This window comes from Barbatula barbatula, assembly GCF_947034865.1.
Source record: "Barbatula barbatula genome assembly, chromosome: 4".
Taxonomy (NCBI): Eukaryota; Metazoa; Chordata; class Actinopteri; order Cypriniformes; family Nemacheilidae; genus Barbatula; species Barbatula barbatula.
Window position 1 is genome coordinate 25,072,138 of NC_136768.1, and position 60,948 is coordinate 25,133,085.

The 60,948-nt window shown below is 40.0% G+C and overlaps 5 protein-coding genes across 13 annotated transcripts; 3 read left to right on the forward strand and 2 right to left on the reverse strand.

Annotated features, from left to right (window-relative positions):
* Window positions 1-3,157: 3,157 nt before the first annotated feature.
* On the reverse strand, window positions 3,158-12,697 carry metap2a (methionyl aminopeptidase 2a). The gene is made up of 11 exons (XM_079453893.1): window positions 12,558-12,697; window positions 11,298-11,399; window positions 9,177-9,242; window positions 7,989-8,091; window positions 7,248-7,409; window positions 5,714-5,895; window positions 5,378-5,472; window positions 5,204-5,300; window positions 5,021-5,124; window positions 4,770-4,885; window positions 3,158-4,484 (listed from the first exon to the last, which is right to left on the reverse strand). Exons 1-11 carry the CDS (start codon window positions 12,685-12,687, stop codon window positions 4,232-4,234), a joined length of 1,410 nt encoding a protein of 469 aa, XP_079310019.1. The 5' UTR covers window positions 12,688-12,697; the 3' UTR covers window positions 3,158-4,231.
* Window positions 12,698-15,082: 2,385 nt separating this feature from the next.
* Window positions 15,083-28,201, reverse strand: vezt (vezatin, adherens junctions transmembrane protein). Its single transcript, XM_079454001.1, has 12 exons — window positions 28,044-28,201; window positions 25,605-25,742; window positions 23,631-23,723; window positions 22,275-22,459; window positions 21,235-21,516; window positions 20,633-20,772; window positions 20,326-20,471; window positions 19,144-19,472; window positions 18,085-18,278; window positions 16,939-17,036; window positions 16,502-16,706; window positions 15,083-16,371 (listed from the first exon to the last, which is right to left on the reverse strand). Exons 1-12 carry the CDS (start codon window positions 28,077-28,079, stop codon window positions 15,848-15,850), a joined length of 2,370 nt encoding a protein of 789 aa, XP_079310127.1. The 5' UTR covers window positions 28,080-28,201; the 3' UTR covers window positions 15,083-15,847.
* A 2,601-nt stretch (window positions 28,202-30,802) lies between these two features.
* fgd6 (FYVE, RhoGEF and PH domain containing 6) lies at window positions 30,803-51,252 on the forward strand. 2 transcript variants are annotated; one of them, XM_079453999.1, is made up of 21 exons: window positions 30,803-31,030; window positions 32,539-34,549; window positions 38,756-38,858; window positions 39,566-39,633; window positions 39,734-39,764; window positions 41,676-41,827; window positions 41,928-42,084; window positions 42,428-42,515; window positions 43,310-43,360; window positions 43,650-43,708; window positions 43,779-43,850; window positions 43,949-44,017; window positions 44,751-44,834; window positions 44,939-45,018; window positions 45,225-45,324; window positions 45,976-46,119; window positions 46,200-46,302; window positions 46,428-46,522; window positions 46,915-47,043; window positions 48,306-48,454; window positions 49,620-51,252. In XM_079453999.1, exons 1-21 carry the CDS (start codon window positions 31,021-31,023, stop codon window positions 49,654-49,656), a joined length of 3,792 nt encoding a protein of 1,263 aa, XP_079310125.1. In that variant the 5' UTR covers window positions 30,803-31,020; the 3' UTR covers window positions 49,657-51,252. The 2 variants fall into 2 exon arrangements, with proteins under 2 accessions (XP_079310125.1, XP_079310126.1); XM_079454000.1 differs by having other exon boundaries at window positions 30,987-31,283.
* Window positions 51,253-51,726: 474 nt separating this feature from the next.
* Window positions 51,727-58,456, forward strand: nr2c1 (nuclear receptor subfamily 2, group C, member 1). 8 transcript variants are annotated; one of them, XM_079454007.1, is made up of 14 exons: window positions 51,727-51,768; window positions 53,024-53,135; window positions 53,222-53,452; window positions 53,532-53,610; window positions 54,910-55,089; window positions 55,379-55,526; window positions 55,614-55,710; window positions 55,832-55,995; window positions 56,077-56,230; window positions 56,390-56,511; window positions 56,630-56,769; window positions 56,852-56,989; window positions 57,073-57,178; window positions 57,487-58,073. In XM_079454007.1, exons 2-14 carry the CDS (start codon window positions 53,082-53,084, stop codon window positions 57,659-57,661), a joined length of 1,788 nt encoding a protein of 595 aa, XP_079310133.1. In that variant the 5' UTR covers window positions 51,727-51,768; window positions 53,024-53,081; the 3' UTR covers window positions 57,662-58,073. The 8 variants fall into 8 exon arrangements, with proteins under 8 accessions (XP_079310133.1, XP_079310131.1, XP_079310130.1 ...); XM_079454005.1 differs by having other exon boundaries at window positions 51,762-51,934; window positions 57,487-58,456; XM_079454004.1 differs by lacking the exon at window positions 51,727-51,768 and adding an exon at window positions 51,778-51,905 and having other exon boundaries at window positions 55,817-55,995.
* ndufa12 (NADH:ubiquinone oxidoreductase subunit A12) lies at window positions 58,313-60,335 on the forward strand. The gene is made up of 4 exons (XM_079454038.1): window positions 58,313-58,669; window positions 59,185-59,267; window positions 59,353-59,440; window positions 60,078-60,335. The coding sequence occupies exons 1-4, from the start codon at window positions 58,581-58,583 to the stop codon at window positions 60,256-60,258; spliced, it is 441 nt and encodes a 146-aa protein (XP_079310164.1). The 5' UTR covers window positions 58,313-58,580; the 3' UTR covers window positions 60,259-60,335.
* Window positions 60,336-60,948: the final 613 nt, after the last annotated feature.

Sequence of the window (60,948 nt, forward strand, 5' to 3'; positions counted from 1 at the left end):
TGCCTCTAGAACCACTTCTGTCAAACAAACGGTTCATGAGTTATCGCCGATGATGTCAAAAACCTACTTTCGTGAACTCGTCCTAGGTTTTTTGACCGATCGGAACCAAACCAATGCAGACGACTTCTGTGGAGTGTGAATGTCAATAATTATCGTAAGAAAGTTGAAATTTCCTTTCAAGGTTGCTTAGGGGCATCAAAATAAAAAAATGGGCGGGGCCTATTACATTTAAATGGCCATAACTCAATAACTATATGAGATCTCATCATGGGGCTTGAAACATATGTGAAGACCATAACTCCGACGTCACAAACCTAAGGCCGCGGCGTTTGGACACTAGGTGGCGCTATAACAGTAAAAATGGCTAAATTTACGAGTTTTGGTTGCAAAAACAATTGTGTATCACGTGACATTTGACATATACTCAAACTATTTACATCATATGATAGCTCTCCTCATTCTGAACAACTTTGCCTCTGGAACCACTTCTGTCAAACAAACGGTTTGTGAGTTATCGCAGATGATGTCAAAAACCTACTTTCGCGAACTAGTCCTTGGTTTTTTGACCGATCGGAACCAAACCAATGCAGATGACTTCTGTGGAGTGTGAATGTCAATAACTATCGAAAAAAAGTTGAAATTTCCTTTCAAGGTCGATAAGGGACGTACGCCAAAAGTTCTTAATATGCGGAGCCTTTTACATTAAAATGGCCATAACTCAAGAACTAGCTCCGAGGTCACCTACTAAAGGCAGCGCCTTTTGGCCGCTAGTTCTCTTCGTTCTGAACAATCTTGACGCTTTAGACTGCTCGAACCCGGGAATCGCTGCTTGCAGCTATATTTCTTCTTCTTATTCTTCTTCTTTGTTATTATTCTTCCCTAAAACTAATTGGGCAGCCTAAACCGTAAGGCCGACAGAGCTGAGACTTGGTCAGATGGTAGTAGTCCTTGTCGCTACTCAGATACATGGACCCAGCCAAATCGGCCCATAGGTGGCGCTACAGCCATGAAAAGCGCGTTTGCACTCTTTACTCCTAAACCGTTTGTCGCACACCCAAGTGTTTTATATCATTGTAATCATTGGCTCAAAACTTAAAAAACGTATATCTCCGATTTCATTTCCGGTATGCAAATTTTTCTGCTAATTTGCATTTTATGCAAAAAAAATAAAATGAACTAGTCCCTGGATTTTTGCCCGATCGGAACCAAACCAACGCTGATGAATTCTGTGGAGAGTGAATGTGAATAATTATCAAAAAAACGTTGAAATTTCGATTCACCATTGCTAGGGGGCGCCAAAACGTCTGAACCGGAAGTGCCATGGTTGACTAAAATGGCCATAACTTATGAACCGTTTGAGCAATCTTCATGGGGCTTGTACCCTATGTGTAGACTATCAGTCCGGGGTCACAGTAAAAAGGAGTTGGCGCTTGGCCACTAGGTGGCGCTATAATATACATGAACTCGAAAAGGGCTATAACTACCCAACCGTTTGCCCGATCGACTTATTATTTGGTATGGTGTGTCTTTGTGTCATGCACGGTGATTGTATAAAAGGACAGTGGCGTATCAAATGAAACATGGCGGTCATCGGCCAATGAAGTTTGAGCACTCATTAGACCGGGTTAACGGAGGCCGATCGAAACGACACTCGCTGGGCTTGTTCGACTCATGGTCCAGAAGGTCTGTAAGAAATATGAACTCATTCGGCCACCGGGGGGCGAAGTAACGTTTTTGGAGTGCATAAACAATTGTGTATCACGTGACATTTGACATATACTCAAACTATTTACATCATATGATAGCTCTTCTCATTCTGAACAACTTTGCCTCTGGACACGCTTCTGTCGATCAAACGGTTCGTGAGTTATCGCTGATTATGTCAAAAACCTACTTTCGCGAACTTGTCCTAGGTTTTTCGACCGATCGAATCCAAACCAATGCAAATGACTTCTCTGGAGTGTGAAGGTAAATAATTATCAAAAAAAAGTTGAAATTTCCTTTCACGGTTGCTAAGGGGCGTAAACATTTTAAATAGGCGGAGCCAATTACATTAAAATGCCCATAACTCGAGCACTATTAGAAATATCATCATGGGGCTTGGAACATATGTGTAGACCATCACTCCGAGATGACCTACAAAATACCGCGGCGTTTGGACACTAGGTGGCGCTATAACAGTAAAAATGGCAAAATTGACACATCTTTGGTTGCCTTAACAATTGTGTATCACGTGACATTCGACATTTACACAAACTATCGATGTCTTATGAAAGCTCTCATAATTCCAAACAAATTTGGCTGTTGATCAAACAGTTTGTGAGTTATCTGTGATGATGTTAAGAAGCTGCTTTTGCGAACTTGTCCTTGGTTTTTCAAGCGATATCAAAATTTCCACCACAGTACAATTCTCTGGACTGTCTAGATCAATAACTATCAAAAACATGTTCAACTTTTTCATTTGCATGACCACTACAGGGTCCTTTATTATATTCAAGTCAACGGTGTACCTGAAAGCTCGCTACTCCTTAACAAATAATCCGATTGACTTGCCATTAAGTACAATCATACATCTTATTACACTAAACACACGTGCAAAATATGATGGTGATCAGACAAGAGATACGTTTCCTGTCTCACAGGCACAAGGTGTTAGACATATAAAGCACTACACATTAAACGTTGCTCCATATTCAAACATCTATAAATATAGAACATGTCTGGCTGGTTGTAAGATGCTGTTTTGCTTAACATAACACACACCTTTATTATGTACACCAGTTTAATTGCATGTAAACCCAAATTGTTACTCAGCCAGTCACATTGCAGCAACTCAATGCATTTATCTCAATGCAAGATCATTTCTTAAATGGATGTGACCAAATTAACCTGAAAAGATGATTCCCCTCAAGTGTACTATATGTGCATATGTGTGTAATCATGTGTAGTGTCTATGCACCGTTGCTGACTGTATCTATAATTTTTCAGGCGTTGGGAGTATCGTCCACTTGGGTGTTTTACTATGAGAGTCCTCGGCCTACTTGATGAAGGCAAAGATGCTTTAGATGCCTTAAAAGTGCTCGAACCCGCTAAATGCTGCTTGCAGCTTTAATTATCATTCAAATTTCAATTTCACTCGTAAAAACGATCGCAACTTCCGGGTATTACAACTCCTTTTATTAAAAAAACCTTCAAAACGTTATACAGTTACTAGATAAGCAAACATTTTGGTATTGTACAAATATCAAAGTAACTGGAAAAGCTGTGCGTATTCATTTTCTAAGTGTTTGTTTTCTTGCGAAAGCCCTTCAGCAGTGTGTAAAGCCAAGCAGCCATACTCCTCACATTTGAGTAAGAAAAGTCTGTAGTCAGTCACTTTGAAAATAGATGATTCATTTGGGCACTGGCCTGTACCCATGCATAGTAATTTCATGCCAAAGCTATGCTACACGGTTGCATTCCCTAAAAAGAAATCGGTCACCCTAAAACCCCATATTCTGTCATTTTTTCACTTGCGCTCATGCTTTAATGAACCAAATACAGTTTGTCTTGAAACAAAAGATCTTTTCCATATAATAAAAGGGACCGTTGAAGTCACGTATTCACTTTACCCATATGATAGCTTTGACTATATTTTAAGTCTTTACATTTAAGCAATATAATCTTACTAACATTGTTTCCTGTGCGTTGCGGCTCTTAAATCTCATTTTCTTTTTGTGCGTGTTCAAAAAGGCTGCCTGAGTACAAGGTGCAAATCGCAATAGTTTTGACATCAGCGATATGCATTCGTTCGACTTCATGTGCGCCACTCAGACCATCGCTTGACATCATAGTACCGCGAGAGAAAATCGAGAGCCGATCGCTCGGAAAGCGTTTGCATCGCTCTCGCGGTACTATGACGTAACGCACCGATAAGTCTGAGAAGTGCCGCATGAAACGGTACAAACCTATCAGTACCCGCAAGATTTGCAGTAAATAATGACCTACATTTCAGTCAACAAAACACTAATCTATGGCAAGATGCACAACTACGTTCTCTCAAATGTTACCTTAATAATACAGCAAAACGTGATGTGAGCATTCCGCTGAACTTGTTTCACAAAAGTTTACCCACATTTTTGGGTAAACAATGATATAAACAACTCTTCAGGTCAACTACTAAATACTGGTACATTTGAATAATATTTTTAGCGCAAAACTGGAGTTTGACTGAATCCATAATATGTGCGTTTCAGTAGTCATCTCCGCGGCTCACAACCTCCTTGCACGTGGGTCTGAGGAGGATGGTGTGTTCGTACTGCGCCGTGTACGAGCCCTTGGCGTCACATAGAGGGGGGTAGGGGTCGATGATGCCCAGGTCACACAGGTTCTTCAGGGCCATCAGGTACTTGCTTTCTCCCAAACGGTCGAGCCAACGGCGACAGAACGCCAGTGTGCCGAAGTTCTCGTTCACCACGTTGAGAAGATGCTTTGCCCTGGGCAGCCTGGAGGTGACAATTACATGTTATTAAACGTCTCACTCCGTTTTGTCATTCTCGAAAGACTTTTTTATCATTTTCAAAAATTGTGATTACTATCCCTTTACTATAAAAAACGGCATACACTGGTTAGGAAGGTTTTGTAGCATGGTGTGTTTAGTCATAACATTTTATATTATATTTAATTCATATTTTATGGCATAGTCATTGTTTTAACTTAAATTAAAACCGCCCAACAGTTATTGATTCTTTGCGGACGTCAACCGGAAGTTCTGAGTGGCACGCTCTCACCTGATTGGCACGTGTCCAACCTCAAAGTTCTTCATGTAATGCGAGCAATCCATGTCATCGTGCACCACGCCCTTACCAGTGCTGCCGAAGGTTTCAATGGCGTACACCTCCCCCTCCTGGACGTGAATTATTATTTATTACTGTAAATATCATTATTATTTGGAATACTGTTATTGCATTCTAAGCATTTGAGGCACAAACCTCATGTTTTTTATGACAACCACATCAAGACTAATAACACGAATACACACCTCCATCCTGGTGGCTTCTCCACCCTTCACTATGGGCACTGTTTTACCACCATGTATCCGATACTGACCAATAGAGTGTCCGTTCAGATTCCGGACAGGTTTGACTACGAGAAATATGGAATAATGAGACGCATCATTAACGCACATGTCCAACCATCAGTGTATAGCATTAAGCAAATGTACCTTGGTATGTTTTTCCATCGATTTCAACCTCGTACGACTCCATCACTTCCTGAATGGATTCACCGACATCACAAAGACGGACGTCTATACCTGCACACTGCGAAGGGAGAAATGGGACTCCTGCAAATGCACCACGTGCCACAGGTTTGATACGCGAGTCTCAAAGATGCTCACCTTGATGCCTGTGTCGGTAGCATCTCTCACAGCCTCAAGCAAGCCGTCGAACTTTGGGTTGAAGGTGACGGTAAAGGCACAGTCAATAATCCTGCCTGAACACAAATGATTACTACTTCTCACTTCGACTTTATTTCAGTTAGTAAAGTTAATGTGATAACTGAAATTATGTACAACATTTTTTTATCACAATAAACTGTTCACACTTCATGAAGATGTGATGGAAACATTTGTGGCCAAGAGATGGAAATGTGTGTGATAGCTCGCATTGCATCATGGTTATTTTCGAAGCGTGTACACTGTTCGTGCGGAGTGTTTATGGCTCAGGTGTCGTACCGTTAATGTGTGTGCCGAAATCGATCTTGCATACGTCGTCGTACTGAAGGACAGTGGGGTCTCCTGCATTGGGCGTGTAGTGAGCGGCACAGTTGTTCAGCGAGCAGCCCGTAGGAAACGCCAGGCCTGCGTTCAAACCGTTCTCTTTGATCAACTTTCGACTGCAGTCCTCCAAACGCTCACTGGAAATAGAAAAGAGACGCCTTTTATTTATATTTATTAACTAGACGGTTTATCAGCTGGGGAAAAAATGAAGAGACCATTTCAAGATTACGGTTAAGGTTAAATTATAATTTTCGCGTCATTCTGTAAACTAATAACAATGTTTTTTCCGAAATTTCAAATAAAAATATCGTTTCTATTTGCATTAATTTGCAGAACATGAAAACGGGAGAAACAGGTCAAAATAACAGAAATGATACTCTGTCTTTTTCCAGACCTCGAATCCTGCAAATACAGAGTTATAGCTTTGATTTTAGTTTCATTCTTATTTTAAATGAGCTTTTATGTTTGGATTATTATGTTTAATTTTAGTTTGAGTTTTTTTATTTTAGTGTATGCCTTAATTTGTTTATTTTCAACGTTGCTATATAAGATTAATACATTTTTATTTTAGTTTTTGTTTATTATTATAATTTTACTGATTTTAACTTCAGTTTATTTTTGAGGCGACATTTTTCCAATTATTTTAAGGTCAATATTTGATGTGATTTCAATGAACAGGAAGTTGAATTTTTAGTCCTCCAAGATAATCTTGCAAAGAAAACAAGTTTATAATGACTTTATGCAATACAATAGTAATATCTATACATGTATTTATGAGAAGTTCCAAAAAATAAGCTTATAACCTTTTGTCTTTCATTTTGCTGTTGGATGACTGGGGACTTGGGTTTCATTTTGTGGTATAAATCCTGAATAAATAACAATTTAGAAAGGTCTCTTATGCATAGGTCTACGGTATATGTTTCATACATATATCCTAAATAGATAATCTTATCAAGAGCATCAAATAATTGAAATTCATACAAAATGGGAAGTTACAACTGGATGAGTTTAGTTGGGCACTCGGACCTAAAAATGTTTGGCTCTGACATACATAAGTTGGGTTTTTTGACACATGCTTTGTAACTATGTTCCTATCTGTGGTGCTACAGATGCTAGCCAAAAAATATTGTGTTCCCTAAACTAGACTCCTTTAATGCAAGTCGAATGTTTGTGCTTGTTTTACCATTAACCTTTCCAAAATCATAATTCCTCATTTATGCTTTTGACATAATGCCATGGGGCAAGTCACATTCCAAAAAGTAATACGAGGGCTAGTCAAATAATAGTAATTGTGACATCATAAGTAAAGCAAGAAGTTAACATGTCCATCTCCATAAACAAACAGGACAATGGTCCGAAACCAACGCTGGAGACCTGCTGGCTTTTACTCCTGCATATCCTCCATATTAAACTCAGATACGAGTATGTATTTGACATATTAAACAAGTTAAATGCCTCACTTTTAATGTTAATGTCATATTGTACTCACCAGATGTCAATCATGGTCATTCCAGGTCTGATCCAGCTTTTCACATATTTGCGCACCTGCCGATGTGCCTCGGCTGCCTGCCGGAAATCATTCCACAGCTCCTCATTTGCTTTATCCAGTACGCGCTTCTCTTCGTTGGTCATTCTCCAAGCTGCACTACGCCTGACGGTGAATATCAAATTATTTTTCATTTTATTAATGTGCCGTCGGATAAACAAAACGAAATGTTTATTATTGCAAATATGTCAACCAACATTTGGGTGCACCAACTACTAACTGGGTGCACATGAAAATGACAAATATCTTGTGAATAATTATACATTCCAAAAGTAACATATCAGTTATACAAACATCATTTAATTCCATAAAATAAGGATAAATGGCTGTTCCGTAATACAAAACAGGCGCCCGTTTTATATCCGCCAATTCCATCATAGCTGGCTGTTCCTTTATAATTATAATCCATTATAGTTTCAAATAGTTGACGGGCTATACAATAAATGTACAGGCTATAAAACTCGACGGATAATGTGTTGGAGGTTTACGAGCTGGCCCTCGCTCGCGTGCGCCGGGTTCATAACTATTTTGGAGAGAGTACTTTAGACGCGAGGGAACACGAGTGACCTCTATGTCACCGGTCTCGGCTATATAATATTACACACGGCACAGGGTAATACGAGGTAGACTGGGCCACAGAAAGTACAAGGTGACCTGAGGGACTTCAAGAATGAGCTGTCTTACCCATCCTGCGATGGAGGGTACTCGCACTCCTCACCCACTGGAAACACACCGTTAGGGTACAAATCGCATATGGGGAGGGATGGAGGGTCTGTCTGGGTTTTGGCTAGAGGAGAGAACGTAAGACATCAATCAAGATCTTTAAAGAAAATCATATACCGTATATATTAATGTACATGCCTCGCCATAATATTTCTTTTTCTATCATTCAATGACTGTGAGGAGTCTATCCTGTCGACGTTTGGCATTAACAATACAGACTTTGAAGCACTTTTCACAATTTTGCATTGTTGCAAAGCAGCTTCGCGGTGAATGCATTTGATAACATGCAGTAGAGAAGATAAGGCTGAAGGAAATCGTAGGAAGTACTACGAAATAGTAGAATATATAAAAATATGTTTTATCAAAAACGACCTCTGTGACCTTTATTTCTTCTGCAGAATGCAAAATAAGATATTTTGAAGAATAACAACGTTGGGCACCATTGACTTCCACTGTTTGGTCACATTTGTCAAAATATCACTTCCACCGAAGAAAGAGTCATATTTAGGTTAAACTGACTCACGGGCGAGTACATGATGAGGACATTTTTGAGTGAACCGTCCCTTTAAATGTTCTGTGGACAGCCACTGGTCACATGTTTTCACTGGCAGTGACACTTGTTCCCAGCATCTCCTTTTCGGCTTCACAAATTAGTCATGCAGGTTTGCATGAGACGTTTACGTAGACAACCGCCATAAAAGAGAAACCCTGTCAGCTTTAATGTTTGTGGCAAAACGCATTATATTGATGATTTAAGCGTTTTTATGTTGTGAGTGATAAGTATTTGCTGGATAATGACAATGCATCCGTTGGCACCTGCTCTAAATCCTCTGCTAAAATTCAGTCGGCACTGCAGGATTTTCCCGAAGGTACAGGGACCTGGCGTGACGCCAGTCCGCTGCATTGGCAGCCCATCGCGCTCCCTGCCCCCATCAACGCGGGTACGCATTTCAGTGAAGCGAATCGTAGCGCGCTCCCCGTCGCGTCAATCTGAGAGTCACGTGTTCAAAGGTGCCGCACTGACATGGCCCCGTTCTCACAGATAATGGATCACTACGCTTCCCTCTTTAGGGAACGTTGTCTAACATCTCATCCAATCAGCAAAGAGCAAGGGCACTTTGGGAACCAATGAGAAGAGCTGAAACATACGTCCTTTCTTTTTCTTGGTCTTCTTTTTCTTCTTTTTCCCGGAGACATTATCCCCGTCCTCTCCATCTGTGAAGATAACAGGGTTGACACGATTAGGGACGTGGCGGGTGCAGTAACCGTGTGCGGATATACGTAAATGCTGCACGGTGCAGTATGCATTGCATGCTGGTTGTTTTTCATGGGGCCAAAGAGAATTCAAAATCACATGAAGTAGAAAATAAATGTGATATTTTATGACGTTAAAAAAATGAGCAAATTTGAAAATCGTCCATTTCAAATGTATTGTTTTTAATCACACAGGATGCTAACTGGAATTTTAACTATGCTGGGATTACTGTACATGGACCATTCAGAGGTCGTGTAACCGAACGAAAAGTCTCCGTCACTAGCCGTATTTCCATTAAATGTCAATTAAAACAATATCGCTGAATTAATTGATGTTATACGATTAAAGTGAATTTTGATTCTTCTCGCGATAAGTCATTCTGGCCGTACTTCTTCTTTGTATGTTTTATGGCAGGTTGCAAACGAACTTTAGTGCCACCTACTATGATGAAAGAGTGAAGAGAAATGTCTATATTTCCTTATATATTTTTATATATCCTCAAAATCTAAATACTGCAGTCACTGGTTTTCCTGCATTTGGGCCATCATATAAGATATTTCTTAATGTGAATGTGAAATGTTCTGCCAAAACATACCGCGAATGGTCCTGTGACTTTTATACGCCACGTGACTTGTAAATACGAACAAAAGTGTTTCCATTGCGAAATATGACGTTATCGTATTACCTGGAAAAACACCTAATGCGAGCGTGAGAACTTTTTTGCGATACGTGGGAGTTTTCGCAAAATTGACATTGGGCGTATTTTCAATGCGATTCCGTAAGTCTAGCGCAACTTCTGGGACCATTGGGTTTTGCATTAATACATAGACACTATACCAGCATGACTACGTGCTGCCATTAAAGAAACATACCAAATACCAAAGAAAACACAATTCGACCTTTTACTCTCATTTTTATGCTAATCATTTGCATATTCAGCAAACATCTCAATTTAAAAAAATCGGTCTTTGAAGTATTTTACTAGTTTTAGTCTTTTGGACGCCATTCCTAATTATGAATGTTTAATGTAGTAGTATTCTATATTGTCGTGAAGTGACCTCATCATGTGCATGTTTAATTTAGCGAGCGATGTCTAGTTAAATAAAAACATTTGAATACAGTCGCTTTGGAGTTATAAGGTTCTGTCTCCGTTCCGAGCAGGTCCAAGTTTTTACATTCCCTTGGACTTTGTAGATAAAACACATAACGTAACACATAGTTTGTGACGGAATAAGCATAGGTAGGTGAATAACTACATTTTGACATAAATGTCAGATAGAACCTTATCATTTCAACGTGACAATTTCATCAATCCAATCTTTGTGCAAAAACCTTTTAACTTTAAGCAGCCTGACCAAAAAATAAGGCAAACCGTCATTTTCACATCACTTTTCTATTTAAAACATACAATTGCAGGTAATATAAGTTTATCTTTAAAAATGCCTGACATTTCTCACACCCCCTTATGAGTCATTATTACACGGCTCATTAGAATGCTTGATTCTGATTGGCCGGTCGCGACATTTGCAGGTTCTATATTTCCAAATAACGCCCTCATAACGAATAACACACGGTAATATGACATGTTTTTCGGGTCCTGATCTCACTGTCGGGCCTTATTTCTGCGATAACAACCGGCTGCCTGTACATTATCCCTTACTTATAAACTTACCGTTGAATACAGATTGCAAATGTACGATCTGTATAATTATTAGCAATTCATTCATCCCAATGGAAATTAAAGGTCAAAGTCAGGTTCAATTGCATTGTGGGATACAATAACCAGTGTTCACATCTCAGCAAATGCAGCGGTCGGCCGCTTATTTTACACCTACAGAGATGTTTCACGTATTATACATACAAACTGCGTAAATAGTATAGGACGTATAGTAGTACGCTATTCCAAGAACAGTCCGTGTGAGCAAGACAGCCGAAGCATTACGGACATAATGTGTGATAATAAATGAGTGTGGATACTGGAAAGTTGCAGTATGCGAGTATTCATGACAGAATACCTTCTTCTCCATCCTCTTCTCTATCTTTATCCTCTAGGTTCGGTCGCTCGGTCGGTTTTCTCACATCCACCTCACCGTCCTCCCCCTGCTCGCCGCGTCCTGCTGCAAAGTCACACACACAGGTGATCCAAAGTAAGTCCTAAGTGTGCCAGATGCATCAGAAACTGCACTCTCCATCGGCTCAATGTGTGTGCGCGTATGACAGGTAGTGATTAAGAGATGTCAGATTGGAAGCTGTCCACAACTTCATCTAATATACCCGATCCATATGAAAGCAAACTTGGCACAAAAGAAATCTGCATTGTCACATAACCTTGGTAGGTGCGATGCGACATGCATGCAGAGCGGACGGCAGTGTGCAAACCTAAACCTTTTAAAAGGTTTAAAAAATGAATTTCAGAAATCAAACAGACTTATTTAATAAGGAGTCACGTTGCCGGACCAGCCACAAATACTCGATAGAGTTTTACCTACTTGGCGTTTTCATGAAAGAACATACATGGCATTGGCATGATCAGGGCTGGAGATGGATGGGCTTTGGACTCGAGGGACAAAGAAGTTCCACCTGACCTCAAAATGTTTTTTTTATCCATTAAATGTCCAAGGAATACTGGGCACATATCATAAATACATATATGCAGCTTTATGGATATCTATGGTTTAAAATGATCACATTTGTCCCACGCAAGAGTCCCCCGGTGAGTTTTGACCATTTCAAAACTCGCCACGACCCACGGTAGACTTTAGTAAAGTGTGCCGAGTATACGATTCAATTGAATTTTATTTATACATATACAAAAATTGCAAAAAGAGCGTGTTGTGTACACGTACGGCATTTTTGGACATATTGGTCACAAGCATCTTTTTCCTTTAAGAAAAGAGGAGAGCAATAAAGTTTTTGAGACAGTCTATTGAAAAACGATATGTTTAGTAGATATATGTTATTCAAATGGAAAACAATGTAATAACAAAATATATTACAAAACAATATATAATAATAAATGATACAAATACTATAAATATACTAAATAATAACTATAACGAATCGATCAAATCAAAAACGATTCTCCTGAATTTCTTGATAAAATTCCAAATGTTGGGAAAACTTTTACTTTTCCAGTTATCATATATTTCAATTCTTGACCCAACAGCACACACGCACGTCACAGGTCCCGAATCAGAGACTTTAAACGGCTGACCATATAAAGCAGGTGTTTGAGTAATAAAGGGACGTTTCTCCTTTCTATCAATGAAACTCACCCGCCGGTTTACTTTTCTTCTTCTTCTTCTTTTTCTTCTTCTTTGCGGGATCCGTTTCTTCTCGTTCCGCCGCGTTCCCGTTCGCGATCAGCGCGTCCGGCTGCACCGGCTCGGTCCCGTTCGCGTCCATGTTTCCGGCCGCGAGTGGAGAAGGACCGGTGCGCGCGAGCAGCGGAGAACACCGAGTGCGCGTCATCCGCGATGAATATTAATTAGGTCACGATGACCGGCTTTTAACATCGTGACGTCATTATTATTCATGAGCCTGCGCTTATTTGCGTGTCCGGCAGACGGCGGCGCGTGAACTTTATTAGGTCACTTCACAAAGGACAAACACGTGTGTACATGTACTTTATTTCACAGACAAAATGAAAGAACTTGGACGTGACCCTTAGAAAAAAAAGACAGTTTTGCAAGTCATGCATATTCATGAAAAAATTAACGAAGAGAGGTAAACACACAACAAACAATTTACACACAAATGTTGAGTCACATGATCAGAGGTTTTAATAAGGTTCTCATTAACATCCCGTTATAACAGTTCAGTGTAGTTCTAAAGTGCAATGACACGTGTTTAAGGCAAATAAACCGCAGCTTGAGTGTATATGAAAGTATGAGAGCCAGTACTTGAAGGGCCTGACAACTAGTAAAGAACACGATTGTACATGAACATATGATGCCGAAGGGAGATTTTATACTTGGCAAATAAAGAGAAGGTGAATTTCAAAGGGTTTAACAAAATATACTTCTTTAGAGAAAAGCAATAACCTTGTGATGGTCACAGACAAGCTTGAGGTGGAAATGGCCATCTAGTTATTCTTTCTTTATAGAGTGACACAAATACTTTGCAAGAGGACAGATGCTGTCTTTTGAAGGTCACCAAACCAGCTGAAATCCAGAAGGACATCAGTATATAAGGGAGTTGACAAATAAACCGTAACTGTCCTATGAAAATGCAGAAAACAAACTGTTCAGAAATTATTTTATATTATTTATATTTTAACTGTAAAATAGCATAAGAGATTTATTTTCATTGTTCGTTTAAAAAAACTAAAATTGCTGCCTAGGACATGTATGGTTTATTTGTGAACACACGCACACGCACACGCACACGCACGCACTCACACGCACACACAAACACAGACACGCGCAAACACAGACACACAAACACACACACACACACACACAGACAGGCACACACACACAGACACACGCAAACAGACACACGCAAACAGACACACAAACACAAACACAGACACGCGCACAGGCACAGACACATGCACAGACACACACACAGGCACAGACACAGGCACAGACACATGCACAGACACACACACAGGCACAGACACACACACAGGCACACACACACAGACACACGCAAACAGACACACAAACACAGACACTCGCACAGGCACAGACACAGGCACAGGCACACGCACAGGCACACACACAGACAGGCACACACACAGACAGGCACATACGCAAACAGACACACGCAAAAAGACACACGCAAACAGACACGCACACACACAAGCACGCACTCACACGCACACACAGACACGCGCACAGGCACACACACATACACACGCAAACAGACACACACACACAGACACACGCAAACAGACACACAAACAGACACACAAACACAGACACGCGCACAGGCACAGACACAGGCACAGGCACACGCACAGGCACACACACAGACAGGCACACACACAGACAGGCACATACGCAAACAGACACACGCAAACAGACACACGCAAACAGACACGCACACACACAAGCACGCACTCACACACACACACAGACACGCGCACAGGCACACACACATACACACGCAAACAGACACACACACACAGACACACGCAAACAGACACACAAACAGACACACAAACACAGACACACAAACAGACACACAAACACAGACACGCGTAAACAGACACACACACACAGACACACGCAAACAGACACACAAACACAGACACGCGCACAGGCACACACACAGACACACGCAAACAGACACACACACACAGACACACGCAAACAGACACACACACACAGACACACGCAAACAGACACACAAACACAGACACGCGCACAGGCACACACACAGACACACGCAAACAGACACACACACACAGACACACGCAAACAGACACACACACACAGACACACGCAAACAGACACACAAACACAGACACGCGCACAGGCACACACGCGCACAGGCACACACACAGACACACGCAAACAGACACACACACACAGACACACACACACAAACACAGACACGCGCACAGGCACACACGCGCACAGGCACACACACAGACACACGCAAACAGACACACAGACACACACACACAAACACAGACACGCGCACAGGCACACACGCGCACAGGCACACACACAGACACACGCAAACAGACACACACACACAGACACACACATACAGACACGCGCACAGGCACACACACAGACAGGCACACACAGATACACACAGGCACACGCACCTTTTTTATGTTTTTCTTGCTTAACTGTGCAATTAAATTAATTGAAATGTCTGGGTCATAATTTCACCCCAAAGCCAAAAATAGATTGTGAATGATGTATAAAAAGTGATTTTTATAAACTGAACAATGAGGAACATATTTGATTTGGATCCCATTTGTTTACACGTTCACATGAGCACAAACTGAGGGAAGTACAACAAATCATTCACAATTTAAAAATAAATTAGATTAATCCCTATTGTTTTGCATTTTATAATATAAACGTTTTCTGCGGTAATAAGATTTAGGATGAATATGTTTTCTATTCTATTTCATTTATATAATATGTTAATAATAAAATGACATTGTTCGAAAAAAAGCGTACTTTTGAAGCTAGGTAAATTTTCTACATGCAAAATACCGTTTATCATTCGCTTTTCATTTTGGAGTGATGTATGACCAGGACATCTTTTCCCCAAGAAGTGTAAAACAAGACTGTACTATTAACATTCGTGAATTTAAGTACAAGTAGGCAACGGCCAAGTGGTAAATAGTGTTACGCGAGTACGTGTCCGTTTTGGTGTTATTTTGTGTACTAGCGTGTGCCAGTCTGTACCTGAGGCCTGAGGTCACGATGAACGTGGACGAAGAATGTCACCTGAAACATACAGCGCTCTAAAACAGACGCACACCAAAACAGATTCCCACACACACCAGCTACATCCAATGATGTCAGTGACCTGAAATCGAGCTCAATAAATTAAACACGAGAATAAATATTCTGGATGTTTTGAAAATGCGGTTTCAGTCCTCCTCTGTTTCTGTCATCTCCTGTAATGTCACTTCCTCCACGTCCTCGGAGTCCCCATAGGTACATTCTCGCATGTGCGTGAACGTATGCGAACGCGCAGCAACCTGGGCGGCCAAAGCGGAGCTAAAACTTAGCGCTTCCGAGCCGTGCAGTTCTGTGAGTCTCTCGATCACTGAAAGCGTGGGAACTCTTGCTGCGATTACTGGGTGTGTTCCGTCTTCAATAAGCCCATCTGATTGGAAGAGGTGCGTTTCCTCTACGGTCTCCGCCCCGCGGATGACACTGGTTGCATCGGTTACATCCGATTCGCCACAAGAAAATTCGGTCACTAAATGTGTTTCTCCATCCTCCTCGCTCGTGATGTCAGTCTGGTTTTCAATATCCTTCCTCTCTTCGGCTTGTGTTTCTTGGGAAATGTGATTTCCTGTGTTAGTAGTAGGGTCTGCTGAAACGCACGGCTGTGTAGAGTTCGTATCTGTGTCTTCAGGCGTCTCAATAGTGAACGGAGTTAGAGCGGCTAGAAGAACAATAAATACATTTTGTTAAGGTGACGTGGAATTGCCCATCTTCATCTTTTCCAGTCTTTTTCATAGATCTAAACATATTTATCGGTGGCTTTTTGTTGTTATCGCATTTGTGTATATTACCTTGATCACTGAAGAGCAGACGCTTGCGTTTGTCTCTCTCTCCATCCGAGGCTCGGATTCCCAGGACGGATTTCAGCTCGAGCAAAACGCGCCTCGACTCTTCTCGTTCCTGCCGTTGACGCTCCAGGTCCCACGGTGACAACATGTCTGCGGTCGCCCTCCATTCTGTCTCGGAGTCCGAATCCGAAACATAGGCCTCGAGTTCCTGGCCAAGAAAAACAGCGATTTATCCCAACTAGGCCTATTGAAACAAACTAAAGTTTGTGAATATTTTCCGGGATGCGTTTGCGTTCACACAGAAGGAAAATGTACGGCAGTTTTCTGGTATCAGTGATCCGTGCGAATGATCAGTGATCTGCAATGAGGCATTCATAGTGGGACGAGGTGTAAAAAGATAACACCATATGAAAAAAATGATGTGAAGACTCAAACTGTACCTGTTCTTCAGGAATGGGGTCTCGGTCCTGTATGTGCGCAATTGGGGCAGTGGGAGGGGCTTCTGGAAAAGCCATTTCCTCCGGCGGTCCGGAGCCTTCTGAAACATCAAATCACTATATGACTGTGTGTGTGACACAAACTAATGACACAACTAATTCTACCGGAGTAAAATCTATTAAAAAAAAAGTTATTTAGAAAACGACAATTCGCTTCTGGTAGATGCTTTGTTTTCAACCACTCACATCCTGAACGCAAACTTATTCCCACATGGATTTTAACCGTGTCTTAAATCGCAGCTCCAAATAAATGTACCAGCAGAGGAAATTCATCAAGTGAGGGCGGACATCATGTGACTATTGACTTCACTACATTATGGCCTAATTCTGTAAAACACATCACTGACCAAATCTCCCCTTTCTTCTTTTACCCTCCTACTTCCCTCACGCTTCCTAAAATAACTACCGGAACTAAAAATAGTCTCAAGACACAAAGACAAAACGCATGGAATGACGCACCACATGATGACATTATTAAGATCATACACGCTAGAACGCAAGGGCTTATTATACTGACATACGCAAATTTGGTTCTTAAAGGGACAGTTCACCCAAATATTGAAGATTCTGTGATCATTTCCTCAGGTTGTTACAAACCTGTATACATTTCTTTGTTCTGCTGAGCACAAAGGAAGATATTTGAAAGAATGTCAGTAACCAAACAGATCTCATCCACCGTTGAGTATTTCTTTTCCCTACTGTGGCAGTAAATCGGGGATGAGATCTGTTTGGTTACTTATATTCTTCCAAATATCTTCCATTTTGGCTGTCAATGATGATCAGCTGGTGAAACTTACTGTGAAAGGGATCCCGCTGTAATGCCTCTGTATCGTTGCGGTTATCATTCGATTTATTTAGTGTACAATTCAAAATAAATAATAAAAATATTAATAATATTTATCAAATTGTATATTTAATAATGTTATATTTAAAATATAACTAATACAATAATACTATATATAATTAACTAAAATTAAAAATAATTCTTCACGTTTGCACTACTTTGGTGGCCTTAACACTGTCAATATTTTAAGAGGCTACTTTATAAACAACAAGACGCTGTTATTGGTTGAGAGGTTGACCTCTGACCTGGACAGCTGGAGACTCTGCGCAGCATGCGGTCGACCTGTGCGAGCGTGTCATCCCAGCAGCAGGTGCTGGCCTGCATGTGTGGCTGCAACAGCTGTAGACGTTCCCTCAGCTCCTGATAACCTGCACACGTCATCTCCTCCGTTTCCTTAGCGACCATTAACTTCTCCAAGTCATCCTCCAGAATGATGACCCTGTAAGAAAAGAAACAACCACGTGATGCGATGAACACAAAAAAGGACATGATCCGATACATGTTCTAGCGTCTGTACTTTGATATCATTAAATTTATGCTGTCGAATCGATTAATCGCTTCCAAAATAAATGTGTGCCACACATATATTACATAAAGATTATAGATCATAGATTTGTCGATTATATGTGGATAGATTTGTCGATTATTTGGTAATAGATTCATAGATTTTTGTTTTTTAGGAATAGATTTGTCGATTGTTTTGGGAAAGATTCATAAATTATTTAGGAATAGATTTGTCGATTATTTGGGAATAGATTCATAGATGTTTGTTTTTTAGGAATAGATCTGTCGATTACTTCGGGGAAGATTCATAAATTATTTAGGAATAGTTTTGTCGATTATTTGGGAATAGATTCATAGATGTTTGTTTTTTAGGAATAGATTTGTCGATTATTTGGGAATAGATTAATCGCTTATTTGGGAATAGATTTGTTGATAATTTTGGGAATAGATTTGCTGATTGTTTTGAAATAGATTCATCGATTATTTAGGCATACATTAATCGATTATTTATGGATGGATTCATCGATTATTTGGAAATGTATGCGTCGACTGTTTAGGAATAGATTAATCGATTATTTAGGGATAGATTTGACGATTGTTCGGTAATAATTCATCAATTGTTTTGGAATAGATTCGTTGATTGTTTGGGAATAGCTTCATAGATTATTTTGGAATAGATTCATAGATTATTATGGAATCAATTCATCGTGATTAATTGATTTGACTGCACTATATTAAATGCATTTATATTTCACATATCAGCAAGCCTATTGCGAAAGCAATTATGAAGAGGGACATACTCATTTAAGAGTGTTTTCAGGTGAAGTTGTAAACTGCGGACTGAAGTGTGCAGAGAATTGAGCTCTCTACATTTCTGTCGGGCACGGTCATTTTTTCCTGAGCCCACAGTCTGGTGCTGGGTCTCAAAGTAGCGATGGAAGTCGTAGCTGCGCTGAAGGTCACCAAGGCAACAGGCCAGGGTTCGATGGAGGGAGTCGGTGATCAGAGGGACGCTGTTATATGTAAGGGGGGTGGACCTGGAGTCTAGCTCCTCCCTCCCAGGAGATAACAGCAAAGCTAAACGCCGGAAAAACTCGGAACTCTGCCCCACCCACAACTGGAACAACATCTGCAAAACAATTTGAAGAACATGTGTGATTGTATTAACAAGACTGATACGTTTGATATCAACAGATGGGCTGGGCAATTGCTTTTTATTTTTTACAAAAAAAATAAGCAACATTGTGATGATTTTATTGTGGATTGTATTTTCTGAGCCATTTTCAAATCCTAATGAACCCTACCCCTATTTGCAACTACAAGAACAGCAGGGAAGTCTATGAGTCAGTTCCCTCAAAATTGTTGTTTAAAAAAAAAAATTTTATAACCACTATTCTTTTGCGTCATCACAAAAAAAGTGATCATAAAAGTCTCAGAGTGCCTTTTTTCCAATTTGAAAAAGATAAAAATATAAAACTTGCATTTCACGATAAATATTAGAATAACTGATTAATCGTATTTACAATAAAAATGTGTTTTTACAAAATGTGTGTCCGTATACTGTGCGTATATATTGTGTATTTATAAACACATACATGTATACATTTAGGAAGTATTTTATATACACATATACATATACATATATACACACACACATATATATACACATATATATAATTTATAATTCAATTTGTATATAAACATTTATCGATATTTATATGTTTCTTAAATATGTGTATAATGTATAGTGTATACTGTGTGTGTCTTTATAAATACAAAAGTAATATGCACAGTCCACAGACCTAAACAGTATTATGCAAACACAAACTTTTAATCTGAATGTGATTAATCGTTTGACAGCCATAATAAATATAATATTAAATAATATACCGAATATTAAATATCAAAATTCTGAAAAGTATTTTTTGCTACATTGCCCAGACCAACAGTGTGAGTAATGATAAAAATGTAATGATAAAAACCTTGAGCGCAGGTAGACTGTAGTCATTGGTCAAGTCTTGTGCTTGCTCGTCTGAAAGATGCTCCACCCCCAGGCCGAGACCCAGCTCTCTGATTGGCACGGTGGAAACATAGTTGGTGACGTTGTCTATCTCTGAGTTTAGCGGAAATGTAAAATATAGTCAAGGATTCATCAACTTAGATGTTGCAAGTTCAAACACTTTTTTTTTAAACATTTATATAATTTCTATTGAACTAATATTCTTTTCGAATATAATGAATTATATATTTTATTTCGAGGTGAAATACAAGTTGCCGTTGGCTAAGGATATGACTTCAGCATGACGCACGTGGCCAGACGGGAGGCCCGGAACGCGCAACGAAGGCTCTGATAGGCCGCCTTTCGTAGACCAATCAGCTGCTGGCTGCGAAGTTGGCCCGCCCTGTTAAAGGGACAGGCACCACTCACCCTGTCGAGTAAACTTGACAAGTGAAACATAATCCTACTGTGCAGACGTCCGAGAACCGTTAGGGCAGACATACATCACATACAACAATAACTACATAACAATGAAACGTGATTGATGATTACGATGAAATATTACAACTTAAACACATGAATGACATGTTTTATTTCTATCAAAGAAAATGACACAGCATGCACACCACAAACAAGATCACACAACATTCACAAACAACAGAAATATTAAATTATAAACATAACTGGTATTTCCAACTATGTTGCCTATGTTAGGAAGGCAAATCATCTTCAGCCAAGAATAACCCCCCCCACCAAAACTTTTTTTGTAATAAATGTAAATGTTATTAATGTAAATAGCCCCTGACATGCAAAACATAAATGACATGGACAAGACAGACAAACATAATGCTATAGACAAACACATAACATAACTAAAGATGGAGACACTTACAGGGTGAAACCTCTTGAAATGACTTCTGTTTCCTGTATCAGACGCAGTGATTTGCGGGACAGGCTGGTCAACGCTCGGCTGTTATTCACCAAGCCTTCCAGCTGGATAGCCAGAAATTGGACGTGACGCTGTAGACTTGCCTTGCGCCACAGAGACAGACCACGACACGCACACACCGCACAAACCAGGACAACAGACGCCCACAAGGCAAGCTCATGATCAGGGCAAAAACAGCAGACACCGAGCAGGACGGCTAGCACCCCGACCAACACCGAAACTTCCCTGAAAAGTCCAAAACTTGGATTAGATGCTACTTACAGAATAAAAAGTGGCAGGTAACGTTAATATTTGCACATCAGTATCGTGCTGCATTGACATTATGCAATAATAACAGATCCCGCCTTCTTACGTTTGTTTGGCCACCTCAATTAGATTGATATTGATGAATCCATATAAATAACTCCCTGATGGCACACATATATCTGCATTTACATCTGCAATGCGTCGCGGAGATGTCTGCTGTCAGACGTCATATAGATGTCTGTAAGATGTTTGTGATGGATGTAAAGCTGCTCTTTCCAAGATGTTTAGCAGATGTTTTTAGGCAGCAGATGTTTCCAGATCTTTAGCAGACATGTAACAGACGTTCAGACGTCTCCGAGACGTATTGCAGATGAGCAAACTATGTATTGCAGATGTAAACAGATGTAAACAGACATTAGCCAGATGGATTGTGCTATCTGTGATGTATTAAAATAATTAAATAGATGACAACTAAATGGGGACAATAAAGAACTCTGTACAGTAGTTTATTATCAAACGTCTGTTAGCCATTTGTTGAATAAATTAAAAACGTGCAAGATCTGATTTGAGATGTGGGTGTAGTACGGAGAAGTACCCATTTGCCCATGGGTAGATGAGCAACAGAAGCTAAATGTAAATGGCCACTGAGTGATTCATACGGGGGATGGTATTAACACTTTTGGGGGTTTACTGAAAGGGTTAGGGGCCCCCTTAGCCCACCCCTGTACAGTGCGTACCATATAGAGGGTTGTGCGAGGTATCGTGGTGCTGGAACGCCGATGCTGGCACTGGGGCAGACAGTATCTGTTGAGCCCAGAGAGAGGACGCTCGGATCCAACAGCTCGATCAGCTCGACATCTTCCTGTAACAGCACATCCTGAGATAACAGACAGCGCAGGGAATACTGGCGGAAAGCAGCATCCTGCAGAGAAACAAATAAATTGTTACACAATCTCCCTGGGAATCAATAATCGAATCTACTGAATGCATTCCGTCAGACTGTATCAACCGCACCGTGCGGCAATACAGGACTTCAGTGCTGGAGCGCAGCGGTTTGGTCGAATCATTTTTGAAATAAAGCGATGGAATACTCTAGCCCGTAAAAAATATGTATGGCGTTTCCCCAATAAACATCCACTGTCGAAAAATAGAGCCAAAACTACGCAGATATGGCACCTGACATTGCGCAGATGACATCATTCGTAGCCAAAGTATGCACAGTAGCAAGTGTGAGGTGGTATCAAGGTCCCGCCCGTATTTCCCAATGACCTTATCGCAAATGACGAATCGTGTTGCCCCTCCCCCTTTTTACAACTAACATTTGGCAAAAATGTATTGGATGTGTAATTGGATCTTTTTGTTTCCCGTGATTCTATTCGTTTACATGGAGAGGGCAGGGTTTATGTCCTATACTCACAAATACACATGTCAAATTATTTGGTACACATTTCTATATGTTTAGCAATGTAGTTAAATAATTCAATTTAAATAAAATATTTCACATTTAAAAGGTCTCCTCACTCAGAAGGTTGTCTATTATAATGATTAAATACGCATTTTACATGCAACAAAAATCGTACACACTGTAACGTTGATAACTGAACACTGCGATAAAACACTGCGACTCACTAAATTGCAGGCTTAGTGCTCTTATTGTCTGATATTATTAAAGTCCCTGTGAACCGGAAGTTGCGATCGTTTTACTTCCGTATTTTGAGGCATTTCCGAGTAAAATGGAATTTCTAATGAGAAAAAAAGAGGGCGTGGCATTCGTCTTTCTCTGCGATTTGATGTAAAAGAACATCCGTTGAATTCAGAATTGGCAACAGACTATCTGGATGAATTAACGGATGCCCCACCCAAGCCGTCTAACAAACGTCATTTAAGTAATTACAGGAAGGTTGATTTAAGTGCATTTTCAGATTTTAACCAAAGCTTATGAGGGCACGCGATTCTTAAAAGAGCATGACCCACATTGATAAACTATGAGCAACAAACGCTACAATATTACATGAAAAAAATGTCATTGTAATTATTCATTTCACTGGGACTTTAAGAAAAATAGATAGATGCATTTTTAGTGTCACACATACCAGCTGCTGCTCCTTCCACTGGGTGGTGCTGTCTCGATGAAGTGGACTAAGGCTGCGCAGTGCATCAACCAGCCTCCAAACACCACCCTCCTGCTTCGAACACGCACAACAGATTTGTTTCTTATTAAAAGAAAATGTAAGTGGTGCTTTCCCAAAAGTCATCTCTTATACAACAATTAGCATGTTGCTTATTATTCCGTTCCTATATATGGCTCAAATCCCTCCATCCTTCTCGTCCAGTGTGGTATTTGAGTCCAGTTGTAATTTTTGTCATTATTTCTATGTTGTAGTCATGTTTTCCATTACTAGTATTCAACCCTTTTTCTGACCATTGGAATCCTACTGTAGCTTTAAGAGTTCTGGGGACTTGCATGGAAAGCATTATGATGAATAAACACAATTAAATAAGTATATCTATTTATGTTTAATCTTTTTATGTTCAATGCGATAATATATATATATATATATATATATATAATATAACACAACACACAGAGTCTACATTTACTTTCTTTACGAGAACTATTCTTCTAAAACTTTCCCTTTGGGCTCCACAGAAGAAAATATGGGTTTGGAACAAAAAAGGGATGTCAATCGTTCATGTTTTATACCAAAATGGACACAACTATTAAAAAGTAAAACAATTTATAGCAAGTTGAAGAACACTTGTTGCACACTGTGGTTTTGTTGGCCGTTCTTTCTTCATGTTATTAGTATTCTGCTGATGTTCGACACACACATTCAAGATGCTTTGAATCTGTGGCAGCAACTGAAGAATGAAAACTGAATAGATAGTGTGTGCGTGGGTTTAGCGTGTCTTTGTATTTAACAACAAAGTTGTCAACTAAAGAAAACCAGAAAATGTAATAAACTGCATTTGTACATGTAGTAGTAGTGTTTCTCTGTGCAAAACCCACAACAATAATGCAACCACAACAGCAGAATGCAATGCAAGTGATAAATAGTGCATTGGAAAGTGGTCGGTAATATAGGTCATTGTCAGGTGGTTACATAGATGTTGCTAAGTGGTCGTCGATATGAGAGATTCTTTGGCCCATTTTATTATGCATTAACATTTTAAATGATGTTTGTATTGTCGCGTTTTGTTCAAACGTTTGTGTAGAGTTAAAGAACTAAAACAGGAAGTTCTTCTAGTCCAGCGTAGAACCATCGTTGTTTACATCGCCTGAAGAGGTCTATAGGCTTTTAAACACTTATAGGTACTTACTCAATAAATCATTTGTGTCAATTTTAACCAAAAGGTTACAAGTAGCAGCTTTAAAAAAACAACAGACAGTAGCAATAGTGATGTTTTTCATAACAATATTAAAGGGACAGTTCACCCGCAAATTGTAAATCTGTCATCATTTACTCGCCCTCATGTTGTTCCAAGATATTTGGAAGAATGTTTGGAACAAGACGGTGGGGAAAATTACCATGGTAGTCCCAGAACGGTTTGCTTTCCTACATTCTTCATGATATCTTCTTTCGTGTGTTCAACATAAAGAAATCTATAAAGCAATTTTTCTTGCTATGGTAGTCAAGAACTTTTTGGTTCCAAGCATTTTTCCAAATACCTTCATCAGAACAGATACATTATACAGATTTGAACCGACTTGAGGGTGAGTAAATGAAGACAGAATTTTCATTTTGGGTGAACTACACCTTTAAGAAATCAGTGTTCTTATATGCATACATAACATATTGTCTTCTGGCAAAAATGCGTGTATTTCTGTAACTATCCATTGTATTCTAAATCTGATCTTTCAAAACCTGTTATGAAACTACATCGATAATATCGAATCCTCTCCTTTTTGCTCGAGCCACTAAACAAGGTCAAGTGTACAAAACATTTGCAGCTTTTAAAACCCAGATCTGGCATTTCCCTCTGCTGAGCTGTCAGTCTTAAGAGACTGAAGTAAAGTAGTCATACAGTTAGTGTACTGGGGTAAGGCAAGGAAAGTTGGCACTCACTCTGGGAGACGAGAGGATATCCTGTGGAAATGACCCCTCCTCTCCACCAGCACTGAACTCCTCCTCCTTAGAAACCGGTGAACATGCCTCAAAATCGGTTTGTCCTAAATCTTGCAAGTACTGGAACAGAGGTGAGTTCTGCAAGGGCAGGAGAAATCACAAATACAAACATAATGCAACGGCTGTTTTTATACATCCAATCAATTTGCATTGAAAAAACGCAAGCCACGCCCACTATTTGTTTCATTCGAAAATCCGTTTCGCTCGGAAATTGCATAAGTAAAAACGATCGCAACTTGCGGTTCAACACACCTCTTACCATATTTGGAACATCAAATTCCAAAGCAATTGTACTGACAGGTTCTTGCGTCTTAGTGAAGTCATACCACAAACTGACGTAGATTTGTGGGGGTGTGGCTACACGAGGCGTTTCACGCAGGTCTGGGTGAGCATTCGCTTTTAGACAGAATCCATCTTTTGTTCCGACACTTTTTCTAATACATGCACGGGCAACTTATAACACACCAAAGGCACAGAAAAACACGTATTCGCGCCATAACCCTTTAAATATTACTAAGAGACCTTTGACCTTGACAAACAATCATATGAGTGCAAAAAAACCCACACACTAAACGAATATAATTTGAAGAACAAACAAGTGAGAGTACATGTAAGAGAAGGAGAGAAGAGAAAAACAGCAAGAGGTCATGATTCAGATATTCCTCACGGGATGTTAAAGGCGGGATTTTCTGAGCAGGGTAAACACATTATTTCCTGTCTTCTTCCTCCCTTACCTCTCTCTCATCCCTCGCTCCCATCTCAGATAGTCTTAAACACTTCATCAATCAACAGAAGACATAGACCAGACGCTCTCGCAGGTCCCGGTTCCCAACCAGACATCCAAATACATGATCGAGTATTCCAACAAGATTGCCGTATCCTCCGGATTTGAGTTGCTAAACCGGTTTATAATCCTTGTACTTGTGTTACAACGAAAACTCTGCACTGAGGTAACCTGCCCAACGTCATGAACTTTGGATTTTATGCTCTGAAGCTCAGCGAGAGGAATTTGTGTTGTTGTTTATTGATGCGAACGAGACAATCTGGCCTGAGGCGAAGGATCTGATATCAGCACACCAAATGAGAGCAGACCGAATCTGCCTAGGCTTTTTTGGATATCTGAACTGTATCCATAAAACAAATGCACAAACTAAAAATATATGGGCCCAAGAATAAGCACATTCACTGCCAGCTACAATAAACTGTAATTTCCTTTCCCCACAAACATGTGCAATTTTAATTTATATTGACAGCATGCGTCCAGCGCTGCCCATGGAGATGATGTTTTCTGACCTTCCATTAATATCCATTTCCAAACATACACAAACATGAACGATTGTTTTATAAACTTGAAACATGGTTTTATCGGGTTTGGTCCGGGTAAAGTGAACACAGAATGCCATTATTCACAATACTGCTACTGCTAACTAAATAACACTACAATAAAGCAGACCACAGCAAAAGCCACATATCTATATCTACCCAAATAGCACAGGTACGTCTGTAAGATGTCTGCAAAAGATCTGGAAAACATCTGCTGCGTAAAAACATCCGCTAAACATCTTAGAAAGAGCTGTTGTACATCCATTTTAAATCATACACGTCTTCTAGACGTCTATATGACATCTGACAGCAGACGTCTCCGATACGTAGGGCAGATGAGCAAACAGCATCTGCCAGATGCCTTGCAGATGAAAATGTATTCATCCAATAGATGTCTGCCAGATGTACGTTTGCTATCAGGGTATTGATCACTACATGAATTTCCGTGTGTCACAAAAGATGATATTTTAAACTAGAATGTAGGAAAGCAAACAGTTCTGGGGCACTTTTGCTGTTATATTTTCCAACTATGATAGTCAAGAACTGTTTGGACACAAGCGTTCGTCCGAATATCTTTCTCTGTGTTGATCAGAACAAAGAAATGTATACAGATTTGGGTGAGTAAATGATGAATTCACTTTTTTTGGAGGGGGGGGATGAACTGTCCCTTTAAGGGAAGTCCCTAACTGTGCCTTTAAGGGAAGTTCACTAATGCCCCAAGTGTGATCCAGGTAGGCATCTCGCCGTGCTATCTAGGTTGGATATATAGCACCCGGCAGATCGATGTGGATTTGAAACACTACCTCTGGCTCTGTCACCACATCAGATGTCCCTACAACACATTTGATTCAAAACGCAAAATAAGTTATAAACACATACTGTAAGAACGTCTGCGTTTATTAAACCCAAAGCAACTCACAAGCATCTCTAAGTCCTTAAAGATGCGTTTGGAGGGAGGAGTGTCGTGATGCTAAGCGCAGGCTGCTAACACTCCGTCTATGACAGACACTCGATCAGCTGTTGTGCGTCTCTGCGTGTGTTTGGATGAAAACTCACCTCGAACACAACTTCTTCATCGAAATCCTCAGTCATAGCTCTCCGCCATACGTTTACACCCGTTGCGCATGCTGGGATTGTTAATCGATAGACATTACAGAGGGATCTCCACAGCTTCGGCTCTGTGCGCAGAAACACGCGACGGTTTGAACTACACTTCCCATGTTTCACTGCTCTTCTTCGTGTAGTTGATAGCTGTTCTCAAAATGTGTCAACAGCGCCAACTATGGAGCTTTTGGTGTCGATGCCGGTATAATTATGGACATGATGCAAATGCTGGTTACTTTATTGCTGAACAGGCTCTTGATGTAAATTATATAGAAAATGCGTTATTGGTTTGAGTTTGTAATAGAGATATATTAAAGCGTAATGCGGAAAAATTCAGACCGCCTTTATTGTTATTCTATAAAGAACCGGCCCAAAGTTACTTCCGGTCTGTGTTTGGTTCTCTGTCTGCTAGTGGCTATAACTGATTATTTTATATTTATTTTATATTTCATTTATTTACTGTATACACCACCACACCTCGTACAATTTGCACAAATTAGAAATAACAATAAATTAAGTAATTCTGTATGCCTTATACTGCAAACATCGGATATTTAACGTTTACTTTTTCATTCAAGTAGTGTAGTGTAGTGTAGTGTGTAGTGTAGTGTGTAGTGTAGTGTGTAGTGTAGTGTGTAGTTTAGTGTAGTGTGTAGTGTGTAGTGTAGTGTGTAGTTTAGTGTAGCGGAGTGTAGTGTGTAGTGTAGTGTGTAGTTTAGTGTAGTGGAGTGTAGTGTGTAGTGTAGTGTGTAGTTTAGTGTAGTGTAGTGTGTAGTTTAGTGTAGTGGAGTGTAGTGTGTAGTGTAGTGTGTAGTTTAGTGTAGTGTAGTGTGTAGTTTAGTGTAGTGTAGTGTAGTGTGTAGTTTAGTGTAGTGGAGTGTAGTGTGTAGTGTGTAGTGTGTAGTTTAGTGTAGTGGAGTGTAGTGTGTAGTGTAGTGTGTAGTTTAGTGTAGTGTAGTGTAGTTGTGTGTAGTTTAGTGTAGTGTAGTGTGTAGTGTAGTGTGTAGTTTAGTGTAGTGGAGTGTAGTGTGTAGTTTAGTGTAGTGTGTAGTGTGTAGTTTAGTGTAGTGTAGTGTAGTGTGTAGTTTAGTGTAGTGTAGTTGTGTGTAGTTTAGTGTAGTGTGTAGTTTAGTGTGTTGTGTAGTTTAGTGTAGTGTGTAGTTTAGTGTAGTTTAGTGTAGTGTAGTGTAGTGCAGTGCAGTGCAGTGCAGTGCAGTGTAGTGTGAAGTTTAGTGTAGTTTAGTGTAGTGTGTAGTTTAGTGTAGTGTAGTGTAGTGTGTAGTGTATAGTTTAGTGTAGTGTGTAGTTTAGCGCAGTTTGTAGTTTAGTGTAGTTGTGTAGTTTAGTCTAGTGTGTAGTTTAGTGTAGTTTGTAGTGTAGTTGTGTGTAGTTTAGTGTAGTGTGTAGTGTAGTGTAGTGTGTAGTGTAGTGTAGTGTGTAGTGTAGTGTAGTGTAGTGTAGTGTAGTGTAGTGAAGTGTAGTGTGTAGTGTAGTGTAGTGTGTAGTGTAGTGTAGTGTAGTGTAGTGTAGTGTAGTGTAGTGTAGTGTAGTGTAGTGTGTAGTGTAGTGTGTAGTGTAGTGTAGTGTAGTGTGTAGTGTAGTGTAGTGTAGTGTAGTGTAATGTAGTGGTGCTCCAAACGAATTGTTCATTTGAATCGTTTTTTTTATTTAATTGGTCGAAGTAAATCACAAAAATACAATCGTTGCAATACAATAATGCCCGGATTCACAGACTGGGCTTAAGGCTAGTCCCAGACTAAAATGAATGTTTGAGCTGTCTTAACTAAAAATAACTTGCCCTTGCGTAGCTTAAAATATATCAGTGCCGTTGTTTTGTCTTCCGATGCACACCGGTAATGGGACTTTTATAAAAGCGACTTTAATAGCCTAATTTAACTAAAACATAGTCCAGGCTTAAGCTAAGTCTTGTCTGTGAGACCGGGCCTAACTGAGCTTGAAGAAAGGACTATAAATTACGCAATACATTTTTATATGAGTTCTATCGGTACTTGTATATTCAAGAAGTATTATACTTTGTATTGAGTAAATGTGCTGGCAGTTGTGTATTTAATAGGGTACGCCACCGATACCACATCAAATCCTGGCATCGGCGAATACTTGAGACCGATCCTATACCGTTTTCGTAAACAGGACTTAGTCATGCTTAATGATGCAAATGGGAAATCCCTGTTCTTCGCGTCTCAGAATGCAAGCGCAGGAAGTCGTTCTGTGCCGTCACAAGCAACCACTTAAATCAAGGAAGAAATGAAAACGTGCTAGCAGTATTTGAGAGTGGACCAACCAGCCGACTGCGACCGAAGAAAAATAAATATGACTTAAGCTAATTACTTTATTATTCCAGATATCAAAAATACTCTAGTTTAGCTTTGTATTAGTTCACGTTTGATGTCTGAAGCACGCCATAAAAAAATTCTATCAATTCACACAGGGCAACGGTACAGCTGTACAAACAGGTATCGGTTCAGTACTCGGCATCGGAACCAGGAAGTGTAAAACGGTATCGGAACATCGTATTTAATAAAGACTTTTCTATTGAGTGTTTCACTTGGGTACTTCTGCAGCTGTGCTTTAGAGACTCTGAAAATCGCCGAATCGGTTTGTTCAAACGATTCACAAAGACGTTTCAAAGAATCGGCTCCGTGGAATCGTTCGGACCCCGCAGCGGCGGGGAGGTTATCGGCGCCTCCAGTGGTCGACGTCGGTAGTTTTCATTGGAAAATCTGGATTCAGTGGTCTCCGCCGTTCCAGGTTTACGAAAGCATGGATCTCGTTCTGAATTCCTAGGAATACAAAGACTTTGGAGCAAGACAGCCAGTCGTCTTTGTTTCTATGGCTCTCGCGAGGAGAAAAGAGCCGAAGTGCGCTGAATGTAGCTCGCGCGCGGAGTAAAGCGAGCCGTTCGGGGATCATGAGTGCAGGTCAGTTTCCTGGACGAATAAACAATCGCTTCTTCTTTGAACGAGATGTTATGGCGTCAGATGTTTAGTGTGTCCGTGGTCAAATGTTGCAAAACCGAGCGGTTTCAGTCACGCCAGCGGTTTTCCAAGTGTTGCAACTTTATTCAAGTAGCGGCATCATCCTCTCAGTGTTCCTCTGTTAGTTAGAAGCTAATCTTGTGCTAACGGGACGAGTCCGCACGGCGAGCGCGACGAGAAACCCCGAATGAAGAAGGTAACGCAAGAAGTTGTGTTTGTTTTCATTTTTCGTGTTGTGTCGCGACATTCCGGATAAAGTCGTGTTTTTTGCCTCCTCCTAACGTCGGTTACAAAGAGCGCACGGGACGTTTTGATTCATCCTTTTGTTTCGACTTTTTCGCACTTTTCTGGGGGCGACTTTACTTTTTCCTTCGTGCTCTTCGGTCGGATTCGACATGGCCGAGGGAATAAAGAAAAGTCCCGTGGTTTTCTTTCCACGGCTGTAACTGTATCGCTTCACATCCGCCTGATGACTCCGTCTCGCGTGTCCATCTAAACGCGGGGAACGCGAGAGTTCACGAGAGACGATTAAAACAGCTCGAGCTCCGGGTCAGAGGGTGGGCGACTCCGGGGCGAGCCTCCGAATGCTTCCCGTAGAAACTATCGGATCCTTAGAATGGGAAGACCACCACGTTTCCACTGGAGACCAGAGCATCAGCACCCGTGCCGAAGTTTTAGAGAATAAATGTAGAAACAAAACGACTCTTGCATTGCAGAATAACCAAACTATACAAAAATCTATTTTATTGTGTTATCCAAATTGTTTTTTTATTAAAGTTAAAGTGTATTTACCATGTTTTTAGATTTGCTACAGATGCCATAGTAAGATAATTTTACGACAAATACCATAATTTGTCTGGGTTCTGTAGTAGATCCATGGTTCATTTTCACTGGGCATTAGGGATCGTAATATGGATATGACACTAGTCTTTCCATGACTTAACACTGGTTTTTGAGATGTATTATGAAGCAACTTCTTAACACAAATCCACTCCTTACTTTGTTTCAATATGACGTCATGTTTTCTCTCTGTACGCCTAAAATTGTGCTTTAATTGCATTTTGGAATGAAAAGACACACGCATTCTGTCTGAAATGGTGGAAACAGAAGCTGTACCCAAAAATATTAATAGATTCATTCCCATGTATTAATTGTGCCTTGGTACAAACATATTCATTTTTGCATTGCTGTGCCATCATCTGTCCGATGTCCAGGTAGAGCCATGTAATGGGACGTTTTGTTCTGATGCACAAGGACCTTGCATGATCATAAAGTCAGGGAAGAATATAAAACTGGTTTTGATGTTCATACACAGTATTGCTTGGTTCAACAGTCAATGTAAGTCAAAGTTAGACAGTCAGAGTGGCTTTGTTGCCATTACCACCATGTTATGTAATATTTCAAGTTTTGCAATTCATGTATTTCTTTTCTCTCCGTGTGAATTCATCTAGGAATGAAGAAACCGCCGGTTGCCCCCAAACCCAAGCTGGGTCATCCTCAAAAACCCTCCCCTCCCCCTATTGCCCCAAAACCCGAGATCCTCCAGCCTTCGCCCTCACCGTCCGTGCTCAAGAGAGGAAAACCTGCTGTTGCTCCCAAACCATGCTTACACAAAGTCAACCCCGTGGTTCCTCAAAAACAGCCCCAGCTAAGGCAAGATCCATGCAAGACACAGCATCCCTCTGTCTCAAAAAACGGGGGTCCCGCTCTACTCCACTCACACCTGTCACATTACATTATACCTCCCTGCCCTCAGGGTCATCTCCCAGGCGACAGGAGATTAGAGGGATCTGAGGAAATAAGTGGAACACCAGAGGTAGGGGTTTTCAAAGAGGATGAAAAGTCAAAAGAACAGCTGTTTTATGACACGCGAGAACAGGCTGACCTATCCGAAGTACAAATCCATGCTCCAACAGACTCCCACACTTCCACAGAGACACAGGACGAAACGCACACTCCCACGCTAGTGAATAATCTGGCAGGTACACAGTTACAAACATCTACACGGGTCCCAAGACATAGCCATGCACAACCCCTACAGGAACAGGACGAGTCTTTAGAGTCAAAACAAACTGGAATTTCTGTTGTTGACTTTTGCACTAGTGAAAGTGTTTGTGTTCCAGCACCGCCCAGCAAACCGCTCCCTGTACCCCACCCGCGACGTCCCCGTAGAGTTTTACATAGGCAAAATATTGTGGAGACTGAACCCTTGGAGTCTCAGTCAGACACCCCAACAGAAACTTCTGAACACATTCAATTGGACACGGTATTAGAAAATCCAGAAAGCACTTCAACAACTTGTCACACCCACTTGGACCCACCCCTAAATTCACATTTCTCTAAAGAGAACACAGAATGTTCACGCAGCCCAGATCCTTTGCACAAAATACACTCTTCTCATGTTGCACAGACTAAAGACACGCCTCCTGAAACAGACTCTGTTCACTATTCTGTTCCAACAAATGGCACAACTGTAACTTTAGTCAATAAATCTGCTGAGGAGGAGTCACAGCCTCCAGCCCCGCCCCCTAGACAGAAATCCCTCCCACAAACAGGTGATTCCTCATATAAGACCTCGTCGTCAGTGGACGGTCTGCTTTTGCACTGCCACTCTGACTCTCTCAGTTCTGTGGATAAACATGAAGATGAGGAGTTGCAGAACAACGATGAAGGTGATGAAGCATATGGAGATTTTGCCCAATACCCAATGACCCAAAGTCTTCCTAAACAGATTAAACTTAGCTGTGGACAACAAGTTTCGATGGCAATAACCAAGACATTTTTTAACAGAGATGAGAGGTCACCGAAGGTCATGCCCAAAAAACCCCAGAGAAACAGTCTTCCCGCATCGACCATGTTGCGGAAGCAAAACACGCCTCCTCAAACGGACTCGCCCCCTCCACTTCCTAACTCCAGCCCTCCCATATTAAGAGAACTTCCCGCGCCTCCTCAGGAGAAACCGTCGTGGCGGGTCGCCCTGCCTAGCATCCCTCTCTTCAGCAGAAACCAACCCTCACGCAGTAACAGCCAACCACAGGCTGAAGGTGTAAAACCTGTGTCAATCAAACAAAGGGCAAAATCGTTTTCCTCCGCAGATCTTCAGCGGGCGGACACTTCCGAACAGTTGGTGCGCTCCGAACAAGGGCGGCGTAGCCTGCGAAAACTTATAGAGCTACGCGTTTGTGCACGCTTGCTTCCGAAATTGCTTCGTAGTGGACAGTCCCTGGATTGCACTCGTGCTGATGCGGAGAACGAGGACCATAAGGACACGCCCACTAACCAGGTTGCCGCTGTAGATGAGGAAGCCGCTCTGGGTGATAGTGAAGGGGATTGTGGGGTGGAATACGAGAATGTCCCATTTTACGATGTGATTCCAGAGTACATGAATCTGCCCTGGGTCTATTCCAACCAGGACGTCGACGCAAGCGTGTACGAGGTTCAGGAACCGTGTGAGATCAACAGGTCAGTTTGTTTATGCATGCCTCTTTTTTTCACTAAGCCCACAAACTTTGGCTGAGTAAAAAAACACGAACATAATACAAGGGTTAATCTAATGATGTGCCTTATGTATATGACAAAATGAAAAGAATGCCATCACAAAAGTACCCAAATGACTCCGGCGGGTTAATACATGTCCTCAAAAGCTAAACAAGTGTGTGTGAGATGACGAATTGACTTTATTTAAAGACATTTAAAGGAAAACGCTACACATCGATAACTTAAAATGTAATTTGTGTTTTTTTACTAAATGCTTTACAACTAGTCCTCGGACAAGTGAAGAACAATGCGATTTGAATTTACTGAAATACATTTATGGAGGGTGATTCAATGATGAACTTGGTGAGCTAATCCTTTAAGGGTCCAGTGAAGATTTCTTTCGTACACTTAGGCCGTGTTTGTAAATTATTTTATAGACCACTTTGCAAGATATAAACACTGGTCCAGGAGCTCTTCCAGTTTCACTATTTAACATATGTAATAAAATCGTAAAGATATTTGTTTAACATTTTGTTTAATTCGATCTTCCAGCGATGTTGACATCTTCCAAAGTGGTCTATATTCTCTCTATGCTTTCCATGATTACTTTACAACGCATTATTACAACACGCACTTAAAACATGACATTCAAAAACCTCAGAAGTTTACAGATTCTTGATCACATAACATGTTCATCATTATCAGCACTCGTGATTTATTCGCACATCCCTATTAATACCGACAAACACAGCGGATTACCACATCAGGTGCCAATGCGTGGGAACAAACGTCAACATTTAAACCTGCTGAGCAAATGTTTTTTTTTACCAGTAGAGTAGTTTTGGTAGTTTGGTATGTGTGGTCGTGTAAGGGTGTGTGTGCGAGGGTTACAGTCCACTCTTTGAGTCCAGGTTGGGCTGTTTTCCTGTGGGTTATTTTCAGTGGCCTGAGCAGGAAATGTCTGACGAGAAGAGAGCTGAGCCACTGGAAAATAACCCCTCTTTCTCTCTCTCTCTCCCACACACTTTTCTTATTCTCAGACTTTTAATCTGAGATCTTCTGCCTCACAGTCATGCGTTGTCATTATAATATTTGCAATATTCTTTTGTCATGGCAGGAAAGCATGATCCTGATTGTAAATTTCCTGCGAAACATCATTATGAAGCATCACAGCTCATGAGGATTCCATTATAGCAACCATATTGCCTAATATGTATAAATCTACTTAAAGACCATTATTGCAACATTCGTAGCGTTTACTAAGGCAAACATCATTATTGCTCATACTTAAACCCTGGAGTGTGTTCAGATCTCTAAGTCTCGAAGTGTTTTAACTTTGCTGTTCACTTTACAAAAAACAAACCTTAAACAAAATCATTCCCCGTGCAAAAATCATTGTAAAGATGATATGAGACAAATGAAACTAGGAATTATGTAGTGACCAACAGCTATATTAATATTGTTATTTGGCAAAAGGCAAAGTACGTCATTATTGGGGAATATGGGTTTTATTATAATATAAACAAATGTTTCACATTTGATCTTTTTTGTTAATGTTTGTTGATTTTAATTGTAACTTTATAGCCATTATTCTGTGCCTTGACTCAAAAAGCCTTGCACTTTTTAAACAATTGTATTACATCTTTATTAATATATTTAAATAAATAGCAAAGACGTCGAGTTGGACATCAACTACTGCATATCAGTTTGTTTAGCTATAGTGTAGCACGGAACACTCTATAGTTTCAGGAACAATGAAATGCATCCTGGGATAGTGTCAGGAATACTGGAGTTACAAGTCTTTGCTCTTGATTTTTTTGTCTCACTCACTATTTGGAAGAACAAAATGAGATCAGATAATACAGTCTTGTGTGAACCGTATTTGACAATATTGTGTCATAATTGTGGGGAAATGTCTGCCTAATGCTTAAAAATATAGTGGCCTGTTTGCAATACATCTTCGCCGTCGGACTCAAACATCGTGTCTCAAAAACCTTACAGGAAATGAAAACCAAAACACTACATTTTTAAGTTTATAAAAGTGTTTAAACAACCGTGTTGTCAAAGTTTACGAGAGCAATATTTTTCATCGGTTAAAGGGATAGATCTCGCCAAAATAATATTTCTGTCATCGTTTACATTTCAAACCTGTATGACACAAAAGAGGATCATTTGAGGAATGGTGGTAATCTCACAAACCATTTACTTGCATTGGTTTTGTGACCGTACAATAGAGGTCAATGGGTGCCGCTGTTGTCCGGTTACCACCATTCTTCAAAATAAGAAATGTCAAGAGGGTGAACAAATGGTGGCAGAAGTTTCATTATTGTGCGAACTTTCACTTTACGTATTTGCAAAACCCAAAGACAAACACGAAGGGTGTAGCGACTCATGTAAAAAGAGACAAGCTTTACGCTGGTATTTCATTCTAAACACAGGCGCCGTCTCTTTAAATGTGATTTAAATGGGGTCGGATGCTGCGCTCTATTGGTTAATGGGAGTCAGACACAAGCACTTGGAAAGAAACCAACTAGTCTGTGTGTCCTTAAACTATCTACACATCTGACGAAATCTATATAGGGACATTTTGTGATTTAGACTTTCATTAATCTCCTGGAATGATAGAAACTCAAAACTCTTGTCTGCATAGCTGTGTGTGAGACTCGAGGGTTTGTGTATGGATGGATGGATGGATGGATGCGTGTGTGGCGTCTCTCTGCAGAGCGAGTTTATATAAGCCGTAAACAAGAACCGCTCTGTCCTCCTGCTGCCGGAGAAAGAATGAGAGCGAGGGAACCAGAGCAGAGGGCAGCGAGAGTGTGTATGCATGAGAGCTTGCTTTTCACTCATTCAGAACGGACCACTTTGTGTTGTTTGCTACTGTGTGTTAAAGGAACGGCTCACAAAATTACCAACGCTCACGTTGGTCCAAACCTGTATGATTTTGTTTCTGTAGGACACTGGGAAAGTTGATAAAAGCTTGTGCTGCTCTTTTTGCAGTTTACGGAAATTGTAGTTTACAGTACACGGGGGATCTTTTGCCTCAAAAGGCTAAAACACAATACAAATTGGACTTCATTTCAGGTTTTTTTAAACTTATTTCAGACAAAATATGACGGCTGAAGCATCAAATGCAAATATTCTTCATCTTAAATGCAGCTCTATAGACTACAGTCCGCGCGTCCAGTTAACTTCCGGTTTGGCTTGTGTCTAATAATATAACTATTTATATTTTATTTAATGTATTCATTCTTATTAATTTATTGTATAATAATTGTATTAATTAAACGATTTGTTGAATTTTGATGTATGTTCATTTTATTAAATTAGCAGTTTGTTGAATGGGTCCTGTAGTTTTGTCGCATTTAAAGAAACCGATGGTACATTGACATCTAGCGGTTGAGCTTGGTATCGCAGTCTAAATTCAAAATATCGGAGAGGCAAGTTTAGCCAAGTAACGCTTCTTCGTGGTTTCTTTGACTTTTATCAGAGATAACCTACAGGCACTTTATTATTTGTGAATGTGTATCGGACGTTATGGGCAGTCCACAGGCTCACGCATGTGCAGGAATGTTTGTTCATTTTGTTGCTTTGAAACCGTCTGTAATGTAATTGTACAGTTGTTGCCACATAAACCCTTTTTATGTTTTATATCTTAGCATTTCAGAGGCATCCCATGCCAGTTATTACTAGACGACACCTTCATTTTTAGAAATGTAAGGTTAAAGTTGCACAAGAGAACAAAATTGTAGCTAGCAAGCGTAAATTGGTGACTTTTACAACTTAACTGTATACTGTATATTGGCAATGGAATCAACAAAACAAGCAAATTGTATGCGTAAGTAATATAAAATGGTAATCTTATTAAACATATTAAATAGTATTCTTTCCCAAAATACCCAAAGAAAAAACATCACATTCTGTGAAAACCTATTTACACTATAAGACAAAAATGTCGCGAAGGTGACAATGTAATATATATAAAATTTCTTTGCGTGTAAATTATGTTTAAAGCGGCAATGACTCCCATTAATGTTTTATCCGTTTTAGGCGGTCGTTATCTGGGAATAACATACTTGGCAATGTTGTGGTTGACCAATCAGAATCAAGTATTCCAGAGAGACCTGTAATGAGAATATCATCCAAGAAAATATATTTGATTATATAAAAGTGTGACTAATTGTTTGACAGATCGAGCGGTGATCTCTCGGAAGATGGATTGAGCTCTAATGATGACGACGATGACAGCTCCAACTCCAGCAAAGAAGACCTGAGCCAATCAAAAGACAAAGAGGTAAAGTGTTTTTACACAGAGCCGCTTTTTATCCAAAGCGACTTGCATTGCATTGCATTGTACTATAGATTTGTTCTCTGAGTGTTCACACCAAATGAAGCGTTAAGCGCGAGTGATTTACATGTTAGGTCAATGCAAAGTCGCGATAGACCTACTTGCGGTGCGTTTCGCGCGAATTGAGCGTTTGCGCGAGTTGTTAAGACATTTAAAGGGTATACAATTAACCTGAAGAATGAAGACGAAAATCCAAACACGCGAAGTTATTGATTTTTAAATAAAGGTCTGTGCTTGACACATTAACAAATGTTCACAGAAGAATATTATAGCTTTACCCTTGATCACATCCGCGTGTTCCCTTTGAAGCCTTGTGTCCGGGTACGTATCAGATTCGAGCGGACGCTTTGTCTTGAGATAATCCCGAGAGACCCCAAGCTTAGGAACAGGGGGTCCTTTCACTCAAACTCCGTCCTTGTGTTGAGACAGACCCCCGATCCAAATAAAGACAGCAGCCCCTCGCAAACCTAAAACAACCAACACACACACACACACACACAAGCCATGGAAGAGACAGAGCGTTTAATGTTGCTGTGAGCTGTTGTTGTCAATAATCATGGTTGGATGCAACAACGGTGTAAGTTATTTGCACTTTATGAAACCATTATTTCTATAAAGTAAAATAAAAGGATTTTAATGTGTGCTTTCTGTAGGAGATCGAGAGATCAAAGAGGAACAAGGTGGTCCACATCGCAATGGAGATCATGAGCTCAGAGAAAGTGTAAGTTTGGTTATTGTTCTTTACTATAATATTGGTTTATTTCTGCTGTTTTAATGTGCTTAGATGTAGTAATTGTGTGTGTGTGTGTGTGTCTTTGCAGATTTGTGGATGTTCTAAAGTTACTTCACATAGTAAGTAACTGTTTACACTGACTTTCATTGTATTATGGATTTCTCATGAATGCGCTTAGATACTGTATTTTTATTTTGGATGTCAATGTAGAACGTCAGATGGCAATACACATCCACGGACATCTGTTTGGTTATTTCTGGACTTTTAATGAGTGTGTTGAATGGAAGTGTGTTCAACAAGATATAAATAAGGACGCTTAGACCTACCAACTAGTGGATTTTTAAGAAGACCTGTATGATAAGTCGAATTCACTGACATCAATGTGCTTTAACTATATATGAAGAGCTGGTCTTCAAAAGGTAAACAAAAAATAGGACATGTTTATGTGGATGATGAATTTATGCTGAGATGATGCCTGGATGACTATACCATATCATACCGGAAACATGACTAGCCAAGAAATGGACAGAGAGTGAAAGTTGCACATGGGTCGCTTGGTGTATTCTTAAGTTTCTACGTATAAAAATATATGATTTATATATAACGAATGCCTTAATTGACCAATCACATTAAAGGAATTAGAATAAAGATAACGTTTTATTGCACACTTTTACAGCCACGGAGATGTATGGGATATGCAAAATAATAGAAATGAAGCCCAACAGGAATTCTCAAGAAGGCTCTAAATTTGTTATAAAAGCAGTGCTTTTTAAGTTTAAAGAAAATAAACTATCATGCTAAAAGTCTCAGACAAGATGCGTTTCGTAATTGTTCTCCAATTCACCTTCATAATAAAAGTTCCTTCATCATTTACTCCGGGTGTTTCATTTTCTTTCTTCTGCGAAACACAAAAGAAGATATTTTGAAAAACGTTGGTGACCAAAAACACGTCGGTCCCCATTGACTTCTAATGTATGGACACAAAGCCAAAGCAAGTGAATGGGGACCAACATGTTTTTTCCCCAATATCTCCTTTTGTGTTCTGCAAAATAAAGAACGTCATACAGCTTTGAAATGACAAGATTGCGTGTGAAAATGAAAGATATTGTCATGTTGAAGGTCCTTTTAATATGACTAGGCAACTAGTTTGTTGGACAACTAATGAACTTATCCATACTTAACAAATTAAGGCCATTGAGATGTACAGAATAAGTACAAAGAGGCGAAAATAAATGGAGAGGATAGAGATGACTAAGGAAAACCGTTTCCGGAGAGAAGGAAGATCGGTGGACAGAGAGAGAGTTTTGGAAAAGAATTGCCCCCGCCCCATCTAAACCAGTAGTTTGGCCGTGACCTCGAACAGCTGTCCTGAACACGTGTTTGTGTGTGTGAGAATGTTCTCTTCTTCCTGTTAAATCTGTTGATGGACTATATGTGTTTTTGGAAATATTTGGTTGAGTGTTAGTTCTTGGCGTATAGCTTATCAGCATTCGTATAATTTAAAGGGATAGATCACCCAAAAATATAAAATACTGTCATCATTTACTCGCCCTTGTTCCGAACCCATTTCTTTGTTTTGCTGAACACACGGGAAGATATTTTGAAGAATGTCAGATCATTGACTTCCATTGTACTTATTTTCCCTACTATGGCAGTAAATGGTGTAAAAGATCTGTTTGGTTAATGACATTCTTCCAAATATCTTCCCGTGTGTTCAGCAAAACAAATAAATGTATACAGGTTTGGAACAATCTAAGGGTGAGTAAATGATGACAGAATATCCCTTTAATAGCACTTGCTTGAGAGTCATTAAACTATTGTCATAAAGAACCAAATGTCTGACTATGACTGGCACTGTTTGTGTGTTTATTTCTCGTTTCTTGTATCTATTCGCTGTGTAACGTATAATCCATTTCTTTGTGTTATACATAGTTTTGTCACATGACTATAATTTGCAGATGTTTGTTCAGCGTGTGGTCTTCATATTGCTGCTGTACACTGGACTTTTATTGTGGCTTTACCCGTATCAGGATTTTCGGGATGCGGTTGCCAAAGCGACGCGTGCGAGCGGGAAGCCCCTCGTGGAGGAGAAAGTGTTGAATCAGATATTGTACTATCTTCCCCAACTTTACGAGCTGAATAAAGATCTACTGAAAGAGCTGGAGGAGAGAGTAGCCCACTGGTACCACATACACTTACATACACAAACAGACATATGTGTGCGTGTACGTGCATTTACATGAAATGCTCAGTACTGTATTCTCTTCCGGTGACTCCGGCAGGTCCGATCATCAGAGATTGGCTGATATTTTTGTTCAGAAGGGTCCATACCTAAAGATGTACTCCACCTACATACGAGAGTTTGACCGGAACGTGGCTCTGTTGGATGAACAGTGTCGTAAAAACCCTCCTTTCGCCAGCGTCGTGCGTCAGTTTGAGGTGTGTGAGAGAAATTCAACAGAAATACTCCGTGACAGTAAAGTCGTGGTGACACTTTACATTAAGGCTCCATTTGTTAGCATTAGTAAACTAGTTTGTATTAATGAACAATACTGTCAATGTCATTTTGATGCGGTCCCTCCAAAACCTCGGAAATTCGGGAAATGGAAAATGGATGCTTAATGTATATGTATTATCTTTGTTGGATCACAAGCGTTACTGAGTGTAACTGACTATACCTTTTTTGTAAGTGAAAGCTGAATTTGCAAAAATGTGTACCTACCTTTTTAAAAGAATGACAGTGTCAGTGAATGTGATTTTATGTTCACCTTTTCTTTCTTAGATGAGTCCCTGCTGTGCCAATCTAGCTTTGAAGCATTACCTATTGAAACCAGTGCAGCGGATACCTCAATACCAGCTCCTGCTCACAGGTACACACATCACACAGAGGATGACGCATTTGAGTTTTCATTACACTTGGTTTTAGCTTGAATGACAAAACAACACAAAACGCCTGTAACAAGATCCATAAAAGGGAAGGAAGGAGGCGGGAACCGGCGAACATAAAATAACTTTTAATTAATAAACTCAAACGTAAATAGACACGAACCATAACATAAAATCCAGGCCTGGTCCTCTCTCACTGATGGTCCGGTCGCTCATCCTCTTATGCTCCCGATCTCCTCCATGATACGAGACCTTGCATCCCGGCTCTCGTCCCGCCTACCTCGCTACAACACCCTCTTAGATTTCTTTAATAAATTCAGTTTAGGCGAATGCTTACATGGATGGTTCACCCCCACCAAAAAGCGTTTCTGTGGCAGAACACAAAAGAAGATATTTTGAAGAACGTTGTTAACTGGCACCCGTTCACTTGCATTGGTTTTGTGTCCATAAAATAGAAGTGAATGGATAACGCCGTTGTTCGGTTACCAATGTTCTTCAAAATATCTTCTTTTGTGTTCTGCAGAAGCAAGAAAGTCATACAGACAAGTGATGAAGTTTTAATTTTTGGGTACCTTTCAGAGTCAAAGACAGTCAAGTTGCTTTGAGTAATTGGTTTGTTTCATCTCTTATGTTGTTGTATTGGATTTTGTGTGTTTTTAAACTAAACTGGCTTGCTTTGTGGTATGGGTTGATTTTATACAATCCAGAAAACCAGCAGTCAATATAATTCGGAAAATCTGCTGCCGTTTTTCTAATTCAGTTTTTCACCTTGTTTCAGATTATTTGAAGAACCTCCCTGAGGATTCGTCGGACTACAAAGATACACAAAGTGAGAACGCATTAATTCGCCTGAAAATGAACCAATCACATATCTGTTTTTCAGTTCTTTTTCTCACAATGTTGCATTGATATTTTAGATCACGTTACTGCTAGATCAATACACAATAAATCATAGGGAGTTGTAAAATGTTGACTGTTTTAAACATTGGTGTTGGGATTTCTTAGTATATTCGGAATCGCTTCTGTGTGGATCTGTTCAGGACAAAAATGATGATGAGAAAAGCTCAAATTTGGGAATATTTTTATGTCTTTATTGTGTCCTTTATTTTGATACCCAGCTGCTCTCAGTGTGGTGAAGGAAGTGGCAAATCACGCAAACGACACAATGAAACAAGGGGTATGACCAATACACAGACACACCCCCTCATGAATATGAATGACTTTTAACACACATCTTGTTTATTCAGGATAATTTTCAGAAGCTGATGCAGGTTCAGTACAGTCTCAACGGCCATCATGAAATAGTTCAGCCTGGAAGGGTAAGGAAGACCAGATTACCCACGATTCAGTGCTTTTGAGCTTAGAGGCTCTGGGTTGGTAAACTAACTTTTGTTGGGTTTATGTGTTTTATATGCAGGTTTTTTTAAAGGAGGGCACCCTGATGAAACTATCCAGAAAAGTTATGCAGCCCAGAATGTTCTTTCTGGTAAGAAACCGTATTTGGATGTGGTCAGATATGTTACAGTTTAGTGATCATAATAAATAAATGATCATGTTTTTTCTTAAATTTCTGTTGGATTTGCTCAACTGTTCGATTATAAAATAAAGTAATTATAAGGATTAAAAACCGTATGAATAGGTATGGAGTATTTCAAAATATCTGAACTGAACTGAATTGAATTGTGAATTGTGTAATTCATTTGTAAAAAAAAGGAAATATAATTAAATTAGAATGGAATTGTATGAAACTGGGGTAAGTTCAAACGTTTTATTATTCCTCATGAATGACGCACACAATAAACGTTACATTTCTGTACTTCTTCCTTTTACCTCATTTAAAAGTGAATTTAAACATTTGGGAGCAGAACTCTGATTACAATTAAGTCGTTTTGATAAACATGCTTTACAAGAAACACATAACTGGTATGTCTTTTAGCAAAAATAAACAATGGCATTGATGTATTTTAAACTATGCAAGTTATTATGACGCATCAAACATTCATTTTAGTCTTTGACAAGGCTTAAACTTTTTTCGGGACACCACACCTCTGTGTACTGGGTCCCCTTCAAATTAACATTCATGTATTGAAAAAGAGGCAAAAGTTCAGTTTTTTAGCTGGTCATTAACAAAACTGGATATTACTGCATATGACAGGAGACTGTGAGTGACGTTGCAGTTTGCTGTTGACATTCTGTAAATTTGATCTTTCTCTCACCAGTTTAATGACATTCTGCTATACACAACACCGGTCCAGTCTGGTCAGTATAAAGTCAACAGCATGCTATCTTTGGCTGGAATGAAGGTCAGATATCGTTCACTTTCTGTTATACACACACACGGAGGAAAATGTATATTACAATTATAATATTATACATTATTGTATAATGAGTTTATCACTATTAATAGGTGAGCAAGCCCAGTCAAGAGGCCTATCAGAATGAATTAAACATTGAGAGTGTGGAACGTTCCTTCATACTGTCTGCCAAGTAAGAAACACGCACACACTCGCATATAAATTCAAAGTCTTTATATTTTAATTTGAGAAAATATAACTTAAAAGTGTAGTTGTGAAAGTAATTATAGTAGTGGAATCAGGCAATATAAATGATTATAGTTCTCCGATCACTGGGCCTGAAATTAGTTTGATATGTCTAAATGAAATCAATAATATTTGTTAATAACTGGTTTGCAGTTCAGCCACAGAGAGAGATGAGTGGCTGGAAGCCATCTCTAAAGCAATAGATGACTACACCAGAAAGAAGATCTCCTTCTTCTCCAGTCGAAGCCAAGAGGTATGTTTCGACGGAGTCATGATTGTGTGACAATTCTCGTAATGTTTAAAACCTGTTCATACATTCATGTGGCTCAACAACATAGGCACAACATACCTCCTTAAAAGATGCTTTAGTATTTAATATTGTAAATTGTGTAAATAGTATAATTACTATAGTCGATACTATAATATATAGATAAGCCGGAGTCAATACAGTAGTATAATATTTACTGTAGGTAAAGTTTAACATTGTAGTATCTGGGAATGTGACTAGAGTATTTTTATGTGGGTAGCCATAAAATAAAATATTTTGAGAAAAGTCGATTATTGGCGAATTGTTTGCCTTTCACACAGTTTTAACAGCCAACCTTTACAATATAAATAGACTAAAGTATGTATAAAAAGTATATAATACAATGCGAACAAATCTGACATGCGGTACCGAAAAAAGATAAGTGAATTGTCTGGCATTCAAACTATTTAAAAATAAACCTAAATACGAAAAAAACAATAGACATTTGCATTAAAGAGTTCATAGAAATGTAATGTTTCTACGTGAAATTTAAAAATTGATTTATCAATACGTCAATAAACAACATTTTATCGACTCATTCATTTGGTGAATAGATGTTTAACTCTTCGTCTCCTGTGTATGTGGTTTTCTCTGAAGTTGGAGGGATTCTCGGATGACGGTCCACCACTGGGTTCTAAAGCGCCTATCTGGATTCCAGACTTGCGGACCACCATGTGTATGATCTGCACGTGCGAGTTCACGCTCACCTGGAGACGTCACCATTGCCGTGCCTGTGGAAGGGTCAGACATCAAAGCTCAAGTTTGCTCTATGATGTGTTGTTGAATGCAGAGATAGGTCTGACTGACTGTTTCGGTAACAGGTGGTGTGCCAGGCTTGTTCGTCTAATAAATATTACCTAGAATACCTGAAGAATCAGTTAGCACGAGTGTGCGATCACTGCTACATTAAACTACAGCACAAAGGTATGAGATGTCTGCTGCCAATCCCACCTGTCCTTTGCTACCTACCTTTTAGGTAGATTACTTCATTTAATTTCCAGATCCATACGCTGCTGTTTTACCCGGCTGGTTTGGATTTTGTCTTTTAGGTGACCAATCCAATGTGACCGTTTCCCCTAGTGGGCGGAGTTCAACATTCGCTTTTTCTAGAAAACAGAAGAAGATTCCTTCAGCTCTCAAAGAGGTGATCTAGCCGTACCGCATTTCTCAAAATGCAGTTAGAATGCGACGTTCTATTTAGCTTAGCAGTCACAGACTTAGATGCACAGTGTCTTGCTCTCTTTTGCTTAGTAGTTGCCACATCAAGAAAGAAAACGCATATGATTTCTAACAAATATCACAAGTTGGATCAAAACATTTGCCAGTTTTGTTGTTATCAAAGTAGAAGCGATTTAAAAATAAACATTCATGTTTAAAGGTTAAGTCATTATATCATTGCAATTTCCAATGGAAATTGATACAAATTCAAGCTTTCCAGGTTTAATGTCACTTCAGCATTATTAAGTGAAGGATCTAGGAAGAATTGGATCTATTACAACACTGTTGTTTATATGTTACTCTTAAAATCTCTCCCAGGTGACTGCAAATACTGAAAATTCCTCCATGAGTGGATACCTGCAAAGATCTAAAGGCCAAAAGAAACCGTGGAAGAGGCTGTGGTTTGTCATTAAGAACAAAGTCCTCTACACCTACGCCGCTAGTGAAGTATGCTACCTATACTTGTCAAATAAGCTACTTTAATCAAAACTTGTTTACCTACAATCAAGTTGCCCTTTATCATCTCTGTGAGTTTCTAATAGAGTGTTCACACCAAACGCGGTAAGTCGTGCTATTCGCATGTAGTTGGACGCTTGAACATTTTGAGTTTACTCGCATAATTCGCGCGTGAAATTCGCTTCATTACAGATGCGAATTCGCGTGATGGGAGGGGCTTCTGCCAGGCGGCTCCAGTCTTGGCTGACATGGATCTTGTTGAGATGGTAGATGCGCATTATGTGCTACGGAAGCCTGAAGAACGACGTAGACTCGTTCGGCGCCGTGTCTGGGCCCGTCAGATCTTTCGGAGGCGCAGTCCTTCATTGTTGTCTTGGATTTCTGCCTCCGCTCGCTATGTCATAATCACGGCCCTACTAGAGCAAGCACCTGATTGGTAAACGCAGCGCGAATGTTCGCCAAAGTTCAGATTTTTCAACTTGCGCAAACGCTCAATTCGCGCAAATCGCACCGCAAGTAGGTCTATCGCGTCTTTGCATTGACTTACCATTGAATTATTCCTTTGGGAATTGATTGGATCGTAGGAAATTGGAAGGCTTGCCATTGGACAGTCGGCAGTCCAAGACGTACATCATGCAGAAGAGTTGTTTCAGAATTTTAATTAAAGTGATAGTTTACCCAAAAATGTAAATTCAACTCACGAGTTGTTCCAAACCTGTATAAATGTTTTTGGTTGAACACAGAGAAAGATATTTATACGAATGCTTGTAAGCAAACAGTTCTTGGACCCCATTGACTACCATAGCAGGAAAAATTACACTGGTAGGCAAAAGTTCCCCAGAACTGTTTGCTGTTTTTGTCGCGAATGACGCGAATTGAACGTTGGCGTTAACCAATCAGGAGCCGTGAGCGAGCGGCAGAAGCCCCTCCCATGACGCGAATTCGTGTCTGTAATGAAGCGAATTTCAAGCACGAATAGTGCGATTTACCATGTTTGGTGTGAACACTTTATAAGAAAGCAAATCTGTCAGAGCCTAAAAATGGTGCACAGTGACAATTATACACGGACCAAATCGGGGATGTAAACCCTAATTGTAATTTAAATAATAACTAATAAAACAATTTTAGTTATTTGACTTTAACCATGGTTCTAGCTTTACTATGATTTTAGCCTCTTTCTTGTTTGCTTATCATGTCATAGGAGTTATATGATGTAATTAAAGTCACATGATGACGATTGCTTGTGTTGGCAGGATGTGGCAGCGTTGGAGAGTCAGCCATTGCTTGGCTTTTTTCTCAGAGAGGAGAAGACAGGACCAGCTCAAAAACTGCAGTTCAAACTCTACCATAAAAATACACTTTACTACATCTTCAGAGCAGAGGACATCCCCACCGCTCAGAGGTACACGAGCATGTCAAGACCAAAAACAAACATTTGTGTGAAAACGTTACCTTTATATTATTGGGCAAATAAATAGACATTTTTTTATTATCATTCACTTATTGAAATGTATGGACCCCTTTCACAAGACTGTGATGATGCGATTAACGGTCATCAGCATCGTAACTCCTCCCATGTTTTTTATATTTTCATTTGTTTTTAATGTATGTACGTTTGTAACATAATGCGAATTCATTGTATTATATTAACTTCGCATCAAATTACAAGAAAATAGCAAACGCTAATGCAAGGTTGTTTCTTATACAGCGTCTATGGAAGTCACGGTCAATTTGACATCGTTCTCTCTTTTGACGGCTGCTGTCAGACCCTCTGTTTTGTTAGAAGTAGTCAAAACACTATCGTTGAGTTTATCTTTTGCTTTTTGAGCAAATGAGAATGCGAAAAATATATTTGTTGTAGTCTCATATCCACCGCTATAGAAGTTTACCCAACTACGATGATTTCCGCTGCCGAGAAACCCTGAAACGTGAAAAAGGTCAAGTGGTTCCCTCGATTCAAAGCCTATGCATTTTCCCCCATAGACTATTGGAAGATCGCAAAAAAAGAGCTCTGTGATTACCAAAGGCTTATGATGTTTAGACATGTCGTCATCTTTACAAATTGACGCAACATTTGTTACTTTTGAAACCGAAATACCAGAAGTAAAAAGCTAACATGATGAGACTTTTTATGTGAGATGACGTCTAACGTCCCAGCCAAGGGAAGTAGTCGCTTTAAGCAACTTGTTAGCAACCGCAGTTTTTAAGACACAATAAGGCTTTAAAAAGTGTGTTTTATGTCACAGTATAATACGTGAAAATATTTTGAGGTTTTGTTAAGCACAGACCTTATTTCAGGCGATTTACCCATAAACCCGTAGACTTTGGGGCGATGGAACCGGAAGTCCTCAAATGCTGACTCCCTTCTGGGGTTTCACTTTGCATACAAAAATACATCATCTATGTGGCTTCCTATTGGCACAGCTCTGGTATAGCGCCCCCTGTGGCACCACAGCACTTGCTTGCATGAAAATTGTCTGCATTCATTTGCATTGACTGTTATTTTGGGGCCTAACATGCATACACGCACCTAATAGATGTTAACAAATCACGTGCTGCTTTTCCAGATGGATCGAGGCATTTCAAGAGGCCATGATACTTTGACCGGTCTGGATTCGATTCACCGTGATCGAAAAATGCTCATCTGGGTTTTCCTCCGGCCTTCTGATATGGACATGAGCAGAATGCTGAGGACGCACAAATCAGAACCCAGTTTGAAGCAAAGGATGCTGGTATTCTGTATAAATCTATCATAAGCAACCAGACTAGATGATTGTGAGGTATTAAAGTCTAGAATTTTGTTCTTAATGAAATTTGTAGGAACGACTGCCTCGCTGTGCTCTCTTTTTGGTGCTTAGCGTTATCACGAAACCAACCCACGAAACATTCAGGGTGTCGAACTGAGAAACAGATGGTGTTGTAACAATACCAGTCACAGGGTTTAGATATTGATGCTTTCATAGACTATTAGGTTTACTTTATTATGAATCCGTGTTCTTGGTTAAAACACTCCATGATGATATGTTAAGGACATAGTTTGAATCCACAGTATATTCAGTATCATTTGTCACCCGATGAAAGTTGGTCAAGCGCGTTTGATAGTCAAGTCTGAATGTGTATGAGGAAGTATGACACGAGGAATGTCTGAAGCCAGGTCGCACCTTTGGCACGGTCAAGCGAATGGTGGCATGGTCAAGCCATGGTGCATTATGGGAGATTTTGGATTCAACTGTGAAAGCTCGGGAAAAGAAGGCTTTAAAAAATGTTCATGAAACGCAGGCAGATACATTTCTGTGTTTATATTGCACCTACATGCCATTGGTTTTATGAAGGATAGATACTTTATACAGAAATTCTGTCCGTTCGTGTTGAATGAATGTAGCCCATTGATTTTATGACGTTCTTAGGTTAGCCTTTATAAAATATTTTAAAAATCATAAACTTAAAAAAAAACTATTTTGTACAAAGTAGGCATTTTGACTGATTTTTTAAACGTTATACTGGACGTAACTGGACAAACTGTACATATTCTGTAAATGGTAATATAATGCAGGTGTATTTAAAATAGTTGTGTTAAGTGTCCTCAATGAATTTTGGGTAGTAAAGACACAGTGCCAGGCTGGTTGACCATGCACTGTTTTAATGATCTATATAACACGTTATAACACGCCGGCTGTGAATCCAGAGAAAAAAATGTTGATATCAGGGAGTCGTAACACAGATCTTCACGTTCACATCTTTAATGCACCTTCACGTCTCTTAACATTTTGACCAACAGGAAAAAACGGACGTTTATTTTCTTGAAATGTTTTACTACGGTTTTGTCAGCTCGAAGCAGAGCAAACCACTGATCCCTCACCGTTTAAAGTGTAACGCATGTAATGGCCCTAATCGTTTTCCTTAACAGCTTCCGTATCGATCACTTGTGCGTTGGATGTTTGTTTACATTTTGTTTATTGAGTGTTTTGATTTTGGGAAACATCATACAGCACTGTTTTGTCAATCGAGCGATGCTCGAGTCCATTTGAAATGTAATCTGTCATCTTTCTGATTATCGTGGCACTGGTTGTTTGTTGGTACATCCAAAAATTCATGACATCCTAATTTAATTTTTTAATACGAGGAATTCAAGGGAGTAGGCTATGCCCCAACATAAATGTATAGTTCATATCATTTTTAATAAATAAGGTTATGTAATGGAACATGGTCACTTGTGTATTTGTGATGTCCTATGAAGACAAATATATATATTGATAAATAGGCTTCAGCTTTTTTTGATAAGGTCCACGCGGGTACAAATGTTTATTACACGATGTCATTCGAATAGATGTTTTAAGATCCCCTCCTTTACAAACGTTTCGAAAATAAGAAAGTGATAGAAAATAAGAGGTCCTGCAAAAGGATGCTAATAACGTTTGTATTCACCGCACAGTCATTCAGTTAAAAATTAACACTTGACGACAGGACAAAGTCTTTTTTAATAATACATTACATCAAATGAAATGCACAGGAGACAAAATAATCATAATGAAAGGTTTATGTTTAGAAGAAGTCTATTAGATGCAATAAAACCTATCATTTTACTATACATATTACTTTATAAGTCTGGTGCCAATCTCCATGCATTAAATGACTCGTGTAGGATCAAATATGTTGTATTTGTCTTCCTGTTACACCAAAAACAAATGCATCATCTTGTAAAATGGACCGTAGAAGGTAAACCAAACTCAAGTGCTCGCTACAGTCATCTGCGCATGCGCAGACGCATCTGTCTATTCCGAGCGGGTCGCGAACTCTGACCTCCCGTAGCAGCACCGAGCCGTCGGATTGTGATTATTTGTGAAGACAACACGGTATTTGGATGATATTACACGCCGTCGGGGTAAGGGCTGCCGTGTTTACGGTTATCAAGCACCGCTGTACGCGCGGGGACCGTTTACGATAAATGATTCAGTAGAATACACGCGCTGTTGTTAGCCGGCCTGCTAACACGAGTTAGCATGCTATCAGTTAGCGTCACAGAGAATAACCGCGATTAAACAGATCGCCGCAAGTCATTGTTTGTCAATAAACTAACCGGACGATCGTTGCGTGGTCATTTAAACTGCCAATACGTAAATAACACATCTAACAATCGTCACGGTTGTGTTTGAGTGCGAGTTAGCAGGCTAACGCTACATGATACCAGATATCGTTTTAAAACTCGCAACGCATTACAAACACAGATGAACCGGACCGATCATCGAATCATCCGACGAAGCAGGACCGCGTGAAGACGTGCCGCGTGTCCCACTCCATACGCGAAGAGCCTTCGCATCGCGGGACTCGTCTGTGTTTTGCTCGCTTTAACCCTTCAATCGTGACCTTTAACCTACAGGAACAGATCTAACTTTATCTTCCCGGATCACACGCTCGCCCCTGATGGGTGACTGACCCTACACCTGTCAATCATTGCGGCTCACGCTTATTCACCGCCGTTACCGACTATTAGAAAAACACAAAAACACACGACACCGGCTAGCATGCTAATGTAGCTAATGCTAATCCGACGCCTGTGAGGTTTCAGTGTTTTTCTTGAGTTTGTCCGATCTGTACGGCTTGCTAACGTCACGCAAGGAATACGTGGTTATGTGTATTAATCTATAATCTATAGTAGATATTAAGTCAAGTCAGCTTTATTTGGGGAAAACTTTAGATCAACAAGATCCAGTTTACAGTCAAACCAAAATAATTTCCTTTCACAGATGATAAAGTCAATCATTTCCGCTTGAATTTACTAGCATTCAAATGTTACGTTATACAAGATATTGTTTAAGATGGTAAGCAGTATCGGACCCCATTGAACGGACAGTCGGACACACAACCACTGAGACATTTCTCAAACTATCTTTGGCATTAATAAAATAATAAACCATTTATTCACCCATTTCAGGGAAACTTAACTTTGTAAGTTGCGTGTGTTCTTTCTCAGGTGAACGTGTGGCCGATGGGGCACTGGGTCTGAGACGCGCCTTTGAGAGTTTGGTATCATGGAGGGAGAAAGTCCCAGAATTCAGCTGGTGTCTGCTGATGGAGGCCTACACGTAACTCGCACTTAAGACACATCGGAAGCTTTGATATCGCAAATGTTATGGAACTCCGTTTTAATATATATATATGTGTGTTTTAGATTGTGACGGACCAGCAGCTGGCTCCAAAAGTGCAGATCGTCACGGCCATCGATCAGGCCGGAGCGGGCAAACAGCAGTTCATATTAGCAAACCTGGACTACCCTAACCAGGACAAGCTGTTCATAAAGCAGGAGAACTCGCCTGCCAAAGTCATCTTAACCTCTGCCGACGGATCAGCTGTCAATCAACTGCTTTTTGCATCACCTGAGCTGACCGGGCAGCAGATTCAGGTGAGCAGGCAGGCAGACAACGGGTAGATACCCCTGTAATGTAGGTTCACCGGATCTTTTAATAATCGTTTTTTTTTAGTTTGTGACAGACGGTTCGGATCAGGGTTCCACGAAGGCTCCAGTGGAGTATTGTGTGGTTTGTGGAGACAAAGCCTCAGGTGAGACAACACACAGACATGTTCCCATATCAGCTATTTAACAAAAAAAGCACCGGCGACTTCATATAAGTACATTGTCGTTTTTTGTATTTATTAAATGGATATTATGTACAGGTTTTGCTTTAGCTGTTTATTTATTTTATCCAAAGACGCGTGTTTGATTGTGCAACGGACTGATAATAAATATTGGTTTGTTGTTTGCCTTTTTTCTTGCTATAGCTGATATGTGATCATTTTAAATTGATCCAAAATCATCCGGCCGATACTATAGGAGGCCGATAGCGACGCATCGCTAAAACATTTTACATAACTCTGCACAACAAAACCGGTCTTATGCGTACATTTTTCGAAATTAAGATCATTTGAAATCTGAATAAGCTTTCCATTGGTGGATGCTTTGTTCAACTTTATTGCATATGTGTAATGACAATAAAGTAGAATCTAATCTAATCATCTGTTAGGGTAGGACGATATTTGGCCGAGATGCGATAAACATGCAATAAAACTCTGGAATCTGAAAAATTAAAATATTGATAAAATCGCCTTTAAAGTTGTACATCGGTGGCGCTGTTGCGGGGAGATGAAACAGGTTTGTCTTTGGGATTACCGCTGTAATGGCGTTGTGGAGAGTAGATGAACCAACAAGCGTAATTTCTAAGCTTTACATAGATACCTAACTTGATTGGGTAATTCCCAAAGAGCGAGCAATGTTTGTTGTTTCTGGCCATCTTTGTTAGCGATTTTGCTCCAATCACAAAAATAAAGTTTTGATATATTTACGGTGGTACTAAGTAGTTATTCGTTTCTGCTAGTTCCTATATGGCGAATTTTACACTTCTGAGATGCTGTATTGACCAATCAGCAGCATCCATTTCATACTATACTATACCATACGTTAACCATTCCATTTATTATACAGTCAAACCTAAATTTATTCCGACACCTTTAACATTTCTCACATATGATCACAGTTTATTCGCTATAGTTTAGAAAATGGTAATGAAATATGACAAGAACTCAAGAGTTAAACTGTGTCACTTTCAGAACAAATTCATAGTTTGATAGAAAGGTATGTAATGGATGTCCGAATAATTTTTGGTTTGACTGTATTATATTGATGATTTACTATATTTATATAATAAAAATTCAAGTGTAAAGTGAATTTAGGTCGATGGGTACACTTTTGGAAATTCATCTCCGTGTCCAAAAGTGTCCTTATTTCCCCGATTTTAACGGATAAAGAAAATGTGATTTAGATTCAAAGCAATGTATATAACAGATGCATGTTTGTGCGTCCAGGTCGACACTATGGCGCAGTGAGCTGTGAGGGCTGTAAGGGTTTCTTCAAGCGCAGCATCAGGAAGAATCTGGTGTATACGTGTCGGGGGTCCGGAGAGTGTGTCATTAACAAACATCATCGGAACCGATGCCAGTACTGCAGACTGCAGCGCTGCATGGCTCTCGGCATGAAACAAGACTGTGAGTCCTTTAGTTACAATAGGAACACAATTGCACGAATGACATGCACATAAAAATCACATAACATACCCCGCCTGTGCATGCGGTCATCCAGACGACAATTATTCAGTCAAGACAATTGTCAGGATATAGAAAACATAAACACTTTACAATGCGCACTCCCTATAACATATATGATCATTTGTATATAAAATCTATATATTTTTTATACAAATAAAGTGCCTGTTATCTATTGGGGCTGGTTTGTTTTGCACGCATGTAACAAACGATGCTGAAATGCCCCAAACAGCTGTTCAATGCGAGAGAAAGCCAGTGGAAGTGTCAAGAGAGAAGCCAGCCAACTGCGCGCCCTCCATCGAAAAGATCTACATCCGCAAAAACCTCTGCAGCCCTCTCGCCGCCATGCCAACGTTTGTCAGCGACAAGGAGACCCCCAGGTAGGGTGTGTATGTGGGGGTTTACAGACATAAAGGATTTCAATTGAGAATCGCATTTCAAATTCTCCTGCTTTGTTTTAATCTCAGATCCACCAGTTTACTGGACTCCAACATGCTCTTGAACATCCAGCAGTCTCTTTCTAAACTTGACAATACTGTTTTAATCCCGTCTTCACCCGATCAGGTAAGAAACTCACACAGCTGGAAAACAGACGATCTGCATGTATTGTGGGAATTCTCAGCAATGTGAAAGACTTGGCGAGGAATTTTCCATTTTTCTGATGTTTAAGAATGATTCCACACAGGGTGATCTGGGTACCCTGGCCAACGTGGTCACATCTCTCGGTCACCTCAGCAAATGTCGTGAGGCGATGGACAGCAGTACAGACCTATCAGGGATGGAGACCGTGAGCAACGATGACAGCGTCATGACCGACGTTCAGCGAGACGAGCACAATGACGTCACACGGTACAGATAAATAACCCGATTCTGATACGAAGACCGGGACAGTATGTGGCTGTTAACATATTTGTGATTGTTTGTGTCTAGGGCATTAGACACGCTCACAAAAGTGCTTCAGCCGGAGGAGAACTGTGGGGAGGATGCCCTCGACGGGATTGTCGCAGTTAAAGTCGACGACCAAACAACCGCCCTGCTGGAACTAGAAGGACCACTGCTTTCAGATATCCACGTGCCCTTTAAGGTTAGAAATGACTGGAGATTAAACTGCTGTCATCGTTTACTCAACCCTCGAATCTATAGAATTTAAATGATACGATCAATTCTTCTGAACACAAATGTTTGTAGCCGAAGAGATCTTGGGCACTGTTGACTACAAGTGTGTTTGTATCATTGTGTCTAGCTAATGATGCCAGTGCCCATGCCAGACTTCTTAAATCTGAACTACATCTGCGAATCAGCATCTCGACTGCTTTTCCTCTCAATGCATTGGGCACGCTCCATTCCTGCTTTCCAGGCACTTGGGTAAGCGACGTTTCATAGACCTAACGTACGTTAAAAGATCTGTTGTGATCGTACACTCGGATAATGAACAGCGAATGATTCATATTCTCACGTCGGTCTTTGCCTTTTTGCCGTTTAGCTCGGAGAACAGCATTACCCTGATGAAGGCCTGCTGGAATGAATTGTTTGCTTTAAGTCTGGCCCAGTGTTCACATATAATGAATGTAGAGACCATCCTCACGGCCATAATCAACCATTTACAGACCAGCCTGGATGAAGGTACGCTGACCATGGTAGTGTATGAATTGGTGGTGGACAGAATCACTTTATTGACATGTGGATACCCGCTTGCGTTTAACAGAAAAGCTCTCTCAAGAGAGGGCTAAGCAAGTCATGGAGCACATCTGGCGCATGCAGGAGTTTTGTAACAGCATGAACCGCATGAGCCCCGACGCCTACGAGTATGCTTACCTCAAAGCCGTGGTGCTTTTCAGCCCAGGTAAGACACACCAGTGTGAGATTATATTGAAAATATATGAAAGCAAACTATGAAGTTAATGTGAAGTGTGTTCATGTGTGCAGATCACTCTGGAGTGGATGGCACCATTCAAATCGAACGCTTTCACGAGAAGGCTTACATGGAACTGCAGGACTACGTGAGCAAGATGTACCCAGAGGACACGTATCGGTGAGCTCTGACTGCACTTTTCCACTCAAAGAATGAAATATTTCGTGATGCTGAGACGATGATTCTATCCGAGGGATGCCACGTGATTCTTTTAATAATATTTTAACGAGAACTCGCGTCTTATTTGCATATCATTCATATTATTAACCAGTAACCAGTTATGCACTCAAGACTGTGTCGTGATATGAATACACATCCCGAACAATGTCATTTTGCAACAACTATACATGCACAATATAGCATAGCGTATTGCACACGAATGCATCAATATTTAGAGTTAGAATTAATATGTTCATATTTTGTTATAGTCTGTCGAAGCTGTTAGTGCGTCTTCCTGCCCTGCGGTTGATGAGCGCAGCTGTGACCGAGGAGCTCTTTTTCACCGGCCTCATCGGGAACGTTCAGATCGACAGCATCATTCCCTACATACTGAAAATGGAGTCCACAGACTACAATAGCCAGTCACTCAGCACCATCGAGTGACTGAAGCTCCGCCCACAGCCGCACATCTTTTGGTGTCAGGATGTCATTGACTGAAAAACAGAACCATGTCCCTTTACTCACTCAGACCCTCGGGGCGCAAACAGCAGTCTGTATGATATAATCATAAGGACGAACGCGGGCATCATTTTATGACATTGCTTTTTTATTTTGTCAATGTATGGATTGTGTCTCATGGGTTTGCGTGTTACTGATAAAGTGGGTAACAACTGCCGGTTTTGGCTTTTATTTTATTATGTACCTATGTTTAGAAAAGTGTCTGTAAGACGCAAAAAGCGCAAGGATATTGTCCTTGAGAACATGTTCCAAAGAGAACATTGACCCCCGCAAGCACTGACTTTCTTTGTAAGTATATGAATTGTGTATATAGGAAAAATAAATGTCAAATCAAGGGAAATGTTGTCTGTTTTTCAGTGTTTGTTTGCATGAAGACAGGTCTGAGACGTGTAGAAATTATCGGAATTCAATCAAAATAGAGTATGTTTACTCTAAATGATCTCTGTTGGTACAATGCATGTATGAATGAATCAATGCATATGATTGGTTAATTGTCTATAAATCAACTTGAAATTGCATATTGTGCTCGTGCAGATGGAGAAAAAACTCATTTGGTGCACACAAGAGTGTATTTTTCTCGTTCCCTGCATGAAAAAGTCTAAACCTGTGTTTTCCATATGGATAAACGTCCATCCAGAAACGTATCACTCGTTGCTTATAGGCTTTTGGGTTTATGTCAAAATGTACATAAACAATTACACTTTTTAAGATAAAATATCCCCAACAAGGTTCCGTGGATGTCTCGTGATTGTACAAGTGGTGGCGGAACCTTACAGAGGTGATGGAATCCGGTCGGAGCACTGACGGTGTGGGACAGTCCGCCGGTGTTTAGGTTCCGGCTGTGATGGCGGCGTACGCGAATCTCGTCCGTCGTGCCGTGGGTCAGATCACCGGTCACGGCGGAATCAAAGGTCTTTTTGTGCAGCTTTTCAGGTGATTTAAAACAACAGATGTCTCACATTAGAGAGGCCGTTTTTATTTCAAAGATGGAGTTTAAGGGCGGTTGACAGACCGCTTGATTCACGTCGATGACCTCTCTGAACAGCCGAACGCGAAACGGTGTTTTTTAACGGGCTAACGCGTTTATTTGTTTATAAACTCTGCATTAACTCAACACAATTACAAATAAGGTTGACTGTGAGTTAAACAAATAAAGTAGATTATATCAAATACTATACTAGCGCAGGTATGAGGTTTTAAACGATATTCGTATTAATGTCTTGGAGTTGCAGGCCAGTCTTTGGGCTCATATATCATCAAATGTAATATGTCTGCCAAGACCCTCCTGAATAAAGCAATGTTTTTAATCTACAAATGTTGTGATGTTTCATTTTAGTCTTTGGCTTTGTATGTTTCGTACATGATAGAAAGTTGAATAATGATTCCCTGTTTTTTAAAGTAATTTATGTTTACAATATTTTGACCTAAACATAATTTGCGTTTCTTAGGGCGAATGACATCAAGACAGGAGCTTTGGTGGGGATTGACAAATACGGCAACAAATACTTCGAGGACAACCGATACTTCTTTGGTAGGACTTCGTTTGGTTCTCAACTTTCCTTCTTTCTGTTTTGTTATTTCATCAGATTATGTTCGGGTTCATTGATTTCTTACAGGGCGTCACAGATGGGTCCTTTACACCACAGAGATGAACGGCAAGAGGACAGTATGGGATGTTGATGGCAGCATGGTTCCTGCTGAATGGTAATATGCAGATACCAAAACCCAGTGTTTGGCGTGTACTTTGACATCGTTTCCAACTTTAGCCTTGTAATTTGTTTAGTAAGACTTTGTAATTTGTTTAGTAAGACTTTGTAATTTGTTTAGTAAGACTTTGTTATTGGGTTAGTGTTAAAGTGATAGTTCACCCAAAAATAAAACATTCTGTCATCATTTGCATCCTTTTATCATTTCAAACCTGCATGTCTTTCTTTCACAGAACGAAAAAAAGAAGATATTTAGGTTTTGTGTTCATACAATAGAAGTGAAAGGGGTTCAGTGCTGTTCGGCCACCAACTTTCTTCACAATATCTTCTTTTGTGTTCTGCGGAAGAAAGTCATGCAGGTTTGAAATGATAGATGATTGGGTGAACTATCACTTTAAGCTTCTTAATCTTTACTTCATTATTTAGACTGAATTCATAGGCATGTGATCTTGCCTTTAAATAAATCATGCTTGTATTTGCTGCAAGTGTGACCGAGCACAACACATTTTTGAATACAGGGATGTAAGATCGCTTTGTTCACTCGTTGTTCGGAGTTCTTTACATATTAGCCCAATGCTGGCTTTATCTATCAGGTTATAAGAATGAAAACTGGTGTCACTTAATGGTTTTCTCAGGCATCGTTGGCTGCACTGTATGACCGATGACCCGCCCACCACTCACCCTCCAGAGCCTAAGAAGTTCCTGGCTAAGGTTCATCAGATTAACCTCAGTGGCACGCTGAACTGCTATGTTCCTTATTCCACCACCCGCAAGAAGATCCATGAATGGGTACCGCCAAACGCTGGGGAGAAGTAATTCTGTCCCACCTTTATTCTCCTGTCAGGGACGTTCTGTAAATTCTAGCTGAAATTTATAATTAAATAAATTAACATAAAAACAATCTTCGTCTCTGTGTGACTGTGTCGTAGTTCATGTTTGATATTGAACAAAGCGGGTAAAAGAAAGTTTTGAAGATAATCTTTATATTCTGCAAATGTAGCATATGTGACTACTTAACTGGATACGATCGTATAAAATATGGCTGTTAGATGCCCCAATGGTTTCTGCGGCTCAAAGTGAATTATATGTTATCGAGTAAAGGGATTATTTTGATTATATTAACAAGTTCATTCCAATGGAGCTCAGTGGACAACTTGCTTTATTTCCTGTTTTTGAACAGACCAGCTGCAGTATTTTCTGTGACTGTGAGCAGTGTGTTTACATTTTATTAAAACATGAAAAGGCTTTATTATAACCCTTATGTTTTTCCAGTGACCTGTAGTTTGCTCCCTGATAAAATAGTTGATTTTTAGTGTAACACACATATTGGCCAACAGAGGGAGGCAGTGCTTTTATGTTAAATGGTTCAATTGTTTTAAAATATTAAGATAAATACAAATAGACAAAGCAGTTTCCCACCACATAAGTAAATGACGTGTACTAATATTTACATTTATTAGATGTTTTTTGCAATACTTATGTTTATTCGTGTAAAATAATGCGGAA

Excerpts from the sequence above, each read along its gene's own strand:
- metap2a (XM_079453893.1), bottom strand. The coding sequence starts at position 12,687 with ATGGACGCGAACGGGACCGAGCCGGTGCAGCCGGACGCGCTGATCGCG. Across the intron at positions 5,896-7,247 it reads ATGACCATGATTGACATCTG|TGAGCGTTTGGAGGACTGCA; the intron begins GTGAGTACAATA and ends TTCTATTTCCAG. Across the intron at positions 4,886-5,020 it reads GAGAAGCCACCAGGATGGAG|GAGGGGGAGGTGTACGCCAT; the intron begins GTGTGTATTCGT and ends ATTCACGTCCAG.
- vezt (XM_079454001.1), bottom strand. The coding sequence starts at position 28,079 with ATGACTGAGGATTTCGATGAAGAAGTTGTGTTCGAG. Across the intron at positions 22,460-23,630 it reads AGTGGAAGGAGCAGCAGCTG|GATGCTGCTTTCCGCCAGTA; the intron begins GTATGTGTGACA and ends GTTTCTCTGCAG. Across the intron at positions 18,279-19,143 it reads CTGAAAACACTCTTAAATGA|GGTCATCATTCTGGAGGATG; the intron begins GTATGTCCCTCT and ends CTTTTCTTACAG.
- fgd6 (XM_079453999.1), top strand. Across the intron at positions 34,550-38,755 it reads GAACCGTGTGAGATCAACAG|ATCGAGCGGTGATCTCTCGG; the intron begins GTCAGTTTGTTT and ends ATTGTTTGACAG. Across the intron at positions 45,019-45,224 it reads TCCTTCATACTGTCTGCCAA|TTCAGCCACAGAGAGAGATG; the intron begins GTAAGAAACACG and ends ACTGGTTTGCAG.
- nr2c1 (XM_079454004.1), top strand. The coding sequence starts at position 53,082 with ATGGAGGGAGAAAGTCCCAGAATTCAGCTGGTGTCTGCTGATGGAGGC. Across the intron at positions 55,996-56,076 it reads GAGCACAATGACGTCACACG|GGCATTAGACACGCTCACAA; the intron begins GTACAGATAAAT and ends GTTTGTGTCTAG. Across the intron at positions 57,179-57,486 it reads TACCCAGAGGACACGTATCG|TCTGTCGAAGCTGTTAGTGC; the intron begins GTGAGCTCTGAC and ends ATTTTGTTATAG.
- ndufa12 (XM_079454038.1), top strand. The coding sequence starts at position 58,581 with ATGGCGGCGTACGCGAATCTCGTCCGTCGTGCCGTGGGTCAGATCACC. Across the intron at positions 58,670-59,184 it reads CTTTTTGTGCAGCTTTTCAG|GGCGAATGACATCAAGACAG; the intron begins GTGATTTAAAAC and ends TGCGTTTCTTAG. Across the intron at positions 59,268-59,352 it reads GGACAACCGATACTTCTTTG|GGCGTCACAGATGGGTCCTT; the intron begins GTAGGACTTCGT and ends GATTTCTTACAG.